Source organism: Lissotriton vulgaris, chromosome 3_1 (genome assembly GCF_964263255.1).
Source record: "Lissotriton vulgaris chromosome 3_1, aLisVul1.2, whole genome shotgun sequence".
Classification (NCBI taxonomy): domain Eukaryota; kingdom Metazoa; phylum Chordata; class Amphibia; order Caudata; family Salamandridae; genus Lissotriton; species Lissotriton vulgaris.
This window is the reverse complement of record NC_141689.1, coordinates 61,450,539-61,522,627: the sequence shown is the minus strand read 5'-3', so window position 1 is coordinate 61,522,627 and position 72,089 is coordinate 61,450,539. Positions and strand designations below refer to the sequence as shown.

The window sequence follows — 72,089 nt, the reverse complement described above, 5'->3', positions numbered from 1 at the left end:
TTCTTAATCGCGGGGGATTTCAATAGTAAAATCTCCAATTCTGAAATTAATAGGTGGGCAAATCTATATGCAGAAGAAGGTCAGGAAATTATAATTCCACAATTCCCCGAGGGTATATTAACCAATAAAAGAGGCGGATTGTTATTATCAGCAATAACAAACCTTAATGGACTAACACTGAATGGAGCTGTTGAGGGAGACATTCCAGCAAAGTATACCAGGCGAGGCAATGGGTCTCCATCATAGATTATATCATAAGCAGTATGGATCTGCTTGATACTGCTTTGTTTTTATCTAATCAATTTTGTCTGGAGAGTGATCATGCGATTATGCAATTAACAGCAGATTGGATACCTAAAACTTCCCAACCTAGTCACATTATCTATATTGAAAGTACTGTTCTAATAGAAAGTGAACGGAGATGTAGCTACTGGAATTCCTCGACCCTTGATAAAATCATGACAAAGATTGATCATTCAAAGTTTCTGGAGCAGAGATTCTCCAAAAATCCTATAGAAAACTTTGAACTCATAATTAAGGATTTTAAAAAACTTATCCTAAGTATGATATCATCGGGTGCAAGAGGCAATATTAAAAAGAAGGGAGGAAAAAATGTATGTTCCCATAAGCATTCAGAAGTAAAGAAACAATTAAATAAACTTTTACGTGCCCAATACATGAACTTTTCAGCAAGTGTAAAGAAGGAAATAAACAGATTGAAGAACCAACTGAGGCGGGAGAACCAAAAGGAAAAAAGAGCTATAGAAGATCGAAACTGGGTCGATATTCAGATTGCTGCAAGTAATTACAATCAACGTAAATATTGGTCCTTAATCGCGAAAATAACTGGAACAAAGAAAAATCTACAAACCATCCCGGTTCCCCCGAATGACTGGGAACTATACCTCTCAGATCTTTACAAAGTAAACCCAATAAAACCTGAAGTAAGTAGTAAAGATATGAATTATGAAAAAGATGAGAGTTCTCTAATACAAACTACAGCCATCTCGGTTGAACTCAACATACGCAAAGCAAGAACCACAGGCGCCTCTGGACCAGATCAAATCCCGATTAAGGCATTACAAGCAGCACCGAAAGAATGGAGCAAGCTATTATGCCCTCTCTTTAATCACATCTTTGAGAGTGGACATGTTCCAAAATCTTGGCAGGGAAGCATAATTATCCCTATCCATAAGAAGGGAAGCAAAACCCAAGCTGGAAATTACCGTCAGATCGCACTCATGGATGCAGTAGGCAAAGTGTTCGCGGCAGAGGTATTAGATCGCCTGAAAGAATGGGCCTTTTCGTCAGGTTTGATACCCATGTGTCAAGCAGGCTTTAGGCCTAAGCACTCGGTCACAGATAGCATAGCAGTCATTCAGGTTATCTTCGACAAGTACATTACTCTAAAAGCCCAGGTAGTTTATGCCGCATTCATTGATTATTCAACGGCGTTTGATCGGGTTGATCGATCTACCCTATGGAAAAAACTTAGGAGGCTTGGAATCCAAGAACAATTGCTGCAAGCAATCATAAGCCTCCACACTAATACCTGGTGCCAAGTCCAGATGGGGGGAGAAAAAGGACTCACAAAAAGAATCCAAACAGAGAATGGCCTAAAACAAGGGTGCCTTTTAGCCCCGCTCCTCTTTTCCCTCTATTTAAGTGACTTGCCTCACCAATTGCAAATTGGTTCTAATCTACCGCCGAAGATCGCCCAGCAAAGCATAATTTCATTACTCTACGCTGACGATATTGTATAATTAGATCTAACCCCTTTCGGACTGCAAGCATCACTGGACATTTTGTATCAATATTCGAAGGAAAATTATCTAATACCAAATATAAAGAAAACTAAAGTGATAGTTTTTCAGGAAGAAAACAAAGCGCCAAGTATACCTGGAAGATTGGTGAAGAAAAAATAGAAGAGGTAGACAACTATCCTTATCTCGGAAGGATTCTCTCCAAAAATTTAACAAATTCAACACAGGTATCAAACTTACAAAGGAAAGCCGATATACATGCCTCTGCTCTCCTGAAACTTTACAGTGCAACAGGAAATAGACATTTCTCTGCACTGTTAGGCACATACAGAGTAAAAATACCACCTGTATTATCATATGCGACGGAATACATCCCCACAAAGCAATGGGTTTTCATGGATCAAAAAGAGGGGAAAATTTTAAGAAGGATCATGAAAGTTTCCGATGCTGTACCTGTACAGGCACTGAGATTAGAACTATCAATCATAAGCTCTTATGCTATAGCTATCGCTAATGTAATAAGGTGGGCCTACAACCTGATACATGCGAAGGAGTGCACTCTAAGGTCAGTGTTGAAAAAAGAGTCTTTTGGGGCAGTGCCTAATAAGCAAGTCTTTTTGGAAAACTTGGCTGTTGCATTTCGGTTGGCAAACATTAATATTGAAATGTTGAGTACTTGGTCTCCAGCGCATTTAAAATTGTTCTTAAAAACTTTTACCCCTAAATTGAGCTACGAATTGGACTGTTTACACTGCAATAAATTAACCATCTATAAGCCATTTGTGGAAAAACTTGAATTCAAGCAAACTCGACCTTATATTGGGTTTACCTTGACACATGGTGTAAGAAGAGCGATCACTATGTACCGGTTGGGCATCTTACCACTATTAGCATTTACCTCCAGATGGCTTCCAGGAGGATCTCCTCTGTGTACTTTGTGCACAGGGGGTGACCAAACTATAGAACATTTATTACTTGTGTGTCCCAATCAAAAAGTAAACCTAGCTCGTACAAGATACCTTAATCCTATATTCCGCTGCTGCAGAATTACTAAGGGGAGTGAACTTTTAGATATGTGTGGTCTACCCTTGAATGAATTCATCTGTTACAATTTGTACAAGTTTTTAAAACAATTTTTATCTTTGTATTAATACTGTTGCACTTTTTGTAAAATGTAGATTTCTTTTGTGGTCCTCTGTCGAGTACCAATACAAATAAAATTTTTGACTTGACTTGACTTGAAAACCCTTGGGGCAGAAACAAATTAAAGAGGAGTACCTGAAATTGGAAGTGCTTGTCCAAATAGCAAAAACCGGAAGAAACTGTGAGATGAAGGGTGGATGGGCACATGGAGGTATGTATCCAACAGATCCAAGGAAGCCACCACGTACCCCTGCACCAGTAATTAAAGGATTTCCTGGAAAGAGAGCATTTTGAATATAACCACATGGATAAAATAATTCACCCTCTTCAAAGTAGAGAGAGGAGTTGGCCTAACGGCAAAGGCGGTCGACCTCGAATCTGGGGAACTGGGTTTGAGTCCAGGCAATGACGCTGAACATCCTGTGATTCTGGGCAAATCACTTAATCTCCCCGTGCCTAACAGAAATGAATGTGTGTCCTCATGTAACGTAACTGGTGCTATGTAAAGTGCTCTGATACCCTATTCGGGTCAAGTTCGAGCTATACAAAACTATGCAAAAACATCCAATACTGGGAGCAAGTCCCAGAAACAGGATGGAGTAAACTCCAAGACCCCTCTGACAAGATGAAACTGGATGAATGACACCTTTGTGAAGGCGATCCAGAATGCTTGCCAATAGTCCCACCCTCTTTTGTGTTGCAGAAGGCAGTGGGGTGAAAATGAAAGCGTCTGAAGGGAGGGAGTCAAAAACAATCGAGTATCCTTTTTTCACAATCAGCAGAGGCCACTGATACAAAACTGAGCCTTTCCAGGCCTTGGCAAAATATAACAGTCGCACCCCTACCGTAGTCCTGACAGCCGGGACCTGTGGATAGTCTGGATTTGGACACAGGGTAGAGTCAACTTGCTGGGAACGGGATTTTTTAGAGAACGGGATGCCCTAGCTGCTACCCAGTCCTCAAAACGGTATGCCCGAGGTGTAGAAGGAGGAGCAAAAGCCCTCTTGAGACCAAAGAAATGGCCTTAAGAAAGATGGACTGGTTTACAACAGTTTCCTGTCTTCAGTGTGTTTTTTCACCATATTCTTCAGGGAGGAACCAAAGAGTTTGGTCCCTAAAAAAGGCAGGGCCGTCTGTGCAGCGCCTACCTTCCAAAGACTCAGCCACAACTAATGATGAGCCTGAATAGCCGCACCCCGGCTGCGGCACCCCCAGGTATCGAAGGAGATATCTGACAACACCCTTGTCTGTTGCTCCATGACCACTAGAGTAGGCAGAACATCAGCCCCCTGCTCTAACAGCTTGGCCAGCGATTGAAAGTCCTTCATCAAAGACTGGACAGTATATGCCAAATAGGCGGAAGAAGTTGGCTGCCACATAGGAACGCTTTACTGCCGCCTTGACTGTCTTATCGACAGGATCCAAGGGAGAGGCATCCTCCAAAATGATGGACCCATGGAATGCGAGTCCTGCCATTGGAGAATCAACCTTCACGGAAGATGGAAAATCCATGGCAAAATCCTGAATGGCGTAGCGCTTAGAGAGGTAACATGCTTGTCCACTTCCTGCCACTCATTGCCGATCACCCTCCTGACTGAGGGATGGAAGGGTAAGGACTCGAGCTCCCTCCTCTGATACTGCATGAAGAAGTCCTCTGCTAGCTCCTCCACTGGAGGAACCAAGAAGGCCATGGTCTCCTTAATGTGCTGTGGGATCTCCTTCAATTCCTGGCCCTGCACACACTTTCCTCTAAGATCCTCGTCCTCCCCCTCATCCTCAACCCAGGAGGGAGGGTCCAGGCACTGTTGTTTGGTGGAAGAGGGCAATTGCACTCCTTAAAGGCTGCCACCACCGCAGCCTGATTCATATATTGGATAGCCTGCAGAGACAGGGAATCAGCTGTTGCTTGAGAGCTTTGCCCAGCCTCCACCAGAGGATCATCAGCCGGCTCCATAGATTAGGCACTCAATGGGAAAACAGCAGGGAAAATATCCTCTCAAGCGGTAACACGCAGCCTGTAAGAGGAATCACCTCTACTATCCACTTCAATAGCCAAACTATGTCATGAAAAACATTGTGCACCGAAAACCAGCTGGCAGCACACGTTGCTAGGCACCCAATCAAGCGGGTATCCGGCTGTGTGAAGCTCCGCCTCTTGGGGATATAATAGGCAGGAAGACAGGAGGTCATAAAGACCTCCAGTCACCTCACCGCGGTATTGGGATAAAACACGTGTAAGCGAGCGTCTCGCATCTCATGCAGGCAAAACAGCAGCTGGCTAGAGCTGGAGATGATCTCCTTGGGAGGCATGAACCGTGCCTCGCTGTTACTCGGCTCTGACCAGAGCTTCAACAGGAGCCAGGCAGCCAAAAAGTTCACCCTGAGCCACCGCATGCTCATGTCTCAGCTGGAGCCAAGACGCAAGCAAAACATGGGATAGGCCCACAGCAGCCACTAGTGCAGGGCTGAAACCACTTCCGGCCAGACCCCAACGTCCGCTTGTGCAGAGCTGCAAGATAGCAGATCCCCATACCCCAGAGTCTGCTAAAGCAGGGCATAAATCCACAAGGCATGGGGGTGGGGATAACCCCAGGAAATGAGCCTGTTTGGACAGTGCCTCCTCCTCAGGGTCGTTGGTCCTGCTGGAGCAAGGCCTGGGACTGACCTGAAATGCAGTGCAGAACAAAAAAAACGGAAGTGATATACTGGATCAAGGGTGATGGTGGTCGGCCATGTTGACGAGGGATGGGATGCTGAATTGCTTTGGAGGGTTCTGTTGTGGTGCTGAAGCTCAATTGTAACTCTGGTGGAGAGGAAGACTTACGAGGAGATAATGACTGCCTGCTGTTCAAGCACATGTGTGTTGCAAGCCCATTAATGTGTGATGTAACAGTCTCACTTGTAGTAACACATACGACCAATGCTAGCCATTATACACACATGACTAGTTTTGGATAGGCATCAATGTGAGGAACAAGTGCCTCTTCATATGCTCTGGATCACTAATATCAAGACAATACAGATTGCCTACAGTCAACTGCACAACACAGATCACATTCCACAGCTTTTTGGTGTTGAAAGGAACACTAAATCATGCAACATGCTACATTTGCTGATCAACTAGCAATTTCGGCAAAAATATTACCACCTTTCTTCGCAAGCGATAATATTTTTCATAGCCGCCATGGAAAACACTCACAAAATACATATATCCACAAGGAAATATTCCCACTTACCCCTTAGAGGCTAAAATTGAATCTCAAAGTCTAAAAATGGGTGCAAACGCCCAGAAGGTAATGTCATTCTGAATTATTTTCCATGGAGGAGTACTGTACACTTTCATTTTCTCTTTCAACCACACTCTTGGGGCCCCATTAGGATGTCAGGCGGATCGCCACCGCCATGCGGGCGATCCGCCTGACATTCTTCCCCGCCCACCACCTATTTCCCCCCGTCCATATCACTATGGTTTACCCCGGCGGACGGAAGGACTCTCCGCCGTTTTTCCACCCGGTCAAGGAGTTGACCGGGCCGAAAAGGGTTTCATATGGTGGCGGTGTCTGTTAGACGCTGCCATCCATATTAGGGTGTGAGCGATGACATGCTTTTCCGTGGCGGCAATGCCGCAATTGAAAGGCTTGCGGGAATGTGTTGTGGGGGCCCGATGCGGGCCCCCAGGGACTCTCGGGGGATGGGGGGGGGCACATGGGGGGTACCTATGATACTCCCCTGCACTTCACTGTACAACATGGCAGGCACCGCAAGGTGCCTGTCACGTTGTGCATTGAAGTGCACAATGTGCATTTTTAGCATTGCCGCAATGTTATAAATGCGGGATGCGCCCGCCAGTGTGGCGGGCTCATCCTAATGGCCCCCATGGGACCGCCGCCCTTATGGCCCCCTTAGTGTCTGTTGAGAGTTTTGGAGGTGTTGCGAGGTGTCTGCTGGTGTTGGTGTGTTAGTGAGTGGTTCTGTGCCTATTCTACTGACCCTGATGAGTCCTGTGTCTTTGTCCTTGCGTGTTCTTTGCATCTTCGTGATTATCTAGTTGGGTGTTTGTCTTAGGAGTATATTTGTATTTTTTATGGTTATTTGGGGTATTTTGGGGGGTTTATCTTCATATTAGTGTGTTTACCTGTGTATTTTGAGATGTTGGGTTAGGGTAGGGAGGGCAGGTTGTTGGAGGGGACATAGGAGGGCTACCTCTGGCTCGTCAATTTCTTTTTGCCACAGATGGAAAATCAACCTCCCAGAGAGATTTTTCCTCGTTTGCAATCATCAACATCAAGTTGACGAGTGTGAGCATTTAAAATCAACATCCCAGCAAGATTTCTTAACGCGGGGGATCAGATTTCTCATTGCGAGTGGTCGCATATGCTCGCAACCGCTCACATTGAGAAACTGCCCATTCGCTTTGAGAAAGCTGCAGCTTGAGTAAAAATGTACTGAGTGGCAGAAAAGGAAAGAAGGAACCACTTGCGCTGTGCACGGTGCCGTTCGCAATGACTGCACAGTGCAGGATGCTTGTCCCCACTGTGCAATCACCACAAAAAGCATTTTTCTATCAAACTCCGCCGCTTGTGGAGCTCCGTGTAGTGCAGCAGAGTTTTTTCCACTTTGCGGAGTTCCGCATAGTGCAACTCCACGAACTCCGCCCAGGGTTACCTTTCATACAACATTAAGGGTGAGAGGGGAGGGCATTGTTACACTGCTGAGCACATTCATTTTTACGCAGAACCATTTCCACAAGGGCAGCATGAATATGGGGGGAGTGTGTAATAGGTAAGACTGTGCAAAACATGTTTTAGAACATGTTCTGGACTCTGAAGTGATCTATATCTCATCAATGTATGAGTTCAGAAGTATGCAGCATTGTGCGGCACACTTAAAAAAACGCTAAAGGTCAATGATTGTTCATGTGCATGACTGCGATCCTTCCATCACATGAACTATCTTCTACTAAATTCAGACACCCTAGCACTATTGTGCAAGGGTGCCAGCCTTTGTGCTAGCATGAAGAGTTTTACACTGGCACAAGTTGAAAAGCAGTGCAGCAAAAAAACTTATGTTAAAATGCTGCAGCCCTGCGTTTCCATCCTGGCATTGCACAGTGTGATATAGAGAAAGCTAACAACGCACCACAAAAATTCAATGTACATATGGCCTGTTGACTTATAATCATCAAATTTGGTAGCTAAGTTTACTCCGATGTTTCTAATAGATGTATAAGATCAATGGTTTAAAGCAGTGTTGACGCCTACAAATTGATTTTGAATTGATGACATTTGATTTGTTATACGCTTCCATCATTGGGGCTTTGCTGGGGGCATCTATCCTCCTGCTGCAACACACTTGTGGGACTCCAGTCCCAGGGTGCAACTTTCGCTGTTTCACCCTTCGATGCCAGCCTGCAGAACACCCTAGTGGTGCCAGGGTGCAACTAATTTAATTCCTGCTGCCACCGTCGAAGGGGAGGTGCCTATAATGCGCTCAAAGCTCTGCCTCTCCCCCCACAGTTCGGGATGTGCTTGGGCTGCTCCTGGGCAAAGCCCTGGCCAAGGCCGGGGCCGTCCTTGCACGTCATTGCCAGGAAGAGGCAGGGCAGGGCCACCCGCTTTGAGTTTGGTTTCCTGACATTTCTTGGGGATCAACTGCCGCTCCACGAGGCACTGTAACTTTTTTGTTTTTTTCTTGCTGGATTAGGAATAGGATTTGGGTCCTCATCCCCCTCAATTTAATTTTCTCTGCAGCTGTATTCTAATCTGCCCCCCGGTACTGAGTATTTAACGTAGTTTGTGGTTCGCCGACCATGTGCCGGCTATTTCACCTCACTGTTACCAATCATTTTTTCAAGCACTATACATTTGCTTACTGGAGGAGGCCATGATATAGAAGTTTGCTGCACTCGAGTCACCTTATTGGGTGGGCCATGGCCTCTTAGTAGCACAAACTTTCCAGTCTGTTTAAAGTGTTGACAATCACTCCTGCTTTGCAACTGCTTTGTAAAGTGTTGGTAAGGCTTTATATTTTGATTGTCTATTGCTTTGGGTTGAGCCCCACTAAGGGATGGAGAAAATGAAAGCTGTGGATCTCTACCCAGTCTCCTGTCCGGACTCTGGCTAGAGATCCTGGGGTATTGGACCAGTGTCAGGATACCTTACCTGACCTGGTAGGAGGGAGAGTGCCCAATGGGTGCCAGGCACCAGGGGCTACCCCCTCACTCTCTTTCTCCCAGGCGAGTAGGTGATCCCAAGAGGCTTCACCTGCTGCATTGGTTGAGGCCTGTCACCTCAAGCCCCAAAAGTGGAACACTAACTCTGCACTTTGCAAAATGTTCCCCCTGGTGGGCGCACCCTCAACTTGCTAGGCAGCAAGCTACAGTAAGTCACTCAGGGCGACAATGTCATTCCCAGTTGATTCAGGGGCCTTTTCTTCAGGGACCCCATCAACCTCCACACCAGGAACATCAGGTGCTGGTTTCCCACACCCCTGGCCCTCTTCTTGGCAGATGTTTGGGCCATTGTTCCAGGCTCCAGACATCATTGGCGACCCTTCCCGGGCATCCATGGACCGAGTGGTCATACAGACCCACTGTGGCAATCCCATCATCTCCAAGGCAGACTTGAGCTCTACCTCCCTCCAGGTGGTGTCCTCCAGGACATTTACTAACAGTCAATCTGCATGCTTGGCAGGGCTCACAGCAACTTTCAGAGAGCTTGAGACCCCCACTCCCCACTCAACGAGAACCAGAATCACCAGTAGATGGCTCGACGATTGCCGGCGACTATGGCTTGGTGGAATGTGTTCAGCAGGGCCTGCTCTGCTGTCACCAGTTGACACCTGACTGTCATACTGGTTCCTGTGTCATGCAGAACCTCTATCTGTTGTTTATTAATGGTGACCCACTGCCTTCACTTGGAAGTATTTTCAGGCATGTGGGCTTTTGGCACCAGTTCTCTATCACCCCGGAAAAGGCGTCTGGATAGCTTGTGAAAGGAGATGCAGCATTTGAGGTAGGCTGGGCCAGGATTGTGTTGTGCGTTAAAAGTGTGAGGAGTTTGAATTGTGCACGCTTGTGTATCGGGAGCCAGTGGAGCTCATGTAGGTGCATTATGGTGTATGTGCTGCATAGGAGGTTGAGAACAATTCTGGCTGCCAAGTTCTGAATTGTTTTCAGGCGTCTAGTGAGTGAATTGCTGATCTCGGCAAAGAGGAAGTTTCTGTAGCCCAACCTGCTAGTGCTTAGGGCGTCTGTAATCATTTTGCAGGTACCACTCAATAGTCATTGGGGGGGGACAGGAAGCTGTGATGGTGTTGACTTGAATGATCATTTCACATTTTCTAACAATGATTCTGTGAGGTTCCTGGTGTAGGTGCTTGCAGCCGCGGCGGTAGTGGGAGTACCTGCCGGGCGGTGGCGTGAGGAAGGGGAGGGGCAGGGTCAGGGGGATGTAATGTATGGATTATGGACCTTAACAGGTAAGTAAACATATAAATAAATAAAACGAATTTCGTTGCGCGCACTGCATCGCATTTGGTACATGCAACGAAATTCGTTTTATTTATTTACATGTTTACTTACCTGTTAAGGTCCGTAATCCATACATTACTACCCCCCACCCTGCCCCTCCTCCTCCCAACGTCACCGCCCGGCAGGTACTCCCACTACCGTCCGCGGCTGGGTGCTTGAGGTTGATGCGCCTTTCCTTGTTTTTGAACCATAATATTGACCACTTTGGATATCGTGAGTGCAACTGTCCTCAATTTCTTAAGTTCATGTGCAGTTCTTTCACATGGGCAACGGTATCTTAGCAGAGGTGTTATAATATTTGCGGAGGAACCCGGCATGGCTGGAAGCATTGTTCACCTTTAAATCTTCAGTAGTATCTGCCACCCATTCAACACATTAGGGACCACCATTTTCTTTAAGTATTTACCCTGTTGTGATTTCAATTTACCGTCTTCTGAGTGTAAAATTTATTAAAAATCATTCTCCCTTACATCTATCGTTGTACGCAATATCACTTCCTGATCCTTTGTATTTAACCCATGGTATTCCTCACCTGAACACCATAGGAATGTGACCAGTGGAAATGAACTCCTAACCTTTCAACAGTAAGGTCAGAAATCGATGTAAACCTTTACTTGATTGCAAAATCCATTCATGGTAAAATCCTTAATTTAAAGACTAGACTATGGGGGCAAATAATCTTCCACATACCCTCAGATGTATCTATTTTCATTAAACAAAAGAATTAAAAAAAAAACAGATATGTCATTTCTGCTTGTAATGTCTCTCTAAAATGGTGCATCAATTTCTGAATATATAATTGATTTCCCTTGGTTAATGTACAGACTGCATGCCTGTGTCAGCATAGACATACCACCACTATTTATACCGAACAATCGTTTGGGTCAATCTTCTCAGACCGCTAAAATCACTTTGGGTAGTGCTCCACCATTTAGACTCTTATTGTGAAGTGTAATCAGAATTGTGTTTCTCTAGGTGCTTTAGCAGTCATTTGGATCTGCCTCTTGAACGCACATCCATACCGCGACGATGGGCATCCCGACAAATCCAACACGTTTCTTTCGTTCAAATTGGCATACTCAACACATGTCATGTATTTCCAACTACTGTCTTGGTGCTGGGTTTGTGAAATGTGTACCATTTTTCTAGGTGGTAGACATAATACTTATTCTAACAATATAGAGTATCAAATTCTACATCTAAATAATTGCCTATAAAATCTTCTTGAAGTATTTCAGGGTTCCCAAGGCCTACACGCTCCAGAGAGTACCCACATACACAAAAGAACTGTTGGCACGGAAGCTGTAAAAGGCAAAGAACAAGTTTATTAAAACCCCATGGGGTGGTGGTACACTCAAACAGCACCCTTCGGTATTGCAAGAGGTATCACACCGAACATCGGTGTGACCCCGTTTATATACACATTTGGGGCAATAAAAGACAGGCGGCACAAGTTAAAACACAGTCTTAGAGACATATATGGTCATATTTTGGAACACTGCCAGCTCATTGGAGGGTTTCAAACCCGCTGGTCAGTTTGTGGCACATTCCTGAAGGTTTACGGGTCAGTGAGAACTGCGCATGTGTGGCTTGACCAATACTAAAAATAGCCTGTTGCTGGGCAGATAAGAGTGGTCAGTGGAACGGACAAAGGACTAAGGGCACGTCGGCCACGAGGCCGCTCATGAGCTAAGATGGCCGCCGCAACATTCAAAATGGCTTTTATCGTATGTAGCCAAGTTAAGGAGGACAACGTGTAGGTTCAGCTAATCGCTAACACGGACGGGCCAATTACGACAGACGACCCTTTTAGCGTTTAGCTGAATCTACCTCATAATGAACATAGTCTGGATGTTCGTCCTCGATGTCAATTAACATAATTTGCGTCACCTCTTTGTGTAGCATTTGTTTGTCATGAGCAAGAGCTCGCCTCGATGGTAAGCAAGCTGATAGACACATTGAACATAAGGCAGGGCCACATTGGATACACAGGCAGATAAAAAACATTGCTCCTACAAGTATACAGAGAATTGTCAGCAGTTTCCAGCCCCAAGTTGCAATCATGGACCAGAACCATCCAGAAAGTGTCCAAGTTCCATTGTCCGGATGTATTTCGGCAGCTATTCTGTGCAGCTTGGAAATCGCATCATACACAGATGGAGAGTTATCAGGCACGTAAACACAACAGCTGCTTCCGATAATTCTACATGCCCCCCCACGATCAGCCAAAACAACATCCAACACCATCCGGTTTTGGAGGGTGACAATTCTAGAAATCTGTAGTTCCTCGGTAATATTTCCCAGAGCAATGGCAGTGTCATTTGCAACAGCCTCGACAACGCGAGTCAGCCGTCTGATTTTCCGACTATTCAGTGCAGCCCCCACAAAGGAGAACAGTCCCAAATTGAAGTCCACATACTGTTGCAACGCAGTGTCCGTTTGATCAATGTCCTCTAAAGCAACAGTTCGCTTAACTCTGTTCAAAACAAAATCATGGTACAGAGTATAGTCGTTGTGATACATCGGAGGGGCAATGAATACAGGCGGTAGCACAAATGATACATAACATGTGCCCAACCACCCCACTGGAAGCTGATGGTACCCCTTCGTTCCACAAATAAAGTAGGTGTTTCTGGATGCAACAAATGAAATGCCATTCGGGCTATCGAACGTGAGAGTAACATTACATTCACTTTTCCCCACTGCAATCGTGCCCTTATTTCGGATACATAAATCAGCTTTTGTAGCAATGACATTTATAACATGAGCATTTGATACATTCACATTTCTCTGATTGCTGTATATTCGTGGAGCAGACACATTGTCGGGCTTATACTCCTCCCATTCAAAACGTGTACCCTCAGCCCGTGGAAACCCATCCTTGTCATGGGGACATTCCTTATTGAGGCGGAAAAGCACCCCCCCTTTTGTTGGCCATCTCAGGGTAAAGAGGAGGGTGTACCAGGCGTTGCATGACCCATTATGCGAAAACGGAAGTGGAATAAGTGGGGTGCCCCCTCTCTTCTGGTGCCCAGGCAACATTCCACACACCCAGCAATTAGAGGTATTGGTCATATTATGTGTGTGGTGAAGAATCTGAATGAAGCTGTTATTTAAGTACGTTTGACGGTGGCGCTCTTCATGAAAAGGCAGAGTGAAATGAAAATGTTCAGACGGTGCCGGGGTAGTCGGCAGCAAATGTTCACGTACAGGCACCATAAGTTCGACTACCCAGGCTATAACAGCTATCACCACAATCGTGAGAACAAAAAGAAGGGCACCCAGTATTTTCTTATCACGCGATGTCTTTGATGCCATGGCTCAAGAAAGTTCTGTATGAAGTCTCAAATAACACAAACTGTTCACAGTTTCTCACAAGTAGTCTCTGATACACGTACGTGTATACCTAAAAAAAAAAAAAAAAAAAAATGCGGTGCTGAACTCCGAGGTAGCCGTTGTTTTCTTCTCCGGGCCAAGACGGGTGTCGCTACTCTGGCAGAACTGATCCCCCCCCCTTGGAATTCCCGGTTTCCGTTTCACAAACCTGGAGCGGTTACCAACCAGTTCAAAAGGGAAAAAAAATCTTCTTTTATCGCGGTCGTAGATTGTAGCGCTCTCTTCCAGTAGCAGATTGGTCCGGGAAGGCTCCCTCTACTTCGGCCGACGTCACAGCTGGGCTCTTTTCTTTCTCCAGGATCTCTTTATAGTCTGTAAGCACAGCAGGGGTCACCAGATCCGGAGAGACTCGACGACAGTGAGTCGAATGCACCCACCGCTTCCTGTTGGTCACTCGTACGGCGGTGCGGGTCGCCAGGAGGACCTGCTCGGGGCCCTTCCACCTGGGCTCCAAACTGCTTGCTCTTTCAAACGAACGGATCATCACATGATCCCCAGGACGAAGATCGTGGCCTTCTCCAGTAGAGTTGTCAGGGAGCGCTTCTCGAACCTGTTGATGAATGGAGAGCAAATCATTTGTTAATCGTGCCAAATAATCATTCATCATAACACAAGGCACATCATGTATTAATCGCGGCTTGGGCACTCCCCAGATATTCATGGGGCGGCCAAACACCACCTCATAAGGCGTAAGGCCAGTTCGTGAATGGGGTACTGATCTAAGAGACAGTAGTGCTAGCGGCAACGCATCTGGCCACTTCAATGATGTAGACGCCACAATTTTGGCCAGCTTAAGCTTCAACGTTGCATTGTACCGCTCGACCAAACCTGCTGATTGAGGGTGGAATACAGCGTGGAACTTTTGCTGAATCCCCAACCCCTTCAGCACATATTCCACAATCTTTCCGACAAAATGGGGCCCATTATCGCTCCACAAAAATTTGCAAACTCCAAAGCGAGGAAAGAATTCCTTAAGCAACACCTTAGCTGTTGTCAAAGCTGTATTGTCTTTCGTGGGGTAGGCCTCAACCCATTTGCTAAAAGCACACACCACCACTAAGACGTACTTCAGGTTATTGCAGCGCTCAAGTTGGATGTAATCCATCTGAAGGACTTCAAACGGTGCAGAAGGTGGAACGAACCCTCCTTTCGGAGTATAGGCCCCCTTTCCAGGATTGTGTTGCAAACATACCAGGCAGGTCTGCACTACTCTCTTTGCAGTGTTCGCAATCTCGGGATGTTCCCAAACTCGTATTAAAAGCCGAGTGATTGCAAGAGCTCCAACATGGGCCAGTCCATGTGTCATCTGGACCATCGCCTGTAAGTAAGCCGTAGGCAATTTCCACTTCTCCATGTCTTTGCTTCTCCAACAACCCTCGTCATCTAGTACCCCATCTGCTGCCCAAGCCGCAAGCTCAAATTCTGTAGCTGAATTTTGTATATCCCGTATCTCTGCTCTAGCATCACTCCATCGTTCAGCCTGTGATTGTACCACGTACATGGGGGAGCTAGTTCGGGACATAGCCGTTTGCCTTGCTATGCTGTCTGCAAAGGCATTTCCTTGGCCCACCTTATCCGTAACTTTCTTATGGGCACTACACTTCACTATCGCTACTTTTTTAGGGCCAAGCAGCGCATTTAGGAGATCACGCACTAATTCTCCGTGCATAATGTGCTCCCCGTGTGATGTCAGAAACCCGCGTTCCCTCCAAAGAAGCCCGAAGTCATGGGCCACTCCAAAGGCGTACCGGCTGTCTGTGTATATGTTCACACATAGGCCAGCACTCAATTCGCAGGCTCTTGTCAAAGCTATCAGCTCTGCTGCCTGAGCCGATTTTTGTGGTATCCTAGCTGTTTCTACCACCGTCTTAAGAGTCGTGATCGCATATGCTGCGGAAGTCGTACCATCTGGCAGCCGTACACACGATCCATCAACCCACAGTTCCCCATCTACATCGGGAAGTGGCACATCCTGTAAGTCAACACGACCCTTTGTCTGTTCCTCAGTCAGGAAAACACAGTCATGATGTTTTTCTTCCTGACCCTCCTCGGCCGGATCAGGCAACAAGGTGGCAGGGTTCAAAGTAGCGCATCTTTTTAACGTTATGTGTGGCGCTAAGAGTGTCAGCTCATATCCTGTAAGTCGTGCACTCGTAAGATATTGGGTCTTGGTTTGGTTTAGCAGGGCATCTACTGCGTGGGGGACTAACACCAGCAATTTGTGTGATAACACTATGCCCTCACTCTGTCGTATGGCAACTGCTGTTGCCGCTACTGCTCGAAAACACCCAGGCAGCCCTCGTGCTACAGGGTCCAAAATGGCAGAGAAGTATGCACAAGGTCTCTGCTTATCCCCGTGTAACTGCACTAATACTGACAATGCACACCCATCATTCTCATGTACATATAATGTGAAAAGTTTTGTGTAGTCTGGTGTTCCCAACACAGGTGCGGAACAAAGGGCCTGCCTTAACTGTTCAAAAGCTTTCTGACATTCATCTGTCCACTCAAGAGGCATTGGTGTGGTTTTTGACAATAATGCTAGCAAAGGTTTTATAATATGTGAGAAACCCATGATCCATTGTCTACAAAAGGATGTCAACCCTATAAAGGCACGTACATCTCTCTGCGTACGGGGGACTGGTGTATCTAAAATCGCCTGAATTCGATCAGATGTTAATGCCCGCCCCTCCTTAGACAACAGATGACCAAGGTAGGTCACCTGGGGTCTACAATATTGAAGCTTTTTCCTAGAAACCTTATGATTGTTCTGTGCCAAAAAGGAGAGTAATGCAAGTGTACTCTGTTCGCATTGTGCGTAGGAGTCGGCGGCAAGCAAAAGGTCATCCACGTACTGGATGAGCGCAACACCAGACTGCAATTCAAAGGAATCTAGTTGTCTTTTCAAAGCCTGGCTATAGATGCTAGGGCTCTCAGTATAGCCTTGAGGAACTCGACAAAATCTATATGATTTGTTATTGAGCGTAAAACCAAACAGATATCTACTATCTGGATGAACAGGGATCGAAAAGAACGCGTTCTTTAGATCGATAACAGTAAAAGTGGTGGCCGTCGGGGGAACCAAAGTGAGCAAGGTCGTGATATCGGATACCACTGGGTACTGGGGAATGACAATTTTGTTGACTTCACGCAAATCAATAATAAATCGATAGATCTTGCCATCTGAATCTCTTTTTAGAATCGGTAGAATAGGGCTATTACAAACATTATAAGGGACCTCCTCCACCACCCCTGCAGAAATCAAGTCCTGAACAATATGTGTCAATGCAATTTCACCTTCCTTTGAAATCTTATACTGTGGCACTCGTGGTAGAGGGGCCCCCTCCTGAACAGTAATGTGTATTGGTGGAATGCGCATCTCCCCCACATCCGTATCTGATGTCGCCCACAACGTGTGCGGCAGGGAGGCTAAAGCAGAAATATCTAATATGGCATAAAATCTATCGGGCTCAATACAATCATCAGGGTCAGGGTAGTTGTCATTCAGGATAACCCGCACTCCCTCTGGAGCGCAACGTATTGTTGCTCGAAAATATTTAAGCAAATCAATGCCCAGGATATTGTCTGGGGTATGGGGCGATAACAAAAATTGGCCAAAACTAAAATATTTATCAATACATAATGCAAGGGGCTTGGACAATGGGCTGGGGGAGGGTGTGCCATCGAACCCTACACACGTAATCATTTCGCCAGACAGGGGAGCCCTCGGAACCAAGTTTTTCGACAGTGCGCTACGAGTAGCTCCTGTGTCGACTAGAAATTTATCAGTAGAGCCCAAAATACCCGCTGTTACGTATGGACCTTGCTGATCTACCCGCACTTCAACTGATTCCTTACCCCATCCTACGCAATCCTATGCATGCACATAATCCTGGTGTTCCACATTCTCTCCTTCCGAAATCTGATATTGATTCCGTCTATCAAACGTGTTTCGTTCGCCCTGGCCACGGCCCCCCTCCTCAACCTGTCTACGATCACCTCCGCCACCTCTCGCTCCAGTATAACCTCCTCTTGACCTTCCACTGCCTCGACCACGCTGACTGCGCTGTTCACGAAGTACCGGACAATCGTCGGCCCAATGCCCAAACTCCTTACAATAAGCACACTGATCCTCCGCAATGTCCGTACGACCATACGACGCATTTCCTCCACCTCGTCTACCTCTATCATTCCCTCTGCTCTGTGTTCCCCGAACCTGCGCCAACATCACCTTCGTTTTCAATTCCTTCGCCTTTTTCTCCACACTTTCTTTAGCTTCCACCTCCTGCCGCTCATAGTACTGAGCCATAGTTAACAAAGACGCAGGGGTCGCCGTGGCCCAGGAGCTTTCGCTCAATTTCAATCGCTTAGCAATCTCCGGTAGGAGATTAGCCACGTACTTATCTACAAACAAATGCCGACCCGTATCGTCTGTTAAAGATTGACCACTGTAATCATGAAATGCCTCCTCGAAGCGCGTAAAGAAATCTGAAACCGTTTCATCATGTTTCTGCTTGCACGACGTTAACATGGTCCAATCAATCTTTTTGGCGGGAACAAGCGTTTTCAATTTGCGCAAAATAGCAGCCGGGAGTTCTAGAATTAGCTGACAAGGCTTACATGCTGGTTCCCTATCTAAATCTGCAGCATTTATTTCTTTCCATGTCCCTCCCAATATTGTCTCATCATTATTTTTACGAATCTGCCGCCACATGTCAGGTGGTAATATCAACCCGAAAAACAAATCTATATCTACAAGAGTCATCACACAAGACGATATAGCCCCCTCCACCCCCTCATAAAATGCCGCTGGGTTTTTTCGAAGATCAGGTAAAGAATTTTTAAGTGCCATGACATCTGCCCTATTCCATGGCGTATACACCCAATTATACACAAAATATCCCTTCGCATCCTTTGACAATTTATCATCATCCGTACCGTCCCCTTTTGGTGGAACATACAAAGGCGCGGCTTCACGCATAGGCATAACATGCAACGCAGAGCTCTTATCTGAACCACGAAGAGAACACTCCTTAACCGCCCCGCCGTTTCCCGACTCGGACTCCTTTTTCCTCCGTTTCAGTTCCTCTCGCAAATAGGTTGTCTCATCCCGCAGCGCGATCAACTGCTTGAACAGGTCATCCACATCTGTAAGATCAAAATCACCTTTAGCTAAATTCTCACGATACACCGACAAAACTTTAGGCTCTAACGTTTCAGAAACTTCACGATATGCAGTTACAACTTCATCCGCTAAACTGGACAAAAAATACATCAATTCAAGATCCGACCACCCCTTTTTCTCTGTTACCAACTGGTCCTGAGTAACACAATGCTTATTCACTTTACGAGCCCAACTGCGCAAATGAGCGGACCTCTCCGCAGTAAACCTGAGAGCCGATACCCCTTTCTGGCTCACTTGGATCTGCCCATCATCCTCAGGATCCGCAGTCGGAGCCGTCGGTGAAACGTACGGAGGCGGTGACCGATCTAACAAAGAAAAATCATCAATTTCGTTATTAAGGACAGGATAAAGCGGTCGGCGAATAGGAAACTGACCAGTCGTTCGCAATTTACGTTCCCGTTCCTCCCTCTCTTTCTTCTCCTGAGCCTCCTTCTCCTCAAGCTGTAAAGCCTTATCCCGAGCAGCCTTGCGCTGCTCTTTGTCCGCCAAGGCAACCTCACGCTTCATTCGTTCACGCACTGCTTTCTCCCACATTCGTACACAATCAAACATATTTTGTCTAGACCTACGTTGAAACATACATTGCTCGACAAATTGGATTTTACTCAAATCGTATGACCCGTGTAGGGGCCATTGCAATTCGGGATCGGCCTTAGTGTACTTATGCCATAGTTTACTGTACATAATAGGTGGAAGGCCGTGCTTGATATACATTTCCCTATTTGGTGTTCCCTCTGGGGGAGCTGGCTGTGATTCCGCTAACCTAATTGATGCATCATCTCCTAAGCAACACATTCCCCGGAGTTTGCTGAAAACAGGCATGTTCAAAAAGTATCACGAAAGCGTGACACCAGACCAAATGGCACTTACAGTTCTTCACACGATTGTGCCGTTCAAAGAGAAAAAAAAAACAAGGTTAGAGAAACATCTCTACATGCCTGCCTATGTGAAGTGCACTACACATATAAGTTCAAAGATCACAAATTCAAAATGTTAGCTAACTCAAATCAAAGTTCACAAAGTTCGGCGAGCGTCCGAAGACTATCTCACCGATCACAAATCTCAGGATTTCAGTAAGCGTCCGAAGACTACCTTACCGAACACAAAGCTTACCCATTCTCAAAAGTCCAGATTCCAACTGCCAAGGTCTTGTAAGCCAAATCAGCCAAACGGCACTTTCTCAGTGAAGCGGACACTCGAAAACTCAGTCGGAGACCGGCGCCACCTGGAAGGTCAGATCGGAAGGAAAGGAAAAGACACCTCGGCAGCCAAGACTCGGGTCACTCGTGGCAGTGCGCGTCCATGGCGAGTTTCCAAGCCTTCGTCACGACCTCTCCTTCGGGCATCCGAGTCGCCGATGAGTCCCTTCGTGGTCGCCAATTGAAGTATTTCAGGGTTCCCAAGGCCTACACGCTCCAGAGAGTACCCACATACACAAAAGAACTGTTGGCACGGAAGCTGTAAAAGGCAAAGAACAAGTTTATTAAAACCCCATGGGGTGGTGGTACACTCAAACAGCACCCTTCGGTATTGCAAGAGGTATCACACCGAACATCGGTGTGACCCCGTTTATATACACATTTGGGGCAATAAAAGACAGGCGGCACAAGTTAAAACACAGTCTTAGAGACATATATGGTCATATTTTGGAACACTGCCAGCTCATTGGAGGGTTTCAAACCCGCTGGTCAGTTTGTGGCACATTCCTGAAGGTTTACGGGTCAGTGAGAACTGCGCATGTGTGGCTTGACCAATACTAAAAATAGCCTGTTGCTGGGCAGATAAGAGTGGTCAGTGGAACGGACAAAGGACTAAGGGCACGTCGGCCACGAGGCCGCTCATGAGCTAAGATGGCCGCCGCAACATTCAAAATGGCTTTTATCGTATGTAGCCAAGTTAAGGAGGACAACGTGTAGGTTCAGCTAATCGCTAACACGGACGGGCCAATTACGACATTCTCTTTCTCTAGTTAGGTGGAAAAGTTGCAGCCTGAGATAGACAACTTAGCCAAGCAACTCCGCTATGAAGTATTTGTGATTGGAAAACAGAAGGGCTGGTCTAAGAAAGTTGCAAAGTAAGTGTGTAACTCCGCTGTACTTTAAAATGGTCTTCTGGAAAGGGCACCTGTTGTGTTTTCATCAGTTGCTGCCTGGCTTGTACTTTAAAGGGCTTCTGTATTAGATGTCGAGTGCATTCATATCCCGATGCAACAAACTGTCTTGCTTTTCCCTACCCACAAGTCTCATTAATGAATGTTTTTTTTCTATTTTAAATAATGCAATGATGTTATAATATATTGTCCAGTATCCAGTAGAGACCTTTTACAACAAAGGCTTGTACTGGTAATTACTATTCCAAGACCCCTCAATTCCTTAAGACCACCCTGAGCAGCTTACTAAAGGCCAAAGCTGCGCTAATGGGCCTCACTTCTTTTATGTGAGTTTGAGAATTCTGTCACCTTGTTCTGCTGATGTGTGCCTTTGGTTCTGGAGGTTTTTGTTCTTAAATGTCTCAATTTATTTTTATTTATGCTTTGTCTTCCAAATATCCAAATATTCACACCACTTGTTCTGAAGCGGTTGTATGATAAAGAAGTACTTTGTATCATGTAGACCAATCTCATTGTTCCTGACACAGTCCGTGTTTCTACCAACACCTTGCTAGGACCCTTATCTCTCCTGCCGTTAGCTCACTACGTGTGCATAGGGTTGTTCTTGTGTCAGGGCTTGCTGAGATTGTGGCTTAGTTGCTAGATTTCCATGGGTGAACTGCCTCCCGGGTCTTTTTTTTTTTTTTTTTTTTTTTTTTTTTATTATTTTCAATGGCAGAGGCATACAAAATACAAGGATGAGGAAAAACAATAAATATATAGAAAACATAAGATATCTCTTTTTACAGATGTGGTCGAAAATTAAATCCAATTGTCAACAGGAGACCATAATTTCCTAGCAAATATCTTCTTTCTGTGTCCTTTCAATTTATACACTGCTTTATCCATTCTGTATACGTTTAACAACTTTCCCAACCATTGCTCAAATGATGGTGGGTCAACATCTAGCCATCTTGAGGTAATACAAAAGCGATAGATAGACATTCCAATAAACAAAAAATGCTCTTGATCAGCAGATAAACTCTCGGGAGGAACATATAAGCCAAAAATTATCACAGATGGACATAACTTAATATTAGTGTTAAGCAAATTAGTCAAAAACTTTTCTATCCTATCTATATATACAGATAATTTAGAACAACTAAAAAACATATGACATGAGTCTGCTGCTAAAGTACCACATCGGCTACAATTAATGCCTTTCGTAGCTTTCCATTTGGCCAGTTTCGCCGGTGTGTAGTAAAGGTCTAAAGATGCCATATAATGTTGACTTTTAAGAGAGCTGTTAATTAATGTTTTATTGCTGATCTCAAACGCCCCTACCAGATCTAACCCTTCTATACACAATTTCCTTTCCCATTTCTGGGTTTGTTGATCGAGATCATCATGCAGCCTATTGACCATTAGCTGATAAATTGTGCCAATGCGGCTATCCCTCCTACCGCTCTCCATAACAACATTGGTCTCCATTTCGTCGCTATATAAGAGATTTTTTTTTTCCAGAAAGCTGCGAATTTGTAAATATTTGAAAAATTCGTTTCTGGAGAGACCAAATATATCCTGAAGTTCGGAGAAAGACATTAAAGCCCCATTTTTATACAATTGCCCAATTGAATGAATCTGTCCTAGGCGAAATCGATTCATGGGGATATCTTGGAGGGTACCGGATAACGAAATATTACAAGAAATGGGTGTATAAAAATTAAATTTTGGAATTATCCGTAAAGCTTTATTTATTTGTCTCCAAACCAAAAAAGCAGAAAGAAAAACCTTAAATTTTGTTTTTTTGTAGTAGCTCGGCTCCATGAATATCAATAAACATTGGCGCACATGAGCTCCAAGAAGCATTTCAAAGATAGATGGTGACAGGAAGGTTTCATTAACATGATCATGAAATAATAAAACCTTGATTGTTTTAAGGGTTATAGCCCAATAGTACATTCTGAAATTCGGGATTCCCAGCCCACCACGCCCTTGCGGTAAAATACACCATTTTAAAGATCTTCTTGAGCGACGGTACCCCCAAAGAAATCTGGACAACATCCTATCTATTTTATTAAAAAGAAACATAGAAAAAAATAGGGGAATTGTTCGAAAAAAATAAAGAAATTTTGGGAAAATCAACATCTTAATGACATTGGCCCGTCCAAATAGAGATAAATGTAGATTATTTAACCTTTCTAAGGTTCTGTTAGTGGATATAAGTAGAGGATCCAGATTTAGTCCAACAATATCATCTACTTTGGATGAAATAGTTACACCAAGATATATAGCAGTGTCGTTTATTGGGATATCAGTAGGTGAACCATTTTCAGAGTGTATAATTTGGGTTTTTGAGATGTTTAATTTGTATCCAGAGAATTTTCCAAAGTCACTAGCAATTTCTATTATTTTAGGTAAGGCAGAAGAAGAATCAGAAGTTACAATGGCCACATCGTCTGCGTAAGCTAAGACTTTGTGGTCGATCCCATAGAGTCGGACAGGTGGGATACCAGGTTCTGTAATTAATCTATTCAAATAAGGTTCTAAGTAAAGTGCAAATAAAAGTGGAGAACAGGGGCACCCTTGCCTGGTCCCCCTGGTGATTAGGAATGGACTGGAAATATCCGCACCTAACCTTATTACACCCTTTGCATTTGAATAAAGTGACTGTACAGCTTGAATAAATTGTGATGGAAAACCCTTCCATTTTAGCACAGACCAAAGGAACCCCAAATCGACTCTATCGAACGCTTTTTCAGCATCAAGTAGAATAACTCCGACTGGGGATTCCTTTGCCTGGGCCCAATCCAGCAGTGCAATAACCCGTTTCACGTGATCTGTGGTGTCCCTGTGTTTAATAAACCCGTGTTGAATGTTGGAAACCAAACCCGGCATAACGTCGTTTAGTCTATTTGCAAGAATTTTGGAGTAAATCTTGCTGTCAGCTGTAATCAAGGATATGGGCCGATACGAGCCTAATTCCTTTGGATCCTTGTTCTTTTTGACAAAAACGACTATAGTAGCCGTAGACCAGGAATCAGGGGCTTTGTCTTGAAATGCTATATTAAAGATTTTAAGCAATTCTGGTTTCAGCAAGAATCTGAATGTCCGATAAAATTCAAGAGGGATCTGGTCGGGCCCCATAGCTTTACCAGCTACGAGGCTCGTGATAGCCCTTTCAATCTCTTCCCAGCTTATTGACCTAGCAAATATATCCATCTCATCTGTACTCAAAGAAAGTTGGTTGATGGTTTGAAAATAATCTGTGGAATTAAGAGTCTTATCAACTTCATTGTTGAGATTGTTATATAACATCTTATAGAAACCCTGAAATGCCTCTAATATGCCTTCCCTGCTTTCGTGGAGCACTTCATTAGTGTCTTTAACACATTGTACTTCGTTATAGGACGATTTCTGTCGTAAACGCTGTGCTAAAATTTTTCCTGTACGTTCACTAAATTCGTACCGTTCCGTTTTATATTGTTTAAATTTTGCGGCTACTTCTTCGGCAATATGTGTTCTAAGACCTGAGCGTTCAATGGTTAGTCGTATTTGTACATCCTCTATATTGGCGTTATTTTTGTATGCGGTAGCTAAATCCAACTCCGCCTGCCTGATCTTGTTTAGTCTGTCCCTAAAATCTGTTTGTTTTTTTTTCCTCTTATAATTTGCAAAGCTGATTGTCTCACCCCGTACAATGGATTTAAAAGAATCCCAAACTACTTGTGGAGAGGCAGTATCGTTATTTAATAGAAAATAATCTTTAATAACATTAACCATAAATTGAAGATATTCTTCATCTAGTAATAAATTTCTTTGAAATGACCAGGATCTAGTGGAGTTATGGTAATCAGTAGAAAATTGCATCTCAACAATTATGGGATTATGATCTGAGATAACTTGCGGTAATATCTCAATGCGAGTTTTATCCAAAAACATTGAGGATACAAAAAAATAGTCTAACCGAACAAATTTATGGTGGGGAGTAGAAAAAAAAGTATATCCGGGGTCATTATAATGAAATTTATTCCAGACATCAGTTAGCCCATTGCTAAGTACCAAATCTCTAAGTGCTTTATAAGTTTTAACCTTCCGGCCCATATATCTCTTTTCTGATCTAATATTCCAATCGGCTGACATGTGTATATTAAGGTCTCCACAGACTATAATCGGTTGTGTCCAAGTAGATAATTCTGTATTCATAGTGTTCAACAATTCGGCATCATCCAAATTGGGACCATAAATGCAACATAAGGTAAATTTACAACTTCCAATTTTTATCTCAGCCAGTCCCCATCTACCCCATTTATCAGAGAGTGTTTTTAAACATTTCCCTACTCCTTTTCGCATACAAATGGCTACACCCCTTTTGATACCCATTTGCTTAGACGTAGTTAAAACTTCCAATCCCAAATTATTCAAAAGAGACCGTTTATCTAATGAAATGTGGGTTTCCTGCATACAAAGCAGATCAATATTCAGCACTTGGAGCATAGTTCGAAGCATAGCAATCTTCTTTAAATCGTTAAGACCATTGATATTAATAGTACATATTTTCACCTTTTTAGACATATCAAAAATAATAGAAAAAAATCATCGACCATCATCACAAGTATTTGCTCTTCAATGTTATCATCTAGATGCCTTATATTCATCCCTGCGTTGAACACCTCTGCCTTACACCCCCACCACCAACCCTTGCCCTTACCCACCCCCACCCTTTTTCCCGGAGCCCCCCCCCCACCCTCCCCACCATATGAGGCACAGGAACTTTCAGTTCCTGGAGCGAATGGATGCCGTGTCCCTGGCCCATGGCGTCACTACTAAAGATAAAGATAAAGAAAGCAGAAGAAAGGAGAAGAGAAGAGAAAGAGAAAAAAAAGAAAGAAAAGAAAGGAGGGAAGAAGAAGAGTAGGCAAGAGAGAAAATTCAGAAAATTCAAGAAAGCGAGAAAGAGACTATAGAGATAGAGAAACATGATGGTCCTACAATCAAATAGTTATTAAACCATGTGGTTAATACTCTTAGATTCTATATTCTGCTTTAACGTACTATACATTAAAGTTCCTCTTTTTTATTCAAAGTGAGTCCAAATACTCCTTAGCTTTAATGATAGAAATGAAGTATTTTGTTTGGCCCTTGTAGATAGTTTTTAATTTTGCGGGACCCTGAAGGAATACTGCTACTTGCTTCTTCTGAAAATCAGGAATTAGTTGTTTCAGTTGCCATCGTTGAGCCACAGTAGCTTGACAATAGTCTGGTCTCACAAAGAACTGAAAACCTAGACCGTCCGCTTTCTTATCTAGCGTTTTGAAATATCAATTCACGAGCAAGGAAATTGTTAAATGACACCAAGATGGCCCTGGGATAATTTTCCTGTCCTTGTCGTGGTTTCCTTGTTATGAATGGAAATCTGTGTGCTCGTTGTACTTCCCGAGCCCAATCCCAATCAGTAAATTCAGGAAAAGCATCGTTTAGCAAATTAATGATAAATTTCCTCGGGTCACCTCCTTCTTTATTTTCAGGGATCCCCAAAAAACGCAAGTTGGTTCTACGGGCCTGGTTTTCCAAACTAGCTAGTTTGTCAGATAGATCGTCCTTTTGAGTTTTAAAGTCTCCCACTTCTTGTCTTTGGGCCATGCATTCTTCTTCTAGTACGGAAATCCTGGCCTCAGCTTCAGTGACCCTATCAGCAGTCTCTGAACATAATTTGATTGCGCGTCTTACTGCGTTTTTGACTTTGGCGCATGTCATTTGCGTTCGTTGATTCTCAGCCTTGCTCTCTGCTCTATGGCACATCATAGTGTCAGATATTGTCTTCAGTGTAATCTCGTCACTGTTCTCTTGCTGTATACTAGAATCATGTATAGCGCTATGGCCAGACCCCGGGATATCATTGGCAACAGGGGCAATGGATGGAGAATTAGGAGCAGCCTCTTGACTCATTGTACGAGACGATCTCTTCTTTTTCCGCTTCTTTTTTATAATGGTTGCTGCATTAGTATTATCAGGACTCATACTAATCTCACCCTCAGAGGATAGGCTCTCCCCACTAAAGTCTGCCCAGTCTTTATTTGCCTCGTCGGATGAGAGTTCAGATAATGAATAAAAGTTTTCAGGGAGCTCTTGATTTTGTTGCTGTACAATAGTTTCTTTTACATTTCGTACTACACTTGGCACTTCATCTGAAAGTAATATCAGCGATGGGAGAGAACACGCTCTATTTGTGATAGCTCCACCCAAGGTTGGAACTACAAATCCCATAATACCCCTCTTTGAAGAATCGGTCGATATCGAAATAGGTGTCAATGTAGAGGGATTATTTGAATTATGCTGATTATCACCGCTTATAGATGATTGATTAGTGGTTTGAGATACAGTTATATGAGCTATATCAGTGCTTTGATTTTCAGTATCAGTTTTTTTTCTTGCGGCATGCTTTTCAAATAAGTCTGGTAAAGTTTGTAATGCAGAGCTTTTTGTACCAAGTGTTTCGTTAGATTTAGCAGCAGCCCCCTTATTAGAGTTCTTACCCTGTTTGGTGGTGGTTTTAGTTGCCTCTGCCATCTCGATCTCCTCGTTCTCTTGCTCCACGTTATTCAGTTCTGGCCCAGGACCAATTTTTCTGTTACTGCGTGTGGCGATAGAAAGTGGAAGTGGCGTCCTCTTTTTCTTCCGTGAGCCACCTCTACCAGGGAAGACACTGCTCTGTGCCCAGCACAGGCAAAGTGTAGCACGCCACAGCGGAGACCGCCGATTGATCTCGAAAAAGTTTAGCAACATTCGTCTGATGCAAGGATAGTTTGTAGCAATTTACTGCTATGTGCTGGAAAAAAAAAACACGAAATGGTTTCTTCCCCGTTTTTTTTTTTTTTTCCTCCCGGGTCTTATTGCTGCCTGACCAACCTAATCTCAGACCCTCCCACTATCTAGAGAATGTCCGGATCTCCCAACTAACTAGAAATTGTACAGTTATTAGAGTCTTCACTTTTATCTCCCTAAACCTATTGCATCCTGCTCATTCATACGTGTTTCTATGTTTGCTCTGATGTTTGCCATATTACTACTGTGTGTGTGTGGTTTACAGAGGCTTTCTACTCCCACATGACAAGCTGGGTGTCCGAACAACTGTGTGTTGATGAACTTGTTGCCGAAACTTGTAAAGATAAGTTATTTTTATAAATTGGTCTGGGTCTCCTTATTGTCATGTGCATCATTTATTGACTGTGTGTGTATTGCAGAAGTCCAACACTACTCTGTTAAGCCCAAAGATGCTTGACCGCACCCCCATTACCCCAGAAGAGCTCCTTGTGATTGCTAGTGCAAACACCCTGTCCACTCATAAGGGAATACCTAGACTCTTTGCACAGTATACCTCTTTTTGGTATACTATGTAAAGAGTCAGCTTCCTACATTATGAACTGTAAGTACTCCTTAGTTACAATACCCAGAGGGAATTGTTAGCCTCTGGAGCCAGTGCATATAAACCCGTAGTAGCCATACCTGTATGTACATACGCACAATATTTCCCTGATACTACTTACTATGTGTGATTCTCACAAACGCCTTGCCACTTTCACATTTCATCTTTTGGAGCAGTCTGCTAATATTACGCTTTACATGTATATTATGTTAAAGTGTACAATCTGCATTTTTATTTTTCAAATTCATAAATGCTTTTTAGGAGAATGTCCATTATTTTCTAACCTTAAACTTGTGTACGTGGTAATCATTACCATAGACAATTGGATGATTTACGCTTGCGTATATTATCGGTAACTGAGGTAACCCATAAATGATTAATAATGTAGACTGAGAAGATTGGAAACATTTCAAGATAACACGGTAACATTGTCTGGAAATTCCATGCAATAAGTGTCTTCTTTAAATTCATCCTTCCTATCAGCGTCGCCAAGAACGAGTCACAAAGTTACACTTTCAGTGGCCGAATTTATCGTAACGCTTTCTTTCGGGCATCCGTCTTAAAGGATTTCCATCATTAACTCAAATGTGTTGGCTTGATATCTGTAGTTGTTTTTTTTTGCTATACTTTGTCACTTTAGCTTTGTTTTCTGTTATGGAGGTACAGTTAACCAAGTTATTATTTTAAACCTTTGTTCTTTTTGGATATTTCCTTATTTTAGGCCATATGACCAGGTTATCTGTGCCCATGATTGTCCTGGGCAGGTTTGTGGTTTTGGGAAACCCGGTAGAGAGACATAAAAAGTAAAAGCTTTTCGCAAGAGTACAGAGCGAATCATGGGCCTGATTCAAAAACTGCACTTTTGAGGAAGTTTACTATTTCGGTATTCACAAATGACACTTTTATAGTGACGTACGGTTTTGTACTAATTGTTACATTATTTTTTAAATTCAAAACATTAAATATTTTATAATTCAATAATACATATTTTGTATACTTTTTGAACATTAAATTATGTCAATATGCTTCACTGTTTTACATTTAATTTACATTTATTTTCTAATAGGGTTTTATTTCAAGTCTCTATCTCCATTATTTGAAATGGGAAGGTGTTGCAGTACCTGTGGTTGCCACAAAAGTGGAGTAACTACAAAACTGCATTTTGTGACTACCGAAACGTAGTAAACTTACTCAAAAGTGTAACTTTACTCAAAAGTGTAAGTTACTTTTCTGAATAGGGTGAAATGAAGGTAATTCCGAGGACAGCAATGCCGAGTAAAGATGATTTATTGGAAGGTACAGAAAACCAGTCTATACGTGAAGCCTGGGTCGTAACTGTCATCCATGGAATCCGGAACCCAGCAGTGTTCCTGATTCCAGGCATGACACGAAAACACCACACATTCCCCTTCGTAAAGGGAAATAGAGCGACTTAAGCAATAGATAAAGAACAAGAACAAATAAACAATATACAACATGAATTCTGATAAGAAAAGACATTAGTATGAATAATTGGAGAACAAATTGCATATTACACAAATCAGATCAACTATAAAGTTGATAGTCTTTAGACCACACAGGAACATGACATTTCCTCTGTGCTCGTTGGACAGGCACAGAGTCATCAGAAGAACAGGAAGACTTGCTTTCAGGAACACTGTGAAGGGTTGTAGAACCAGAGAATTTCCCCCAATTCCTAGCACCATTGGAAGACTTTAAGCCGGACGGAACTCTAGACTCTGGGGACACCTCCTTGGGCCACAACCACCAAGGAACCTTTACCACTTTAGACAAACTCCACACGTTGCCATCTGAAAGCTCAACAACCTGTCTTCCAACACACGTGACCATCAAAGGACCAGAATACCGTGACTAACCAGACTTGACATATCTACACTTCTTAACACGGACCCAATCATTGACACAGAACTGGGAAGAATCACTACAAAGAGCACGATCAACCTTAACGGCCCTTCCAGTACCAAGCATTCTCATCCAAGGCTGACTCCTGCCGCTGCTGATCACTAGCGTGGTAGGAGCGTGTCCTGAGGCGGAAGCCGGGACTGTATTTTCCACCTGTTTTTACTGTGTAAATTGCTGCTACTTTTAAAATACAGACTGCGTGTATTTTATTCTGTTCCTCACTATTTTTTAAAAAATTACCTGCATATTGTGTATCTAGCAGGGCGCGAACCCGCGTTCCCGCCTCACCAGACCCGCCATCTTGGTTGAGGGGGACGAGCTGGGCGAGCACTCCAGTGCTCCGCCCTGCCCGCCCCTGCCTGCATAAAAGCCCATTGTGACCTTCAATTGCGCTGATCACTAGCGCGGTAGGAGCGTGTCCTGAGGCGGAAGCCGGGACTGTATTTTCCACCCGTTTTTACTGTGTAAATTGCTGCTACTTTTAAAATACAGAGTGCGTGTATTTTATTCTGTTCCTCACAATTTTTAAAAAATGACCTGCATATTGTGTACCTAGCAGGGCGCGAACCCGCGTTCCCGCCTCACCAGACCCGCCATCTTGGTTGAGGGGGACGAGCAGGGCGAGCACTCTAGTGCTACACCCCGCCCGCCCCTGCCTGCATAAAAGCTCATTGTGACCTTCAATCGCGCTGATCACTAGCGCGGTAGGAGCGTGTCCTGAGGCGGAAGCCGGAACTGTATTTTCCACCCGTTTTTACTGTGTAAATTGCTGCTACTTTTAAAATACAGACTGCGTGTATTTTATTATGTTTCTCACTATTTTTTAAAAAATTACCTGCATATTGTGTACCTAGCAGGGCGCAAACCCGCGTTCCCGCCTCACCAGACCCGCCATCTTGGTTGAGGGAGACGAGCTGGGCGAGCACTCTAGTGCTCCACCCCGCCCGCCCCTGCCTGCATAAAAGCTCATTGTGACCTTCAATCGCGCTGATCACTAGCGCGGTAGGAGCGTGTCCTGAGGCGGAAGCCGGGACTGTATTTTCCACCCGTTTTTACTGTGTAAATTGCTGCTACTTTTAAAATACAGACTGCGTGTATTTTATTCTGTTTCTCACTATTTTTTAAAAAATTACCTGCATATTGTGTACCTAGCAGGGCGCGAACCCGCGTTCCCGCCTCACCAGACCCGCCATCTTGGTTGAGGGGGACGAGCTGGGCGAGCACTCCGTCCGCCCCTGCCTGCATAAAATGTCACCTGGCACCAGGGAGCGCAGCGGGCGCCGGATGCGCGCCGAAGCCGCACCTAAGCCAAGCCCCTCTGCGCCCGTCCGCGGCCAAGGGCCACCCCCCCTGGCCCTGCCACCCGCATAAGGTGGAGTCGGAACGAGCTTGTAAACCTGTCCACCATTATATGCAATCCCGGCCTCCACACAATAAAGACAGGGGAGGAAACTGGTTGTAGTCACTGTCAATTTCAATGTACCACGTCAATAGCTGACTTCCGGGGCTGCTCTACCCTGTCCTGTGGCTTACTCAATGTGAGATCGCTACGACGCCATAAATTCGACATCTATGACCTACTTATGAATAGACTACCGGACCTGTTATTCCTCACAGAAACGTGGCTGGATGGGCAATCTGACCCCGACATCATTCAGGCATTACCGGAAGAATACCTATTGGTGAGGTTGGACAGACCTGACGGCAGAGGAGGAGGTATAGCCATTGCATTTAAACAGCAACTGGCCTGTCAACTGGACAAGTCCACATGGCAGACTGCGAGGCCGGTGTTTTTACCTTAAAAGTCAATGGGGGCAACACGGTGAAGGGCTATTTAATCTACCGCCCCCCCTGGCCCCCTGGCAAGGTTTAAAAACAACTTGATAGAGTGTGTTACTGAGATGGCGCTGAGGAGAGATAAGTTTCTTTTACTAGGAGACCTAAACATACACTTAGAGGATCAGATGGACAAAGGAGCAATGGAGTTTCGTCAAGAACTCCAGGCCCTACAATTAGAGCTAAAGGGCCAGCTCCCGACTCATCAGCATAATCATCTGCTCGACCCAGTGTTTGCTAACTGGGAGGAAGTAACAGCAGCTCCCCCCATGCCTCTCCCCTGGACTGATCATTCCCTGGTACCATTTAAAATTTCCTTCCCAAAACACAAGGTGACAGACTCCACTCCCCTCAACTACCCCAGGCGTAATTGGGCCAGGTTCTCCCTACCAGACTTCAATGAAGCTCTCATGACAGAGGGCCCCCCTGGAGGAGACGACGCGGATACGGCAAAAAAACTGCTTAACGCCCGTATCACGGCGGCTCTTGACCGGACGGCCCCTCTCGGCCGGCCGAAGGTGGGCGGTCGTAAACAGAGGACGGCACCCTGATCCAACGAGGAACTACGGAGCGCCAAGAAAAACTGTAAGCAAGCAGAAAGGCAGTGGCGGTTAGCATATGACAGCCAAGTAAGAGAAAAGTACCTCGCTAATAGACGAACATACCACAACCTTATTAAGAAAGCAAAAACGGCCTACTATTCCGTCAGGATCATGGATGCAGAAAATTCAGCTAAGGAATTATTCTGTGTCTACAAATCCCTGGCTGTCCTCAAGTCCTCGACAGGTTCAGAGGATCGCTCAGTTGCTGCATGCAACCGCATTGCTGACTATTTCAGCGACAAAGTAGCTAAAATCTACTCTGCCTTCCCTGTCCAACCCGTAGCAGGAGGGGAAGTTAAAATACCAGCTAGAGAGGCTGATGGACAAAATATGCTGCTCAACTTATCCACCCCACCAGCAGAAGACCTGATCAAAATTTGTAAATCAGTAAAATCAGGCTCCCCTCGGGACCCAGCATCTCCTAAACGGTTGGGCGACAGCTTGACAACACTTGAACCATATATTAGGCATCTGCTGGATGTCTCCTTTAGCTCCAGATGCATGCCTATGGAATGGAAACAAGCTGTGGTGCTCCCCCTCCGCAAGAAGCCAAATATCAGCTTCGATAAGTTGGAGAATCTGCGTCCCATCTCCCTTCTACTCTACTTCTCAAAAGTGGCGGAGAAGGTGGCTAATTTGCAGTTAATGCAATTTGTGGAGAACACGAGTCTCCTACACCCCACCCAGTTCGGATTCCGGCCCCGACATTCAACGGAGTCGGCTCTTCTCATGGCAACCGAATCCATCAGGCAGGGCGTTGACGAGGGCCACACTATGGCCCTGATCCTACTAGATCTAAGCGCTGCGTTCGACACTGTATGTTATGTTATGTTATGTTATTTATTATTTGTTAAGCGCGCATACGCCCAGGGGCTTCTTGGCGCTGGTGAGAGAGTCAAACATAACAGTACATAAAAGAAATACAATCACTATTTACCATAGGCCTGGGAAAAAAGAAAAGTTTTAAATGCCTTCCTAAAAGCAAGGAGGTCCTTGCTATGTCGCAGAGTCAAAGGGAGGGAATTCCACAGTGAGGAGGCTAAGAATTGAAAACTACTGCCTCCCTGGCGTTTCTTTTTGAAACGGGGGACCTCAAGTAGATCTTTGTGGATTGATCTCAAACTGCGCGAAGGTGTATATTTGCGCAGTAGTGATCTAAGGAACATAGGACCCTTACCCTCCAGAGCCTTAAACACAATGCAACCCACCTTAAAGGTGGCTCTCTGTTCCACAGGCAGCCAGTGTAAGGTCTCTAGTCCATGTCTGATTGATTCCCACTTAGGGACTTTGCAAATGAGTCTCGCAGCTTGATTTTGCAAGTATTGCAATCTTTTAAGTTGGCCAATGGGTGCCCCCAAATAGAGGCCATTTGAGAAATCAATGTGGGACAGGACTAGAGCACTGACTGTCTGAATTAAGGCCAGACCTGTAAGAAGATGTGCTATCTTCTTGATCTTCCTCAGTTGAAAAAACCCCGAGGAGACCACAGTTCCGACTTGACTCACCAAGGTAAAGTCCTCACTAAGAGTCACTCCCAAACTTTTTACTGTACGGGATTTTTTTGGAGGCGAGCCCATGTCCGATGGCCAAAAACTAGGACTCCAACTGATCTCACTCTTCCCGGGTAGAATGAGCTCCGTTTTTCCCGGATTTAACTTAAGGTGGTTTAGAGACATCCACCTCTGGATAAAAGACATGGTTGCTCGGAATTCCTCGGCAGCATTGTGGGAGTTTAGCACAAAGACCAGCTGCAGGTCGTCTGCATAGTTATATACGTCAACCTTAAACTCTCGTAGAGAGAATAACAGTGGCCGCATATACAAATTAAATAATAAAGGGGACAAGGAGGATCCTTGAGGAACCCCACAAAAGGAAGTTTTTTTAGGGGCTGTGAAGGAACCTAGTCGAACCGATTGGGTACGTCCAGAAATAAAGGACTTGAGCCAGGCCAAGGCCGAGTCTCGAAGACCGGCCTGTTCGACACGGTTGACCAAGATGGTATAGTCAACCGTGTCGAACGCCGCAGACAGGTCCAATAGCACCAAAGCCTGGTGCAAGTCTCTGTCAGCATTAGACCTTAAAGTATTCTGAACGGCCAATATCACTGCCTCAGTGGAGTGACCAGGCCGGAAACCTGCCTGGTTGGGTTGTAAATACCCAGAGGCTTCCACAAAGCTTGATAGGCAGTTGGTTACATGCGCCTCCAAAATTTTGGATAAGTAAGGCAGTAACGATATTGGTCTATAATTAGAAAGGTCCAAGGAATCAATGCCAGGTTTCTTTTTCAAAGGAATCAATAAGGCCTGTTTAAAACTATTAGGGACATTCCCTGACACGAGGGAGTTGTTAAGCAGTGGAATCAGGCTACTTGGGAGTGCCCGACCAATTTCTCTCATTACTTGGGGAGGGCAGGCATCCTGAGGAGATCCTGATTTAACTCTAGTGAGCAAATCTTGAAGGGTTTGGTGAGTGATTAAAAGGAAGGAGTGCAAGGTGAGAGGGTTTAAAAAAGTGTCGTCTATCGGGGCACAAACTGGGAGCTTGGATAGAGTGTCCTTAATCAGCACTATTTTGTCATTAAAATAGTCGTTCAGCGAGTTGCAGAGCGATTGTGAAGGGACAACCGGGGGAGAAGTTCTCTCATCGTTGCACAACTCAGTCACAATCCTGAAAATTTCCTTCGACTTATTGGTGGCGTTAAGTATTTTAGAAGAGAAATAAGCAGTTTTGTGAGTGTGCAACGTTTTTTGGTAGGCTTTGCGAGTGGAGCAGTAAGCGATCCTTGCTTGAGGACAATAATTGGAGCGCCATGTTCTTTCTTGCTGCCTCACTTCAAGTTTTAGTTTCCTCAACTCCGGTGTGAACCACTTATGCGCATCCGCGCTGCGTGAGTTATCAAAGCGAGTGAGGGGAACACAAACATTAATGGCCGAATTTAGCCAGTCTTGAAGCCTACAGTCGGCTGTCTCCACATCTGAGCTCTGCTCTGGCAGAGTAGACTTTAACAGATTAAAAAAAGCTGACATGTCCAGCGAGGACCATTTCCGAGTCAGACTGGTAGCCTTCAGCTTAAATTGAAGAGCTTTCACAACACAAAATGAGAAACTAATAGTAAAATGATCAGACCAGCTACAAGGTTTAATATCAATAGAATCAATAGCTAGATTCAATGACCAAAGTTGATCGAGACTGTGGCCCTTTTGATGGGTCTGAGTATCTATATATTGTATTAAATTCAGATCACTCAGAAGGTCCCTAGTCTCAGCTGCTTGGGGATCTGATAGGATGTTATCAAACCAGAGATTTAAATCCCCGACCAGGAGCAGTTTTGAGTTATTAGTGGCTAATATGGCCAGTTGCTCCGCAAGAATAGCAGGGAACATAACCATAGTTTGGGGCGGGCGGTATAATAAAACCACCACAAGTGTCCCATTGACAGTATCCAATTTGGCAACAATATTCTCCACATTAGAAATATCTAAGGAGGGGAGTTGTCTAAGTTGATGTTTCTTATTGGAGATGATGGCCACCCCGCCCCCAATTTTACCTGCCGGTCGTAACACGGAGATAATATAATAATCGGCAGGCAAGGCAGCTAAGATGTCCGGTAAAGAATCCGGTGTAAGCCATGTTTCGGTCAACAGAAGTAAATCCGGTTTAGTGTCGGATAGTAACAGAAAAATATCTGTCTGATGTTTGGTCATGGAACGAGTGTTTAAATAAACACATCTAAAATTACAAGTGGTACCTGGCGTGCTTTCCGAGACCGCGTACGTAGAGGCAGAGTCCGTAGTTAGGTTGATGGGGTTAGTGATGCCTAGGCGAAACGTCCGCTTCACCGTGTTGAGGGGTACGGGGGGGCACTTCATGATAGAAGGTTTCAGCGCTAATAATTCAGCGGATGTATACACCAAAGGACATACAGAGTCCCTAGCCCCTAGTCCCGGACGCTCGCGGACGAGCGCAGACGAGCTTGACTCTAGCGCGACTCCGGCGCGCCTCCGGCGCGCCCGCTGCGCTCGTCCGCTGCGCTCCCTCCACCACATTACGTTTTATGTGAGGGAGCCTCGAGCGACTGGACCGCTGCCACAGGTCCCTGCGCTCTCTGGCTCCTCCCAATATGGCGCCCGTTCCCACCACCAGCCCGGCACTAGGAGCCGCGGTAGGTGAGCCGCCCTCCACACAATCGGCAGAAGCCGCGATGGACCAAGGCAGAGGGGCCGCTGTTAAGGTAAGGGTGCAATAGCGCTATCAATCAGCCGCCCTGCACACAACCAGATACACCGTTGCAGTCACACAGTAACTGTTTAAAAACACATAGCAAGGTCAATAAGCAAGTTTAAAAATGAGGTGAACAATTGTAATTCAATCTGCCGTAATGCAGCGTCTCTCAAATAATGGCTCCGGGCTGCTACCACCAACCCGGAATCCACGAGTGAGGAAGGACTCCCTATCGTTTTATGGGAGGGAGCCTCGAGCGACTGGACCGCTGCCACAGGTCCCTGCGCTCTCTGGCTCCTCCCAATATGGCGCCCGTTCCCACCACCAGCCCGGCACTAGGAGCCGCGGTAGGTGAGCCGCCCTCCACACAATCGGCAGAAGCCGCGATGGACCAAGGCAGAGGGGCCGCTGTTAAGGTAAGGGTGCAATAGCTCATTCCATCCTGCTACAGTGTCTGAACAAAGGAGGGGTAGGAGGAGCAGCCCTCAAATGGATCCAGTCGTTCCTATCTGGCCGTGGTTTCCAAGTCAGACTAGGTGACTGCTACTCCGAGCGAGTTGCTCTAGACCAGGGGGTCCCACAGGGCTCGTCCCTGAGCCCAACTCTTTTTAATCTTTATGTTGCCCCGGTTGCCACCATAGTGGAGAGTCACGGCCTGCGCATGGTATCGTACGCTGATGACACGCAGCTGGTCATCTCTCTATCACGGGCGCCCGGTCTTGCGGCAGACATCTTCAGAGCATGCATGCAAGATCTAGCTGCCTGGGTGTCTGCCAACTGTCTCAAGCTCAACGGAGGCAAGACCGAGGTGCTGGTGGTAGGGGGAGACCAAGCGGCCTGGACGTCAGAGTGGTGGCCACCCTGCCTCGGACCCACACCAATCCCTTGCCAGGAAGCGAGGAATCTCGGTGTTTGGTTCGATTCCAACCTTACTTTCGGACCCCAGGTCAACCGTGTGGTCGGCTCATGTTTTGGGACTCTCAAGACTCTCAGGAAGGTCTTGGAGTTCCTCCCCATCAAAGCCCGCTAAACACTTGTGCACGCACTAGTAACATCCAAAATGGACTACGGCAACCTGCTCTACTTAGGGACCCTCGAGAAGAACTTAAACCGCCTGCAGGTCTTACAAAACGCCGCAGCTCGACTGGTCCTCAGACAGCCCAGAAGATCAGCATCAAAATCCGCGCTCCAAACGCTGCACTGGCTCCCGGTGACACACAGGGTGAAATTTAAAGCCCTTTGCACGTGTCACCGGATCATCAACGGCAGGGCACCTCTCCCCTTGCAGGATCTCCTGGCACAAGACGAGCCTAAGCGTTCCCTCAGATCTTCTGGCACGGGACGCCTGTCCATCCCAAAGATGTCCAAGGCTAAGATGGGTGGCAGGTCCTTCAGGTACCTGGCAGCATCCAGCTGGAATAAACTCCCTGTGGCGCTTCGCCTGGAACCCTCAGTCCATCTTCAGAGCTAAACTTAAAACATTTCTTTACGCCCAATAGCGACCCACCTCTTCACCTCTTCTGCTAGCACTAGGATCTTCAGCGCGGGACACGCCGTAGGCGTCACCATGCACTCTACAAATCCTCCTAGTATTATTATTATTATTATTATTTATTATTATTTTTATTATTATTATTATTATTATTATTATTATTATTATTATTATTATTATTATTATTACTCATGTTGGAGCCACTCCTCCTCCCTCTCATCTTCTCAAAAGGAGACAGATCACCCATACTCCTAGGTGTGTTTCTGTAACACCACAGGACTTCACTAATTGTCTGTTTACAATCTCTGCCATTCAGCAAGGCTAATTGAAGGCCCTCCTTAAACACCCTGATCCACCTCTCAACAATGCCATTACTTTTGGGATAATAAACCGACACACGTTTATGTTTAATACCATGACGCTCCAACAACTCCTTCATCTCCTGGGATACAAATTGCACACCATTGTCAGTAGTAATAGACTCTGGAAAACTCTCCCTTTCAAACACTTCATTTAAAAACTTGATCACCACACTAGATGTTATGTTAGAAAGCATTTTTACCTCAGGCCACTGAGACAACTGATCTATCAAGATTATAGCATACATCACACTCTTGTTAAATGACAAAGGACCAGTAATATCCAATGATACAGTTTCCCAAACCCGTGAAGGTCTAGAAATGGGAAATCGTTCATATGCAATATGCTTTTGAGACTTATCACTCAAACAGCAATCCATACAGTCTCTGACATGCTGTTCTATGCACTTATCCATCCCTGGCCACCAGAATTCACTTCTAATCCTCCTTTTCATAGATGTCATTCCAGGATGCCCCTCATGAGCCATTTCTAAAATCTTAGGTTGTAATTAACGAGGCACCACTAATTGCAGACCCCTAAACAATACTCCTTCAACCACAGACAACTCTTGAGCAACGTGAAAGAAAGGAAGAATATCATCAGACAACAAAACTTTGCGTGGCCACTGGGTTTTTACAAAATTACAAATATCACTGAAAACAGAGTCACCACAACACGCCAATTTCCATGCATCCTCATCAACACAACCTTTGGAAATTTCACACATTGACACAACATTATCATCATCCTTGTCTTCTTCAACAATATTGTCATCAGGCACAGGCAATCTAGATAAACAGTAAGCTAACACATTCCTAACACCAGGGATATACTCCACATTAAAATGAAAATACTGAAGCTTGTATTGCCATCTAGCAATCCTTGAAGTCGCTTTTCCACAACCTTTCGTAGTAAATAAATCCACTAAAGGACGATGGTCAGACCAGAGTTTAAAAACAGTACCGTACACATACTTGCGGAAATACTCTATACCCCACCAGCAAGCAAGAGCTTCCTTTTCTAAAGTAGAATACTTGCACTCAGCATCCCTTAAAGGTCTTGTTGTGAATCCAATTGTTACCATTTGACCCTTTTGACGCTGCATTAAAACTGCACCAATACCCACATTACTTGCATCAGTGATGATAAATGAACAATGTGCAGTATTAAACGTTGCTAAAGCAGGTGCAGATGCAATGTTTTGCTTCAACAACATGAACTCTTTTTTGCAATTTTCCTCCCAAAGAAATTGAACATTTTTTTTCATCAAGTTCCTCATGCTTGCAGTCTTATCAGAGAACAGGGGAATAAATTTGGAGTAATATTCGGCAAGCCCCAAGAAAGACCTGAGCTGATCTTTATTCACAGGGTCTGGAGCAAATTCAATGGCCTTGACTAAATTCATTTTCGGGGAAATGCCCTCCTTACTAATAGTATGTCCCAAATAGTCAACAGAAGACACACCAAATTTACATTTTTCTTTTGTGAGTGTGAGACCACTATCTTGCAACACACATAATACCTTATACAAAATTTCAGAATGATCAGATGGATTAGATGCAAAGATCAAAATGTCGTCCTGGAAGTACAAGACATTATCGAAATCCTTAAAAAGGTTGTGTATCACTCTTTGAAAGACAGAAGATGCTGATATTAGACCAAAAGGCATCCTTTTGTACCTGAAAGCACCTTCTGAAGTGATGAAAGACGTCAAATGCTTACTGTCCTTGTGTAACGCTATCTGGTGATAAGCATTAGACAGGTCTAATGTAGAAAAAATGGATGCCCCCTTCAATTTTGTGAACATTTCATTAATATTAGGCAACGGATGTCTATCCACCCATACGTTCCCGTTTAAATCTCTTAAATCCACACAAAGTCTCACTTTGCCGTTGGGCTTGTGAGCGACAACGACTGGGGACAACCAAATAGAAGATTCTATCTCCTCAATGACATCTAAATCACATAATCTTTTCAGTTCAGACTTTACAGCATCTCTTAAATGTAAAGGGACATTCCTAACTTTATGGACTTTTGGTACAGCATCTTCCCTAAGAATGATTTTATGTTCAAAGTTTTTTAAGAGACCTAATGCAGATGTAGAAAAAACAGAAGGGAACTTCTTTTCACACTCAGAACCGAGATCAGACTCTACACTCATGACCAGGTCTGAATAACCAAGCACTTGTTCAGGATGATTGGGATCCAATTTTATCATTAAGTCCCTCTGTTGAGGCCATCCCAATAAACAAGAGCCATCTTTTGCCACATAAACCTTGGAATTAATGGTTTTACCCTTGAAACTTAGGGATGTTGTAAAAAAACCAAGAATTTCAATGGGTTTCTTCCCATACCCAAGTAACTTAGGGCCCGATGTAGGTAGGGCTTTACCGATCGGTATCGGCCGAAAATACCGATTTTTGGCCCTTACCGATCGGTAAACAGCCATCGAGATGTAGGGAACCAAAAACAGAACGAATCGGATAGAAAACCGATTCGGAATGTGTACCGAATGGGAAAGATTCCGATACGTACATACCGAAAATCGGATATGTAACGAATCGGAAAAACACCGATTCGGTCACAAAGACCGAATCGGTCCATGTACCGATTCGTTAGTGACACCGAATCGGAAAATCACCGATTCGGTCCTACTACCGATTCGTTAGTGACACCGAATCGGAAAATCACCGATTCGGTCCTACTACCGATTCGTTAGTGACACCGATTCGGAAAATCACCGAATCGGTCCTACTACCGATTCGTTAGTGACACCGATTCGGAAAATCACCGATTCGGTCCATGTACCGAATCGGAAAAAATACCGATTCGGACATGAACCGAATCGGAAAACATGCCGATTCGTATGAATCTCCGATCGGGAAATTCCCCGATTCCGACAGTTGGGGAGATGTAGGGAGGCACAGAAACACCGAAAACGGCTCAAAATCGGTAGAATTCACTCGGTATTTACCATGGATTGCAATCAGGTGGTAACCAACTCCAACCCATATAAACAGTCCCAAAATGCATTGCAACTTGCAGGATGGCAGCTTTCTATGTCATTGCGAGGCGGCTACGGCTACAGCAGGAAGGACAGAGGGAATGGCTAAGAAATGAACAGGTCTACAGACAGAGGATAACCCTGTTCATGCTCACTGAGGCTGAGATCCTACAGAGATACAGGCTGGACTCTGACACCATACTTGAGCTCATCAGGGACCTTAAGCCATACTTGGACCACCACACCCCAAGGGCACACGCCATCCCTGCGCACGTCCAGGTGCTATGCAGCCTACACCTGGTAGCGTCTGGCAGCTATCAAAGTGGAGTAGCAGCAGCAGGAGGGGTGAGCCAGAGCAGCCTGTCAAGGTTCTTCCACATATTCCTTGACGCCATGATTGACAGGATGGACCAATACATCTCATTCCCTGCAACCCACGCAGAACTGCTACAAACCAAAGCGGACTTCTACCAGATGGCACACTTTCCCCAAGTCATCGGTTGCATAGATGGCACGCATATTCCGATTTGCCCACCAGCGGACACCGAATACATATACCGCAATCGGAAATCTACACACACCATCAACGTGCAGGTGATCTGCAATGCCAAGTGCACCATCACAGACCTGGTAGCAAAATTTCCAGGAAGTACCCATGACTCATATATATTCCAACAGAGCGGCATATATGCACGGCTGATGGCTGGCGATTTTGGAGAAGGATACCTCCTAGGTGAGCCACATCATCAGACCCCCATAACACATAGTAGGTAGGTGTAATACATGTATGCATGTGTCTAATGTGACCCCTTTCTCTTCCAGGCGACAGTGCATATGCCCTCCGCTCATTCATACTCACCCCCTACCTCAACCCCTCCACACCCAGCCAAAGGAGGTATAACCGGGCCCACATACGCACCAGGAATGTTGTTGAACGGACCTTTGGCATCTGGAAAAGTAGATTCAGATGCCTGCACAAGAGTGGAGGTGCAAGGCAGTATACCCCCATCACCTGCTGCAAGATCATAGCTGTATGTGCAATGTTACACAACCTTGCGGTCAAGAAGGGCACTGAGGTGGAGTTGTCTGACTACGAGGACTATGACGACGACGAAGCTGTGCCACTGACACAGCCAGCTGGGGTGTGTACGCCATGTGATGGCAGATACAGACGTGAGGAGATCACTGAGAACTATTTCTGACTGAGTACAGATGCAAAGACAGCTAAATGTTGCTTGGAAAAAAAAAGATTTTAATAAAGATGCACCACAGTTACAGCACTGATGTGCATCAAATAATGGAGATTGTTAACTCAAATAAAGTCCAGGGTTCTGGTTTGCTCATCCCCCCTTGCCAGCCTATTTTTTGGCCCGCTTTCCAGACCCACTGGGGTGTCCCTCGGCCCCCTCCGAATGGCCAGCAGCATCAGCGGATCGCCTGGTGCTCCTCCTTGGCTCTGATGCAGCGCTGGCCGGGCTGCTGCGGCTGCTGCTGTCTCCAGCATCACCCAGGTCCAGGGCAGGATTGGAGGCGGCGTTTGATATTAACATGGCCTCCATGGCCGTGGTGATCCTGGCCATCCCCCTAGTCAGCTCAGCTGTATGCTGACTGAGCGCCGATTCCTGATTTGAGCTGCGATGGCACAGCTGTGCGGTCGCCGCTGCAAGGCGGGCCATGGCCCGGTTGAGCACCCGGGCATCCCTCCTGCGCGCAACCTCATGCTCCTCCTGCCTGGCAGAGGAGTGGGTGATGGCAGTGGTCAGCCTGCCCAACCCTGCTGCCACCTCCTTGTTGCTGTCCACAACAGCCTGGAAACCCTTCACCAACTCCCCCATCTGCAGGTTGTGCTGCAGGAGCTGGCGTTGGCAGGCCATGGTGGATTTGGCCTGTTGGCGCTGGATTTTTACCATCTGGCCCTCCAGGCCCAGGAACACACTGCCCTCCCGTGCTGGTGCAGCAGTGGTGGTGGTGGTGGCACGGCGTCTGGCACTGCTGCCTCCGGCCTGCTGAGTGGGCTGGGGTGCCACTGGTGGTGGTGTGGTGCTGGCCGGTCCCGGAGCCCCTGCTCCCACGACAGGTTGGACGGGTGGCAAGGCCACAGTTGTGGCAGGAGCTGTTGTCGGCGGAATGGTCTGCCTTGTAGGGGAGTTATCAGGTGAAAATTGCAAGGGGGGTGAGCTGGGCAGTACTGGGGAGTGCACTGCCTGGAAATCAATCACCAGGACTCCCTCCATTCCAAGCCCTGGGGTGTCTCCTTCCTCATCCTCATCCTCCTCCTCCTGGCCAGGCTGGCTGGTGCTCGGCCCTGCCACTGCAGTATTTGATGTCGAAGCTCCCTCTGCTGCCACAGTGGTGCTGCCTGATGGTGCCCCTAGGTACAAAGAAGCATTTGTAAACTGAGTGCCGATGTATTACAGGCAGTACAATTATGGCATTCCACATGTCCTTGCATCTCCTTACACCGTGTCACACTGTTTCCTGTCTTGTGATTCTGCACTGACATATTTGGCTAACTTCTGCTGACTACATGTACCATGATGCTTGTCTCTTGTATGTTGGTGACAGTACAGTGCTGGGGTTTGCCTATGCATTGTGTCTAATGAGGAGGTGTCTGGTAGGGTGTGTCATGATGCGCATGCTTCTTACCTGTAGCTGTGGCCATCGCAGTGCTGTCCAGGGTCCCGATCCCTACGATGCTCGCCCTCTCGATGGTGCTGGAGACAATTTCCTCCAGCTCGGTGAGGGGTGGCGCCGGGTTCTTGCCTCCTCCGGTGTGTCCAGCCTGCCTTTGGAGGTCGGCCAGCTTCCTCTTCGTGAGGCTGCGGAGGTCGTAAAACCTTTTCTTAAGTTCCTCAATGGACCTGGGGGTGACTCCAGCAGCATTGACCTTCTGGGCGATGTCGGCCCACAATCTCCTCTTGGTGCTGTCTGGCACGTTGAGGGACAGCTTGCCAAAGAGCTGGCGGTGCACCCTCACCACCTCCTCAACCAGCACCTGCAGTTCTGTGGTGGTGAATTTGGGCTTCCTCTTTTGGGAGGACTTCTGGCTTCCTGCCTGATCTGCCATTTTGCTGCTGTTCAGTCTGCAACCTCCTTCTCCCACTGCTGCTAACTGTGTGTTGGGCTCAGGCAGGCTTTCCAGAAACTTCTAGAAACTTCTTAATTGTCTGCACCTGCCAGGGTTGCCACTCCCTGTTTGGGTGGGGGAGGGGGAGCCACCTCATTGGCTGAATCGCCTATTGCCGAGTCGGCTTTTACCGATTCGGTAAAATCCGATTCGGTAAAATCCGATTCGGTATTATCCGAATCAGTAAAAGCCGAATCGGTTCATGCAATGCATTCCTATGGGCTTTTTCGCCATGGGTCTATGATTGCCGATTCGGTTTTTACCGAGTCGGCTTTTACCGAATCGGTATTCGCCGAATCGGAAATATCCGATTCGGTGGTAGCCGAATCGGTGTTTTCCGATTCGTTGTTGGCCGATTCGGTAATTTCCGATTCGGACCGAGCTGAATCGGAACGTACCGAATCTCATTACCGATGCCGACCGAATCGGTTTTCATTCGGTATTTTTTTCCTACATATCGTTTTCCGATTTCAGAATACCGATTCGGCCCGCCTCGGTATTTTGAAATCGGAAAATCGCGTTTACCTACATCGGGCCCTTAATGTTTGGAGGAGATCATTTTAAACCCGGAAACTCTTTTACCCATTCCTCGCCAATGAGAGTACGTTTTGCCCCAGAGTCTGCCATAACACTGATATCCTTCCCTCCAACATTTGCAGTGCAATATGGGGACTCTTTATCACACGCATTAACTTCATACACCGCATAAAGAAATTCTTCTTCTAAGTAATCATCATCAATTTCATTAACATGCTCATCAGAACTCTTTTTTTGAACAAAACCCTTACTTTTAAACTTGTTCTTATTTTTACACATTTTACTAAAATGACCTTTCAATTTGCAATATCTGCACACTTGTCCAATTGCCGGACATTTTCTGTCATTCGCTAGGTGATCCGGACTACCACATTTGAAACATGCATATTCTCTCCTCTCTTTGAATGGTTGGTTTCTGTTTCTAAATGAAGTTCTTTCCTCAAAATTAGATTTCTTTACAATATTGACTTCAGCAATATTTCTTTCTGCAAGTTCTTTCACACCCAGTTTCATGTTCTCAAAACGATGTGCGATATCTAACGCTTTGTCTAAAGTCAGATCCTCAGTGTCTAAAAGTTTTCCTTGAAGCTTGACATCAGCAATTTTGTGGACCATTTGATCACGCAACATTTGATCATGAAAGGTTGAATAATTGCACTTAGATGCCAAAACTCTCAAGTCATTCATAAATGAGTCAACAGATTCACTTGGTAATTGACCTCTACTCAAGAATTTATGACGGGCAACTACGACGTTGACTTTCTTAATATATTGTTTATCCAACTGTTTGATCGCTTCCTCGAAAACATCTATCACTTCTTCAGAGGAAGTTACACTACCTGCAGACAAAGGTAAATGACTTAAGACATGTCTTCCTACAGCACCTAAACAGTGTTTTATAATAGCTAGTTTCCGTTTATCGGTGTAGTCATCTCCACCAATAGCTTCAATGTAAGCATGAAAACCTTCTTTCCATCTTTTCCATTCAAGAATGGGTTCACCTGGATTTGGTAGAAAAGGAGGTGGAGCTGAAAAACTTTCCATTTCGATAAAGCAAAAACCTAAAATAAATTAGTAGGTGAATTGAAGTGTTCCTTATTGAATTGGGTCGTTTTCCTTTTTTTTTTTTTTTTTAATTATAAGGCAATACCAAACTTTCTCGCAGTTTTAATACCAAATGTAAAACTTCTAAACGATCCAACTTTCTGGCAGTTTTAATACCAAATGCAAAACTTCTAAACAATCGATGAAAGGCTAAACACGTGATATTATCACGTTCTCATTGCATTTCATTAAATGATGTCCCAAAAGATGGCCGCCATGCGTCAAAATGCGTGATAAAACGTTGTGACGTCACGCGCATGCGCACAGGCTTGAACTACAAGATTTGCGTAGTTTCAAAGCACCAACGTTCGACTCCAGAAAATGCCCAAAATAGAAAATATCAGTCACAGATGGGCACAAAACCGTGGCGATTTCACCTGAATGATTCCGTTATGGTCCGTGACACAGCGCCGACAGTTCCGACAGCTTTCATGGACAGTTCTTGATCCTCCGCATCTAACGAAAAACAACGATGCAGGTAGGGACTCCTGGCTTATTCAAAAGTTCTTGCCCAATCGTCGCCAGTGAAATGAAGGTAATTCCGAGGACAGCAATGCAGAGTAAAGATGATTTATTGGAAGGTACAGAAAACCAGTCTATACGTGAAGCCTGGGTCGTAACTGTCATCCATGGAATCCGGAACCCAGCAGTGTTCCTGATTTCAGGCATGACACGACAACACCACATAGGGCCCTTAGTCTTTATCATCAATGCATTCATTAGCTAGGAAGATTTTGAATGACGAATACTTTTGGATTCAGTGTCATTACTGCGGGGACACACTAACCATATTTGACCACTGTAATGTCACACTTTGAAGATACGCCTGAAAGCCTTTGATCACACTCAAACAAACATTAGGTCAACTCAGTTGCATGACAGATCAAATATTTTATTTTAATGACCTACACTTTGTTTTTGCTCATGTGTTTGAGCCATCAATGCAACACTGAGAGGGAACATATATTTCTAATGTGAGTTGTTTCTTTTACTGGATGTGTGTCTCTTACTGAAAACACTTCTATGCATAATCCTGTTTCAATAAGAGAGTTGAATACTTGTTTTTGGTTCACAGTTGAATCTGTTCGGATGCAGTTAGCAGAAGGCGACACCTTGTGGTTTCCTGCCCTCACTCTTCCTGATTCCACGTGGATTATTCCAATCTCGCTAGGGGTCCTGAATTTGCTCATCGTGGAGGTGATTGTTTTTAAAATCTCATTATGCAGAAGATTGCTTTCAATTCTTGTCTTCATCACTGGCAGGTGTACACAAAACAGCTACCTATGTTTGTCTCTGTAACAAGCCCTGAGTCACGAAATGTCCACCCTCTCTGTGCCTCGCTCACAGGCTCCCTGGGCCTGCCCGTGAGTCGCTCTGAAGAGGCACATCTTCTGTAGAGCCTTTCAAAGTATGTTAAATATTCTGTACATTGTTTTCCTAGACTGCAAGATATTTGCCTTGTTCTGTTGTGTTTCTAGGTGGTTTGTAGTGTTGGGAAAAACGTGTATTTGACAAGAATTGTATGTAGTGTATGACATAAGTGGGTAGCGGGCATAGTTGTGAGCAGTGTGATAGGCAGCAATATTGATGTACATGTGTTACTGTACACTTGGGTGCTCTCTATCTGAAGTTTGTGGTGTTTGTGTTAGTGGATTTCTGCTGCTTTTGAACTTTGAAACCATTCTTCTTCCAGCAACCTCCTGTTTCCCATTTTGAAATCAAAGGTATCTTTTTCTACAGATGTTTGCAATAAGAAAAATTGAGCTGTCCAGATTTCAGAAGTATGTTACCAACTTCATCCGTGCAGTCTCTGTAGCTATGATCCCCATCGCTGCCACTGTTCCTTCTGTAAGTACCATTGATTGGTCTGTATCATCCACTGTCCTTAAGCATCGTTCCATTAAACCCTGTTGAGGCAGCTTATCCACCATGTAGAACCCTCACACTGAATCGAAGGGGTGCTTATTAATATTTATTTGTTTCTTCTTACATGCCAAAAATGTCACATGGACCGTAGTGCTGCTTTTAATAGTGTTAGAAATATTAATTATCTTGCGGTACTCTCCAGTGCGTGGAGAAGTGTGGCTCAATGGTTAGAGCGGCAGACCCTGATGCAGAGGTTCAGTTCCCCACCTCGGCGGGTCTTGGGCTCAAAATTCCACGGACCTGATAATTCTCGCCTCTGTGCCTATTCCAATCATGGAGTCCCACTCTGCAACTCTGGGCAATAGCTTGCTTAATCTGCACAACGCTAAGGTTGCCTGGCCTCCACCTTGGGGGTGCCCAGGAGTGGACGCCTCACAGGGAAAGCCAGGATGGGTACCACAGCGGTATTCGTACAAGCGCCTTGAGACCCTTGCGGCTGAGTAGTGCGCTATACAAGTATCAATTTACATTTACATTTTAGTACTCCAGCAATGTAACCACCGGAGCCAAGGGTCTCTATTTAGTACGGTTGGTCTGATGGGTGGATCTTTGGGATCCAGGATCCAAATTGGGTCTTGCAGATGAGGAACAATAAGGGGAGACGGTAGGAGGGCTGGGCACAGAGGAATATTGGCTGGGTAGGCTGAATCATTTGGTAAGTTATATGCTTGAACGTATGTGGATTGGTCACAGGTTGCTTTGGTATTTTAGAACTCCCATAGATTTTTAATAGATCATCTATACCTTGAAGTTGGTCTTGGGGAGTTAGCGGAGACGCAACAAGGTGGGGGAAGGTCTGGCTGCAGACATGCTGGCACACAACACTAAATTAATGTCCTCATCCTGCAGGGATTGTCTTTGGATCTGGTTTTGAAGAACCTTGTGGGTGCTGTCAACTGAAGGAAGCTTGTTTGTAAGGAATGTTGGGTTGGGTTGTCCTTGTACATGGCCTGTTAGATAACACATATTTATGGTTGCCACATGATGCCTTGTCGTGAAGATATCTTTGTTTAGTTTAGAGTTTCATTCATCACATTAGTCCGTTCTGAGACTTGTTGTTTTGGTTCATTCCCGTTCAACCTAATGGCACATTAGACTTGAAGACAGTGACTTGTGAAAGAAAAGACCAGGACTAGAAAGAGGAGTCTTAGTAGCAAGGAGGTGTGATAGTCCTGAAGTTTGCAAAAAGTATTGTAAAAATGTGGGCTCCATGTTGTGGACAACTGAAAGGTGACGGGGTCTCTCGGGCCCAAGTAGCTGGTGTTTCAGATGTACAGTTAGGAGAGTTTGAGCGGCTGGGTTATAGACCCAAAGTGGTCTAGTGAAAGGAGTGATTTAAAAACATTTGCTATGAGCAGCAAACTGACAATGGCATTGTGCGATACTACAGAGAAACCAGTCCTACCCAATGCTGTTTCCAAGCAAAAACATGTCTTCTTTTCAGCATGAGACATTTCCAAAAGCGACCAGGGATTTCTGTTCTACCAGCATCCACGGAGGCATACCTCTTCAGGCGGCATTTTCCATTGAGACTTCGCCCACACCTCGCCGCACACGCTCCGCGGGTGCTGCATCGCACAGGAGTGGGTGGGGCTTGGACCTTCAGGCAGCAAGGCGGCTTGGGCGTGAGGCTCGGCGGGGCAGCGAGTGTGCGGGGGACTCCAACTACCAGGAGCCCCTGCTAGACCGGGAACCATCATCCGGTCCGCTCTCCCTGCTGGCCCACCCCCCCGCCCACCTGAGGGCTGTAAAGGCGCCCTGCACCTTTCATCGGCAGGATTTCTGTTCTACCAGCATCCACGGAGGCATACCTCTTCAGGCGGCATTTTCTATTGAGACTTCGCCCACACCTCGCCGCACCCGCTCCGCGGGTGCCGCATCGCACAGGAGTGCGTGGGGCTTGGACCTTCAGGCAGCAAGGCGGCTTGGGCGTGAGGCTCGGCGGGGCTGCGAGTGTGCGGGGGACTCCAACTACCAGGAGCCCCTGCTAGACCGGGAACCACCATCCGGTCCGCTCTCCCTGCTGGCCCGCCCCCCGCCCACCTGAGGGCTGTAAAGGCGCCCTGCACCTTTCATCAGCGGGATTTCTGTTCTACCAGCATCCACGGAGGCATACCTCTTCAGGCGGCATTTTCCATTGAGACTTCGCCCACACCTCGCCGCACCCGCTCCGCGGGTGCTGCTTCGCTCAGGAGTGCGTGGGGCTTGGACCTTCAGGCAGCAAGGCGGCTTGGGCGTGAGTCTCGGCGGGGCTGTGAGTGTGCGGGGGACTCCAACTACCAGGAGCCCCTGCTAGACCGGGAACCACCATCCGGTCCGCTCTCCCTGCTGGCCCGCCCCCCGCCTAACACGCCCCCCTATATTACATCCTCAGACTCCCGCAGCGCGGGACGCAGCTCGGGGCGAAGACCGGGCAAAGACCGGGCCGTTTGAGGCCGTTCGAGGACTGAGAGGACTGGACTGGGCCATCCCATTTTGGCCCTAATCCTCGGTCCGTTTGACAACCCATTATGTCATCCCGTGAGTACAAAGAGAGGGCTGCCAAATCCAAATTGAAAAATGGTACTCTAGATGACTTTATCACTAGGACTCACACAGCCATAGACACAGAGATTGCCAAAATGCAGCACCGAGTTTCGATTGAATTGGAAGCTGCAAGGAGGCTGTCACAGGAGTTAGCAGCGGCCAAAAAATCTTCACTAGGGCCCATAGCTTTCGCAAAAACCCCTGACCGTTTAGTTGGCCCACCTCTTACCATGATTGAAACCAAGGCAGATATTCACCAGCCATTAGCACCCATTATATCCTTAACAAAGGAGGGCTTACCATCAGTATTTTCTAACTCTTTAAAAACTCCTATGGCTGGGTTAGAAGGGGAAATGAAGGAGTGTAATGGAGGTTCCCCGGAAATGGCGCAAAGACCAAAATCAATGGAGCCGAGTCAGGGAATTTCTGACATTATACAGCAAGGGCCATATACTAAAAGGAAACGTAACAACTTAACAGCATACGCTAGGAAAAAGGCTAAGATTGCGAAGGCACAGCTATCTACCAAGCCACCATCTCCGCCCCCAATGATCAACACGCAGCCTTCTGATTTGACACCAGAAGTTGATATAGAGTCGCTGGTGGTAACTCATGATAACAAGAATCTCGTTATAGAGAATGAATCTAGTGGGGTGCCATTCTGTGTCATAAAAGGGAAAGACGTTGAATTCCTGACTGTGGTATGGGAAATACTTAAAAAGCTCCTAAATCCCTTTGAAGATAGACTAGCACAGATAGGATCCCAGCTTTCGAACATGGAAAAAAGCATTTCAAACTTAGATAAAAAACCAACTTATAAAGAAGATAAAGACTTCATGGCCAGTCTTGAGAAGTTGACAAAAAGTCTGCTGAATCCCCTGATGGAAAAAACTCAAATTATAAATCTAAAATTAGATCAATTGGAGTTTTTAACATCTAAAAACACCGCTCTGTTGGAGAGTCTTGTAGGTAATAACAAACAACCCGTTACTACTGGTGGCCATAGCAATAATTCTAGTTTAGGAAAAAAGGGTTCCAAGAACAACCAGACACAACTACAGCAACCTAAATCTGCAGTGTCTACAGATCTCAATGGTATCACCCCTTGTATAGCACCAGCTACTTTAGCTAAAACTAAGCCAGCCACTACTGCAGGCCCTAAGTCTAACAACTCTATGGTGGTGGCTACACCGGTAAACACAGCTGCCCCGACCCTGCCTAATACTGAAGGGAAAGAAACTCCAGCTAGTAAACATCTTGTCCCTAGTAAAACCCCTTTACAAGGTGAACAGATTTATGTAAATATACCCCCGGAGTCTGCCCCGTATATGGCAATCCTGACAGGTGTTCCATTAATTCCAGAGAACAAATATGAGAAAAGGGAGGACCTCTTAAATAAAACACAATTTTGGCTAAATACTAATAGGCCTTTAACCGAAGACACTGCCACAAAAATCTTAAGTGTGCGAAGGGTCCCCTGGGTCGGGCCAAGTAAAAAAGACCTGGAGGGAGATTGCATCCTGATTAACTTTAGAGACAATTGGGTTAAGGACATCATTTGTAGTAAGGCGAGGTTTGGTAGGATGGGGGATATTCAGTGTGTGGGACTTGAATATTTCTATCCCAACCTTTATCAGACTGCCCCAAACCAAAACCCCAACCACCGTGGGTACAGAACAAATGGTGAACATCACATGGGTTGGGCACATAATCTGAACATGAATCAAGGCCCACAAAATTATCACGCAACTTGGCATGAGACAGTTGGCCCGTTCATGGGACCACCAAGTATGGGCCCCTTCACACAAGTTCCTTATAACCCACGAAGACCAAGGTTTCAGGGCGCAGATTACCCTGGATGGTTCCCAAATAATAATAATAATATCCCATTGATGATGGATGATATGGGCTTTGAGGAACCTCTAGTTACACTGCTCCGCAGGTTACATGCAGCAACAACTGTATCCATCAGATTTGGTTCTGGAGGGGAAATAACAAAACCAATACCTTCAACTGAAGGCGTGCGTCAAGGATGCATTTTGGCGCCTTTTCTTTTCTTGGTTTATACAAATGGATTAGAAAAGTATCTTTTAAACCAGGGTTGTGACTTCCCAAAAATTAATGGTAAAAGTATTCCCATGCTTTCTTATGCAGACAATACCGTCCTAATGACATTAACAGGAAATAGCATGCAAGTGTGTTTAGATGCCTTCAATACATTCATGCTTGATCTTGAACTAAAGGTGAACTTTGACAAATCCTTTGTAATGTCTTGTGGCCCCAAAGGGTCAAATATTAGGAAATTCGTGGTAAACAATCGCATAATTGGAAAGGTGGGAAACTTTAACTACCTTGGTAATCTGTTCAATAGTAAATTAAGTTGGACGCCGGTCATGAAGGTTCGAGCCCAGAACATGACAAGGGCGATAGAAGGTATTTTTTGTTTCTGTAGTAAACTGGGGCAAAAACATGTTATGCACCTCAGAACCCTATATTCTTCAAAATGTTTATCAGTAGCCACTTATGGGGCAGGGGTGGGGGACGGAAACACCATCTGTGATACAGGTGGTGGAAAATAATTTTTATAAAAAGGGTCTTATCAGTTTCCAAAGCCTGCTCAAATATTTTCTGCCACAAAGAAATTGGTATGGTCAGTGTTTCTGATACAATTCGCTTGTCTCCTCTACTGTTATGGGGTAAAGTTTGGCAGTCTGAAGACCTGCAACTTACTAAAGACATTATCATCGATTGCATGGCTTTAGAAAACTCAAAACAGATCCCCTGGTTGTCTTATGTCTGTAATATGCTAAACAAGATTGGATTGGGTTCCTACTATGACAATCCGGAAAAAATTGAGGGAAACTATAAGGTGGACATAAAAGTAAGGTATTGGAAATCATTGAACCCACCAGCTTTGGACAATGCTACTGACAATGCTACTGTATATGCCTGTAAACCCCAACCCCAGTTTTACCTAACATTTACCCTTAATGTGCAATGGTGATTCCTACTAACAAGGTTTAGACTGGACATTTTGCACTTTTTGCTTGCATTCCCAAAACAAGGGGGTTGGTGTGAGAGGCTGCCCCCTTGTCCATGTAATAATAGGGATAGTCAAAGCACTTTACATATGGTCCTTTTTTGCTCTTTATACCAAGAGCCAAGACTTCGGTTTATTAAACCAATCTTGAAGGGGAGGCAACCTTGCACTTATAAAGAAGGGTATGAATATCTGTTAGCATTATCCTCCGTAGAAACCTGCTGCTCCATGCTAAATTTTATTAGAATTTTATTAAAGATCAGGAAGGCCTATGGGTAGCATTACGTTGTATAGAACATTTCTTGGTGAAAATCATGTCTTATGTACATTTTATGGTCATTTTTATGTCTTCTTATAAATTCTGAAAAATTGTGTTTTTAAATAAGAACTTTCTTATCCTTTGAGGCATGATGAATTGTATGTTCAATACTTTTATGATCCATTTTATGAATCGAATAAAGTTTTTGAAACGAAACGACCAGCTAGACTTTTTTATCCAATTAGCTGGCAGAGTGCAGTATTGATGCATTTATTTTGGTTTGGCCTGAACTGCACCACAAAATCAAGAGGTAGCTATTATTAGAGAAAAGTGCCAGGTAGACAATCCTCTTAATGTGTGTTTGTGAGCTCTCTGGATATTGTTTGTTTGACTGTTTGATCTTTCCTTTTGTTAAAGGAATCCACAACAGATTTTGTACACTATTTTTTATGACAAGTCGGATAAATGACTCCTGTTTCAATTATTCTCTCTTCTTCTAGTCTATGGCGTTGTACTGGTTATCCTCCAGTTGTGTGGGTTTAGCACACAATCTTCTTCTCCGCTCTCCAAAACTGCGCCAGGCATTCCGAATTCCCAGCACCAAGTCGGACTCTGACACTCCGTACCAAGATATAGCAACTGCTTTGTACACAAAATATTTTTTTTAAAAAATATTCCTTCACCAAAGTGGAGCATCTTAAGCAAGCCAATAAACCATCTCAGGAGATGTCTTTTTTTTTCCTCATGTATTGGTCGGGATACCACTGTTGGCGAACTATGTGGCCTCCAAATTTAAAATAATGTGTAGTGCACTAGAATTACTGTTACATCTAATATCCAGGGCAAGTTGGGGCATATTGAGTTTTCATTGCATGCTTATTTTTTTGGTATGCAAAAATACAGTTGTATGGACTATGTTAGTGAGTGCTGTGTAAATATTCAATTCCAAAGAAACACTGAGTTTCTCCATTTGGTGAGGAGTGGTTTCACTTCGAATTATAAATAAAATTGACACTCTATCAGGATAAGAGATACTCTGATTCAAGTAATTGGTGCTCTCAGACTTCACTCCACTCCAGCATATTTGTTAACGGGACAAATTGGGACTTTAAGTGTCACTTTAAACTAGACCAGTCGGTCTGTCAGACTTGCAAATGCCTGTGATGAAGGAGCCGCTACTTCCTCCATTGAAGAACTTAATTTCATCGAAATGTAGCAAATGCTGTTGACCAACTTAATGCTACTTGAATTATGGGAAATATTTTTCACATGTTATCTACCTTGTTTTTTAGATTTGCAAGTTTCTTCTTTACTGACTGTATGTATGCTTGCCTGCCCCAAGTTAAAAACAGATATCCTACGTATTAATGTGTGTATGTCTTACACTTCCTTAGAGAACATTTCCTGTTAGATATAGGCTTTGTTTTAGGTCTTTCCTACCGGACAGCGCTATGTAGCGGTTTGCGAAAAGAGGTATGGTCAGGTACCATTGCTTACCATCGGCTAGCTTCCTCGTCAATCTCTTTTGATGATTTTTTTCCTTGGGATGTTTGAGCTTTCCTTCCTCTTCTTGTGTTTGTTCCTCGCCTGAAGCATGGCCTAACTACTTGTGTCCTTCCAGTCCCACGGTTTTAAGCTGAGCCCATTTAAGTAAGTTTATTGTATTTATATAATTAAAACCAATACAAATTGGTGCATCATATGACCCCTGAGGCAAAATTGGCATCCGGCTGATTGTGCCGTAGTTCAGCTCCGCTGAGCATCCCTGTGTGAAGAGCGCCTCCAAGGGCTATGACTCACCTTGGAAAATCGTATCATGTCACTAGATATGGGCAAACCTAAGGGATGCCGGCATTCGGAACACTTGCTGTCTCAAGATACGCTGGTTTTGCTGCCGCAAGGATTCTTGCATCTTTCTAGTATCCCTGATTGCCGCTGCCCTGCGTGACCACCATCCGATCTCAGAGCTCGCATCACGGCACGGGAGAGACGTGGAAAGCAATCACTGATTTGCTGCACCACGTAGGGGAACTCTGCAGCCTTGGAAAAGAAGCGTCAGCATCGGCATAGCGCTTCTACAATTCAGCTCTGGTAAGGACAGCATGACCGGTAAGGGGGTGGTGCGGAGGAAAGATAAAGAATGTCTCCAGCTCCTCCCAGGGGGACACAGCGCCGATTCTGACACGGCAAAAAAAACCTGAGTCCCTGGGAGCGAGGCCGAAGTGTGGGGGGATAAAGGAAGAAAAGTGGAAGTTGCTAGCACAGAGGGCACTGTGTGCGAGGTGATAAAGTCTGCTGTTACTAAGAAAGGCACGGCGCACCTCATCAAAGACAATACCAGCACACAACCATTTGTAACTACGAGCTTTGGCACTACAAGCAAAGCAATGAATGCAGGAAATGGCTCCATGGTAGGAGGAAGCTACGCTGATGACTTGGTATTAATGGCACAAAAGGAGTAAAAAGAAGTGTGTGAGGCCCAAGTGCTGCTGCCACTGCTACAAGAAGATACAAATACATTATCTTCCCCTGTTAATGTTGTACCTACAGTTGTTATCACCCCTACAAATCAACAGGAGGGGGGGTTGGCAGAGGGGCTAACAAAGAGCCCAGAGTGCTCCAATACCCTGAACAATATCCATAGCAGAAATTCGACTCCTTTGACTGCACCCCAAAATTTTGGTAGCAGGCTCCCAACGGGAAGGTAGATGGAGTCAAATGATATAGCAGTTCAAATACAGACCCTTTGAAACACAGGCAGCCCACTAAAAAGGCCAGAAAAAAGAACCACCGGGGTCAACGCAAAACAAAGGAATATGACTCCTCTAACAGTGATGACAATATTGAGCTAAAGTGGGACTATGAGGACACTACTCTTACAGTACTTTCTAATCCTGAATCACCTTTGGATAGACCCCAGACTCCCACGGGAAATACTGCTAGGAGAGAAATCCTGCCTCAAGAGCACAACCAGCAACCTGCTTTAACTGATATCTTGCAGACCATCAAGAGCTTCCAGGCTGAAGGTAAAATCGACAGCCGCAGATCCCGCCTAGCCGCTAAGAAGCTACAGGGGGCAGTCAGAAAAGTTGGAAAGACTTGCGCAGAGATTGCGGATCGTATGGCATCAGTTGAAGTGAGAACTGAACAACTTGAAGAGGATGTCAGGTCAGTCGTGGTTGCTCCTCAGGATTGGATTGATGCTATAAAAGGGGCCCACCTCTAGATCATCCCAAGTATGGCTATCAAGGACACAGACTGTTAAGGAGATCAAGCGGGGGAAAAGGTAGGTCCGGAGGGGAACAGCGGGGCAACTGGAACCGAAAACCTGCAGATATAGAAAGCATAGGATGAGTGAAATGTTAGCCCTCCACTGGTAACTTAAACTAAACAATACACTATGCTTTACCTCACCTGCAATAGCCTACAGGAGTGCAGAAACGAAAGGATGATATAAAAGGGCTTCTTCTACATCCCCTGGTTTTCTCTACTATAAGACACAACAAAAGGAAAGCATCAGTAAACCACTGTACCTTCCTTTCCGTACCCTTACTCAGATAAAACAAGAAGAGGTAGGGAAACCTACCCCGAATTAGGGATGAAGATGACCTGACTGCCCAGGACACAAAACATAAGTAAAGATCACTCCTTTCAGGTATCTTCCTAGTATGTTTGTAAGGATTCCCCCTCCGAGAATATGTATAATAGGAAAGTACCAGGGTCGGCTCAGAAAGTTAAAGAGTCCATCCCGTTATGCTTCATACATCCCTTAGAATGTTTGTACACCAAGTAAGTTCCTGGTACAAAATTAGCAAACAGAAAATAAGCCCAGCGCAAAGCAATACACAGCGTCTCTACAGATACTTCTCTGCAAGCGCCAACAGGAAGGGAAGGTTCATAGGATGAACAAGCGGCACCTAAGCCTAGGTGTCCTGCAGTGACCGGAGAATCACGCTCCCCTTAGATAGCAGCGAAGCAGTTAAAGCAAACACCATGCTCCCCCGGAATGCCCTCGAAACACAAGCGCCCCGCTTGCTATTAGGAAAACCTGTAACAGCGTTCTCCGCTCTGGAATTCGGGCGCTTCCTAAGCCCCACCAAAGTAATCCACAACACAGGAATAGGGGACACCGGGAATCCGTTCTCGTTGCGGGCGCTTCCTACGCCCCACCAAAGTAATCCAAAGCTCCGGAATAGCGATGACTTAAGCTTACCGCAGCTCAACACGCCAACCGCCGACTGGAAATCAGGAAACACAAGCAGTCAAACTACTCGCCAGGCAGAATATTCGGCAGCGCCTCCATCAGGAAACGCCATGATATCTTTTCCGGTCGCACAGCGTCATTCTAGTGCGCTGCGCGAAGGCTCATGGGAAATGTAGTTTCCAAGCCCTTACTGACTCGCAAAGCAGTCAGTGATTTACCAGCTGCCGGGGGAATCCCGACAGTACACCCCCTCTCACAACATTCACTGACTGCCACCAGGTTTACCAGGATGAGAAAAATGGAACCTCCGCACCAGTCTGGGAGCATGTATAGCACCAACAGGCTCCCAAGAGTCCTCCTCCGGGCCATAACCCTTCCAAGATACCAAGTACTGGAGTTTACCTCTCACCCTACGAGCGTCCAAGATGCACCGTACCTCGTACTCCACATCCTGCTGTACACTCACAGGCGCAGGGGCCTTAGAACAAGGACCCCGAGCAGGCTTGAGCAGCGAGACATGGAACACCGGGTGTATCCTGAAATGCGATGGAAGTCTCAATTTCACCGCCACAGGGTTGACGTGGCGAATCACTTGGTAAGGGCCAATGAACCTGGGGTTGAAGACACTGTACCGTCGGAAACGGATATTTCGAGTGGACAACCACACCCAATCCCCTTTCTTGTATACAGGGCAGCACCTACGGTGTTTATCAGCCTGAGTCTTGTACTTCTGTTTCGCTTTCTCAAGATTCCTTCTAGCTTGCAGTACTGTTTTCCGCAACTGCACTAATCTGGACTGTAACTGCAGAATCTGAGCTTCAGTGACCGGCACACTCAAGGGGGCAAATCTGGGATGAAACCCATAGGTACAGAAGAATGGGGTGAACAAGGTAGACGAATGGACTGCATCGTTATAGGCTACCTCAGCCGACCACAACCAGTCCACCCATGCCTCAGTAGTGGTATCTACAAAACACCTTAGGTATTCTTTGAGGGTCTGGTTTAACCTTTCGGTCTGCCCATCCGTTTGAGGATGAAAGCTGGTGGACAAGGAAGAGGCAATGCCTAACCTGTCACACCAGACCTTCCAAAATGTTGTGGTGAATTGTGCTCCTCTATCAGAGACTATAAACTTGGGAAGTCCATGCAACCGGATTACATGAAGAAGTAGGAAATGGGCGAGCTGGCTAGCTGTGGGAACCCCTTTACAGGCTATAAAGTGACCCATCTTGGTTAAGTAATCCACAACTACTACTATAGCTGTCATCCCGTGATCTTTAGGGAGACCCACCACGAAATCCACCGAAAAGCTCTCCCAAGGACTCACAGGAGTGGGCATGGTTTGCAAAAGCCCTTGTGCAGGTCGATGATCGCTTTTAGCCTGCGAACAGATGTCACATCGTTGAACCCAAGCAAACACATCAGGCCGGATGGTTGGCCACCAATAGGTGCGTAGCAATTTCTCCAAGGTTTTCTTCCCTCCAGTGTGTCCCGCACACGGTAGATCGTGACACCATTTGAAGGCTTGTTGTCTCAAAGCGAGTGTGGGAAGAAGCAACTGAGACCCTTTTCTTGGCAACCCCTGACGGACTCTCCATTCAGGATGCAGCCGGATCCATGTTTTCCAAGCGAAGGTTTGGACTCCTCTCTTAACTTTGTGGAGAAACTCCTCAGTGTGTATCACACCTACTACCTTTTGGGGTTCAATGATGCTTGTCTCTGGCAACGCTGTTAATGCAGGGTGACTTTCCTGACGCGTGAGAGCATCCGCCTTCCGGTTGTCACATCCCGGACGAAAGGTAACTACAAAATGAAATTCAGAAAAAAAAGCATCCATCTAAGTTGTCTGGGGGTGAGATGGCGAGCTGCTCGCATGAATTGCAAATTCCGATGGTCGGTGTATACCGTGATTTGTTGAGAGGCGCCCATCAACCAATGCCTCCATTCGGTGAAGGCGTCCTTGATTGCTAACAGTTCCTTCTCAGCAATGGTGTAGTTGCATTCTGCAGGATTAAGTTTGCGTGACATGAACGCGATGGGATGGAGATGACCCGTACTCTCATTCCTTTGCGAAAGAACGGCCCGACAGCTAGTTCTGATGCATCAGCCTCTACCACAAAGGGGAGTTTCGGATCAGCATGGATTAATATAGGTGCCGACGTGAATGCGGTTTTCAATCGGTCAAAGGCAGCTTGTTCGTCGAAGCCTTACACAAAGGGGGTGTTCTTCCGGGTCAATTTCGTGAGTGGGGTTACCATGTCCGAAAAGTGCGAGATGAACCTCCTATAAAAGTTTGCAAATCCAAGGAGTTTTTGAATGTCTTTGACACAGGTGGGTCTAGGCCAATCCACAATGGCACGTACCTTCCTTTCTGCCATTATTTGCCCTGATGGTGTGAGCATGACTCCTAAAAACTCAACGGTGGTTACGTGGAATTCACATTTTGTTAGTTTACAGTACAGATGATTTTGGTTTAAAGCCTCCAGTACCTGACACACATGTGTTTGATGTTCTGGTTCGTCGTTGGAGTAGATCAAGATGTCGTCTATAAAGACGACTACAAAGATGTCTATGAAGTCTCTTAACACCTTGTTGAGGAAGAATTGGAATGAGGCAAGGGCGTTGCAGAGCCCAAAGGGCATCACCAGATACTCAAAGAGCCCATACCTTGTCTTAAATGCGGTCTTCCATTCGTCGCCGCTTCGCATGCGCACTAAATGGTAGGCTCCTCTCAGGTCCAATTTTGTATAGATTCTGGCCGATCTCACCTGCTCCAACAATACCGGTATCAATGGGAGGGGGTATTGCTTCTTTATCGTTATGGCATTCAATGCCCTATAGTCAATACAGCAGCGTAATTCCCCATTAGCCTTCGGGATAAAAAAAAGCGGGGAAGCTGCTGGAGACCTAGAAGGTCTGATGAATCCCAAAGCAAGGAGGTTATCCAAATATTCCCGGAGATGTTTTGTTTCGGGTTGTGACAAAGCATATATCCTTCCACATGGAATGACAGACCCAGGTGTTAGGTCGATACGGCAGTCGTATTCTCTGTGAGGAGGGAGCACTTCTGCTTTCACTTTACTGAAAACCTCCCCATATTCCTGGTAACAACTGGGTAATACCACCTCCTTTTCAGCGGCGGTAGAGACAAGATGGGTAACAGCCAACACCCTAGAGGGTCGAGGGTTCTCTCTGATGCAGTGATTTTGACAATACGGGGAAGAGAATTCCAAGGACTGCTCCGTCCACCTAATGGAGGGTTCATGTTTCTTCAGCCAAGGGAGTCCCAATATCACTCCATAGTTAGGGGCATTGATGAGATTGAACGAAAGACGTTCCATGTGGTAACCCCCATACCACAACTCGTACTCAGGTGTATGTTGGGTGATAGGACCAGATTCCAATACATGACCATCTACGGCAAACACCGCTTCAGGGACGGGTTTAGCAACAGGAGTCACCCCCAATCTCCGGGCTTCCGTCAGATCCATAAAACAACCCGTTGCACCTGAATCTACCATGGCTCGGATATTCTTGGCGTTTTGGTCTATCCATAATTCTATGTCCAAAAAGAATAGTTGGTTTCCCACTAAGTCCTCTTCTGTGACTGAAGGGATGAAGTGCGCGCTCGAGTTCCTCCCTTCCTTTGAACTCAAGCGTTGGAGTTTTCCGATCCCTTGTCGACTGTGGATACCGCTCCTTGTCCTGTACGATAGCGCCCTCCCTTAGGCTTCACTGGACATTCGCGCAGGAAATGTCCTTTCTTCCCGCAGTAAAGACAGAGCCCGAATTTGCGGCGATGTTCTCTTTCACTCGAGGTGAGGGACGCTCGTACTACACCAATTTCCATCGGTTCGGTTTTTCTGTCAGGCTTTTCCCCACTGGTTGGTTTATCCCCCATTAGTAGTGGTCTGTCTTTTCTTCCGAGCTCTCCTTTTCTTTCTCGTAACCTGTGGTCCAATCGCTAGGCCAGATCTATAAAAGCAGCACACGTTGTAGGCTGGGGTTCAACTTGGGCTATGACATCCTTTAAATTGTCTGTGAGTCCTTGGTAGAACAAAACCATCTGCTTAACTTCAGGCCAATCAGTTTCTGCGATTAACCTCCTAAAGTGGTTCAGATATGTAACTAAATCGGAATTGCCTTGTTTGAGGACAAGCAACTCCTTATCAGCGGAAAAGGTTTCTGCTCTCCTGTCAAAAGTCTTTTCAAATTCGGTACGAAACAAATCCCAATCATACAGGATCGCATCGTTATTCTTGACGATAGGGACCGCCCACTGACCTGCCTCTCCACCCAAGTAGGAAATCAGAAAAGAAACCCTGGATTGGTTAGTAAGAAAACACTTGGGTTTACAGGTGAAATGTAACATCACCTGGGTCATAAATACCTGCACCTTTTTTCTATCTCCCAGAAATCTTTCAGGGGGAGCTAAGGGAACAGGGGAAGGCATTTCTACCACTACTGAGGCAGGTGGAGGGGCAGGGTTACCTGCATCAAAAGGGTTCCGTTGCAAGGCATCCATCCGTGCCTGCAACGCCGCAGTTTCCTGACGGGAGGTGGCTAGTTCCGCCTGCACTAAGCCAAGTGCGGCCAGTACATCGTCTAAAGAGGCCATCCCTTAGATCAATTCAACCAGGAGGAGCAAAACTCTTGGGCCGATTATTCTGTCAGGTCTGTCGTGGTTGCTCCTCAGGATTGGATTGATGCTATAAAAGGGGCCCACCTCTAGATCATCCCAAGTATGGCTATCAAGGACACAGACTGTTAAGGAGATCAAGCGGGGGAAAAGGTAGGTCCGGAGGGGAACAGCGGGGCAACTGGAACCGAAAACCTGCAGATATAGAAAGCATAGGATGAGTGAAATGTTAGCCCTCCGCTGGTAACTTAAACTAAACAATACACTATGCTTTACCTCACCTGCAATAGCCTACAGGAGTGCAGAAACGAAAGGATGATATAAAAGGGCTTCTTCTACATCACCTGGTTTTCTCTACTATAAGACACAACAAAAGGAAAGCATCAGTAAACCACTGTACCTCCCTTTCCGTACCCTTACTCAGATAAAACAAGAAGAGGTAGGGAAACCTACCCCGAATTAGGGATGAAGATGACCTGACTGCCCAGGACACAAAACATAAGTAAAGATCAATCCTTTCAGGTATCTTCCTAGTATGTTTGTAAGGATTCCCCCTCCGAGGATATGTATGATAGGAAAGTACCAGGGTCGGCTCAGAAAGTTAAAGAGTCCATCCCGTTATGCTTCATACATCCCTTAGAATGTTTGTACACCAAGTAAGTTCCTGGTACAAAATTAGCAAACAGAAAATAGGCCCAGCGCAAAGCAATACACAGCGTCTCTACAGATACTTCTCTGCAAGCGCCAACAGGAAGGGAAGGTTCATAGGATGAACAAGCGGCACCTAAGCCTAGGTGTCCTGCAGTGACCGGAGAATCACGCTCCCCTTAGATAGCAGCGGAGCAGTTAAAGCAAACACCATGCTCCCCCGGAATGCCCTCGAAACACAAGCGCCCCGCTTGCTATTAGGAAAACCTGTAACAGCGTTCTCCGCTCTGGAATTCGGGCGCTTCCTAAGCCCCACCAAAGTAATCCACAACACAGGAATAGGGGACACCGGGAATCCGTTCTCGTTGCGGGCGCTTCCTAAGCCCCACCAAAGTAATCCAAAGCTCCGGAATAGCGATGACCTAAGCTTACCGCAGCTCAACACGCCAACCGCCGACTGGAAATCAGGAAACACAAGCAGTCAAACTACTCGCCAGGCAGAATAATCGGCAGCGCCTCCATCAGGAAACGCCATGATATCTTTTCCGGTCGCACAGCGTCATTCTAGTGCGCCGCGCGAAGGCTCATGGAAAATGTAGTTTCCAAGCCCTTACTGACTCTCAAAGCAGTCAGTGATTTACCAGCGGCCGGGGGAATCCTGACAGAGGATGTCATCAAGCTCAAGAATACAATTGAGGAACATGAGGGAGCGGTTAAGGATCTGATGTGGAAGGTAGAGGAGCAAGAAAACCGGCAATGACGGAACAATCTGAGATTCCTGGGGTTCCCGGAGGGAGTTGAAAAGGACGATCCTAGGAACTTTATGATTTCTACTCTCAAAGGCACTTTTCCTGAGCTGAAGGATTGGGACTGGGACAAAGAAGTACAAAGAGCCCATCGATTTCCAATGTTCCCTAACAAGCGAACCCAGGCATAACAACAACATCCTTGGGCCATGTTGGTATTCTTTGGAAATTTTCTGCTCCGGCAAACACTATTTGATCTGGCAAGACCCAACAACAAACGGTCATTTGAAGGATTCGCTTTTTTCACCAGACCAGACTTCGCATACACCACGGTCGAGCGTAGGTGGAGATTAAGACAACTCTTTGACCCTTTTCAGAAGTTGGGGGCTACAGTATACCTACAAAATCCTGCTAGACTCAAGGTTATTTTTAATGGGGCTACTCGTAGTTTCATCTCCGAAATCCAGGCCAAAATTACTTGGAGGAAATTGCAGCCCACAAACAATGATCAAATACAATATTAATGTGGCATTAATATAAATGGATCCGTCTTAGGTAGACACATTTGGAAACCAAACTATATGTCTGCTCCCATTATCATAACTCTTTGCTGTGCTTTTTCTCACTCCACTAAACCCCTTGCTAAACACTTAACTAAAAGCACATCAAGAGATGGTTTGTTTTGTTAGAGCAGCTAGATGTGCTATGGGAATAGGGGGAATCTCCTCAGCTTGAAATGCTGTGTTTTTATTTAAAAAAAATAATAAAAAATGGGGTCTGTAAACAGTTTTTTTTCTTCATAGCCACCACTACAATGAAGGTTTTTATACACACGGGGACGGCTTGGGGGGCTCACTGAGGGATTGTTGGTCGGATGTCACACCCCTGGCGCTGCAGCCAAGTAACCTCCAAGATGGGTGGTGGGCGGAGGACCTTGGGGAGGGGAGGGGGGGGGGGGGAGAGTGGGACTGACGGACAGGTTAATAATATTCATGTCAAGAAGGAATAGGAACAAGCACTTAAGCGACATAGAAAGACAGAAGGAGAGGTATAAGGTTAAAAATGGTATAAACAATGTTATAACCTGCATATTACACTGATAGCTCTGGTACAACTCCATTAGAAATATGGGTGGGTTAAAAATACTATCCATAAATATATGTGGTCGAATGATCCTAAAAAAAGACAAACCGTCTCAATTGGTTTACGGAATTGGGGGGGCGAATATTGTATGCATTCAAGAGACGCACATCAAAGGATCTCAGAGCCAGCTGTTAAATGCACTAGGGTACACATTGGTGTGTGCTACCTCACAAGGGGCTCAGTACGGGGGTTGCCATTATGTCCAAAGGGAGTGGGTAGGATTTTAGCCATTCTAAAGCTGACAAATTTGGCCGATGAGCTATCACTGAATGCCAATATCAAACAGGCCAAAAACTGACAATATGTGCTATATATCGGAGCAGTACAGATGATCCAGCGGTCTTTCATGAAATCTCTAATGAGCTCTCACACTGGCCTCTCCCGTTAATGGTTTGTGGGGATTTCCACATAAACCTCCCTGTCGAATGGTCTTTGAAAGGTGACTGGGTATACAAGGGGCGCAAACCAAAGATATATCGCTCCCTAAGAAATATGGGTCTTGTACATGGACTTGTTGACAGCTGGCAGACATCCAGTACCACCGACTCGGGGTATACCTTTTTTTCTAATCCACACCGTACACATGCAAGAATAGATTATATTTTACTATCAAATTCACTTAAAAATAACTGCCAAACTGAGAAATTGCCCCGAGTATTATCTGATCATAATCCCCTTTTGTGTACCTTAACCGTTAGATATGCAAAATTAAAGCCTACTGTCTGGACATTTGAAAAAGCTCTATTGAGTGACCAGAAGTACTGTCTCCATATGAGAAATTGGATCCCCAAATTCCTAGACGAGAATATCGTATATTGTTTGGGACACCTTGAAAGCCGGGATTTGGGGAGAGACTATGCAGTACTCATTTAGTGCAAATAAACAAGAAAGGGAAACCTTGCAGAGTTTACAGGACGAACTTAGGCTAGCAGAAGAAAAACTGGCCAGTGCCACGAGTGGAGGAGACACAACCATAGAAATCTCCAGCATCCTAGTTCAGGTAGCAATTGCTAAAGCACCCATCACTAACATCTTTACAGATAAAGCAATTCGGAAAGCCACAACACGAAAGAAATTAGTAAACTAAGTTAATGAGCAAGTGGGCCACCAATTAGCGGTTCGAATGCGACAACAGACCAACTCTAACTTAATCGGGGAAATTAACAATCCGGTGGCAGGGCAATTAAGGGACCCAGAACATATCGGAGAAGCCTTTTGGCGGTTTTACAGAGATCTATATAGTGAAGATGGTAGGGGGGGGACGTTGTTGAAATAGAGAGATATCTAGAGAGTGGTGAAAGTGTAAGATTAGAGGATGATGATCAGAAGGTATTGGAGGAATCCCCTAGAATAGCAGAAGTCGTAACCGCTTTTAAAAGTCTTCCAAAAGGGAAAGCCACTAAACTAGATAGTATTCCTTCGGAGTTGTATGGTATATTTTTAGAACAAATCAAGCATATCTTAACTGACTTGGTTATACATATAGTCTCTGGGGGTCAGCCTCCCAATTCTTGGTCCAGCGGTAAAATTGTTATTTTACCTAAAAAAAAGTAAACCTCCAGAACATCTAGGATCATACCGCCCCATAACTCTTATCAATGCAGACTCAAAAATGTATTCAAAGATCTTGGCAAACAGGGTTGCACCTATAATACATAAGGTGATTGCCAAAAGCCAACACAGCTTTGTTCCTGGGAGATTAACAATAAATCACATCCAGAGAGTTATCACTCTCTTTGTCGGAACGTAGACTGCAGGAGACCCTATGGCATTGATCCTTCTGGATGCAGAGAAGGCTTTCAATAGGGTCTCCTGGCAGTTTCTCTGGAAAGCAATGGCATTGGTAAGATTCCAAACTAGCTTCATTCAGGCCATACAAAAAATGTATGTTAATCCCAAGGGCGTAGTATTGGTTAATGGAAGCTTAACTAAGTAAATTGCTATCTCCCGAGGAACACGCCAGGGCTGCCCATGCTCACCACTGCTCTTCGCAATATATATATAGATCCTTTTATCCGCTGCCTAGAAAAGAACAACGAAGTAGCTCCTATCATATTACAGGAATACTCCAAAAAAACATGAGCATATGCAGACGACATTGCTATAGTTACTACTGACCCTACAATAGCAATGCACCCCATCGAGATTGAAGCTAGGAAATGTGGCCTCGTTTCTAGCTACGCGCTCAATCTAGGGAAGATGCAAATTGTCCTGAACCAAAAAAGTGCGATGGACAATCCTAGAGTGGTGAGGAAAGCGACATACTTGGGAGTTACCATTTCCTCTGACCTTGAGGAATTGGTGGATATTAATGTTAAACCAATATTGGGCTCAATACAAAAAGATCTACGACGCCTAGATAACCTCCACCTATCCATAATCGGAAGAGCAAATGCAGTGAAAATGGTTTTCTTTCCCAAAATCCTATATTTATTTAGGGCAGTTTGTCTCGAATTCTCCAATCAGTGTTTTACAGCAGTTGAGTGCACATTTTCTAGATTTATCTGGGCATATGCACAACCCCGGAGAGCCTATAAATATCTCACCCTCCCTAAGGATAGAGGCGGGTTAGCTCTCCCCAACCTAAGAAGGGACTATTGGGCGTCCGTATTACTCTACAGCAGGGAGTTACTACAAGATGAAAGAAGTGCAGATGAACATACACCATCTATATTTCAGCTGCTTTTGGGGAACTCTAGCCGAGATTATTTGTGGAGGAATGTACATGATAGCTAGCACAAAAAAAGTTAGATTCAAGACTTTGTACAGTAGCTTTAAGGTATGGAAAGCTGTAATATACTAGGAATAGGACACATTTTACACTGTACTCCTGTAATGAACAATCCAATTCTTCCACTAAGTATTTTCAGGGATAGCTGCATAAACAAATGTCACAGGATAGGAATAACTCAGCTAGGATACCTGTTTACAACACAGGGGATTAAATCCTTTGAAGTCCTGAAAGAAGAATTTCATCTAATTTGGCTGAACTTTTTAAAATATCTTCAAATCAGGGACTTTTTGCTACGCAAGCCTCGGGGGAGGACATTAGGGGAAAAGTCAACCCCGGTTGAGACAATTATTCACTCTAGGGACCACACTATCAGCGGAGTCTACGCTTCTTTGATGGCAATATTCCCGGATGATTTAGATAAAACATCACTAAAGTGGCAAAGCAAACTTGAGATTTCAAACGAGGGATTTTTATACACCTACCAGCTAGAGCAAACCATTCTTATTTCCACCAAGCTTCAGGCACAATTTTATAAAACCTGTTTCTTTCTATACTATACACCAGACAAAATCGCTAAGTGCGGAACTGGCAAAGGGACTTGCAGTCCAAGATGTAAATTATTCAATGCCGACTCTATTCATATCTTCGCCTCTTGTTCTGCACTAACATTTTTAAAACAAGATATAGAGAGGTTCTTGACGTCCGCCCTCTATAGAGAGGTCACTTTGACAAGCGAGGTAATCTTACTAGGGGCAGACGATCCAGACAATCCCGGCAGTGGCCATGAGCTCATATTTGTCGCAATGTTGGTTTTGCTGCTATGCATCGCATCTGCATGGTTAGACACTATTGCACCCTCATTTCAGCAGTGGTTAGCTAGGCTATTGGCCATACATAACATTGAGGCAGCCATTTACAAACGGAAAGGTAAACCGCGCCGCAAAAGGGGTCTGAGAATCTGGACTCCTCTCACACAATGGCACGCCATACAAAATCAGTAATACAGCGGTATGATACTATCCACATGCTCTCAGCTTTCTTTAAGGTTTTCTAACTAGCTTTCCTGGATATCTTTTTGTAGCTTTTCCGCTTTACTTCCTTTTTTTCTTTTCTTTTTCTCTCAGAATAATACACGTGATTTTGGAAATTGTATGCTGAAAATGTTTTATATGATTGTTATATAATCATGGTAAATCAAAATGTAATACTGTTGATGACAATGTGTAGTATGGTTTACCTGTCCGTCATGGAGGGGGGTAGGTGTTTAGGATTTTGTAAGCAATGGTTAAAAATCTGAATAAAGATATTTAAAAAATAAATAAATACAAATTTTACAATAAAAAGAGCGTGAAAATGAAGCTTGTGTGTGACTAAAACATGGGATTAAAGCTAGATAGAAAAACATTTAATGGTTAAAAAAAATATTGTGCAAATTGCCAGGCCAGTTTATGTTTAAAGTATTTTATTGAAAGAGTACAGAGACAGATAAGGAAACATTCAAGCAATTGGATCAGTGCTGTGTGCCGAGGGGCCCATCTGGAAGTAGTGCTCAGGATCCCCAGGCCTTGTAGTGGGGGCCCTGTCGGCTTCGCTCCTGTATGCTTAGTCTTGAGTTAAAGAACACAGATAGGAACAAACCTATACCCTTCCTTTTTTGGCGAAACTACCCCCCCAACTCCCACCCTTACCCTACCCTCCCCGCCCTCCCTCCTCTCCCTCCCCGTCCAGTGCCTTATGTAGTTTAATGTGTGTATGTCTGCCCCCGCCCCTCCTCTCAAACTCTGCCCGGTGCAATAGCTGGTAAACAGTGTGTTCTATCGGTGGTGTAAGCCTCAGTAATCTCAGGTATCTCGGGCATGTAAGTTCCTTGAATTCTGTAGCTAGGAGTGCATGAAATGGTTGCCCAGCTCTTCAAATTGTTCCACCTCCCCGGTCATCATGAGTGATAATTTTTCCATGCCCAGGACATGCCACAATCTGTGTAGCCAACCCGTAATGGAAGGGGTAGTGGTTGTGCGCCAGTGTATTAGGATGTTCTGGACCGCTGAGCCCAATGATATGGCAATTTGCCTACCTCTGCGTGATTTCAGTGGGTACATTAAGCCATTAGGGAGACCCAACAGGACATATGCCGGGAGGCGGGGCATCTCTATTTCAAAGTGAGTATAAATCTCATCGATCACCTCCTTCCAGTAGGGATGTAGAAGTGGGCAATCCCATAAGACATGTGTCAGTGTACCTATTTGCCCACACTCGCGCCAACAGGTGTTCTCTATATGCCGATTCATCTCATGCAGCCGTTCCGGGGTGTGATACCAATATGTGGACACACTTTGGTAAATGTTTCGGTGAGGCCTATGTGGTAAGCGGAGTGCCTTGCGCAATACGAAATCTGGTCCCATTCTTTATGGCTCAGCGTCCTGCCCAGTTCCCTGTTCCATCATTCTCTGCCAGGGATAAGAAAGTGGGAAGGAGGGGGCTGTAACATCTCATAGAGATCTGTAATGAGTTTTGCGTCTGAAGTGCACGTCACCAACCATTTCCCGTATGGCAGCAGTTTCCTGTCTGCCGACTCCCTCACGTGTGGCTGTAGGGCCCAGTATCGCACCTACCAGTATCGCATCCTGTCCGTTTCGGACAGCTGATAGTCCTCTTTGAGACTCTGAAAAGGAAGGACCCCGTCTGCACCATACAGTTGAAAGAGTGCCCTGCAACCGGTTGTCCGCCAGTGCGTGAAGGCTTCCGGTTCCGTCCCCGGTGTAAAGTCCGGGTTGTCCACGATGGGCGTGAACTGAAAGGGGAACGTGGTGAGGTCGTGGTTCTTGTTGGTAGCATCCCACACTCTCAGTGGGACCCGCGTGACATAAGAGTGCCCTAAACATCTCTGGGTGTGAAAGTGCCTTGTTCAAGGTCTCTGTCAGCCCTGAGTTTACGCTGTCCGGGATGGTCGTTTATCGCCCGCCCGGCAGCGATGTGGCGTTTAGAAATGCTTTTCCCGACATTGTTGGCCCTTTGGTCGCAGACTGTGCCAACTTTTCCATCATGGGCGATTTGAACCTGCATTTCGACACCCTCTCAGGCCTGACAGTGCGCTCCATCTCCTCTGACCTAGAGGCCTTTCAACTTCCCCAGATGGTCTCCCAGCCTACCCATTCGGGGGGGCATATTCTGGATCCCCTGTTTACCAATCTGCCGGGGATTACAATCACCTCTATCTCGCCGGTGGAATGGACTGACCACTTTTTGGTGTCCATCCTATGCCCGGTCTTAGCCACCCCTTCCATCTCCTCGGCTAGACGGGTTCAGAAGAGGGCCTGGAAGAAGCTTAGGTTAGAAGACTTCCATCGTCTTCTATTAGAGGAGCCGCTGGGCCCGTTGACGGAGGTAGAAAAGGGGTATGACCTCTTCTGTTCCTGGATTACTAGGGCCTTGGACTCTCTGATACCTATTGTATCTACTAAAATCAACTCCAGAGAGTCGAGCCC

The 72,089-nt window shown here is 45.4% G+C and overlaps 1 protein-coding gene across 1 annotated transcript; it reads left to right on the top strand.

Annotated features, from left to right (window-relative positions):
* Nucleotides 1-47,292: 47,292 nt before the first annotated feature.
* LOC147725952 (cytochrome c oxidase assembly protein COX18, mitochondrial-like) lies at nucleotides 47,293-55,172 on the top strand. The gene is made up of 4 exons (XM_086963401.1): nucleotides 47,293-47,320; nucleotides 47,815-47,936; nucleotides 48,480-48,587; nucleotides 54,991-55,172. Exons 1-4 carry the CDS (start codon nucleotides 47,293-47,295, stop codon nucleotides 55,156-55,158), a joined length of 426 nt encoding a protein of 141 aa, XP_086819527.1. The 3' UTR covers nucleotides 55,159-55,172.
* The last annotated feature ends 16,917 nt before the right edge of the window (nucleotides 55,173-72,089 follow it).

What these genes read in the sequence shown, in the direction of transcription:
- LOC147725952 (XM_086963401.1), top strand. Translation starts at nt 47,293, where the DNA reads ATGCAGAGTAAAGATGATTTATTGGAAG. An exon ending in TAAAGATGATTTATTGGAAG is followed by an intron (nt 47,321 to 47,814) that starts GTACAGAAAACC and finishes TTTGGTTCACAG; the next exon opens with TTGAATCTGTTCGGATGCAG. An exon ending in TCGCTGCCACTGTTCCTTCT is followed by an intron (nt 48,588 to 54,990) that starts GTAAGTACCATT and finishes CTCTTCTTCTAG; the next exon opens with TCTATGGCGTTGTACTGGTT.